This window comes from Micromys minutus (genome assembly GCF_963924665.1).
Source record: "Micromys minutus genome assembly, chromosome: 29".
Taxonomy (NCBI): domain Eukaryota; kingdom Metazoa; phylum Chordata; class Mammalia; order Rodentia; family Muridae; genus Micromys; species Micromys minutus.
In genome coordinates, this window is record NC_137964.1 from 14,157,208 (window position 1) to 14,224,660 (window position 67,453).

At 46.9% G+C, this 67,453-nt stretch overlaps 5 protein-coding genes across 8 annotated transcripts; 2 read left to right on the plus strand and 3 right to left on the minus strand.

Moving 5' to 3' along the window:
* Nucleotides 1-214: 214 nt before the first annotated feature.
* Nucleotides 215-16,366, plus strand: LOC308439378 (nuclear envelope pore membrane protein POM 121; the record flags this gene model as incomplete). Its single annotated transcript, XM_080941161.1, has 13 exons — nucleotides 215-783; nucleotides 1,986-2,201; nucleotides 2,744-2,899; nucleotides 5,583-5,663; nucleotides 7,074-7,245; nucleotides 7,473-7,564; nucleotides 8,181-8,254; nucleotides 8,421-8,545; nucleotides 8,650-8,752; nucleotides 9,175-9,345; nucleotides 9,995-11,584; nucleotides 13,783-13,905; nucleotides 14,354-16,366. 13 exons carry the CDS (start codon nucleotides 215-217, stop codon nucleotides 14,449-14,451), a joined length of 3,570 nt encoding a protein of 1,189 aa, XP_080797287.1. The 3' UTR covers nucleotides 14,452-16,366.
* NSUN5 (NOP2/Sun RNA methyltransferase 5) lies at nucleotides 14,475-22,471 on the minus strand. The gene is made up of 10 exons (XM_080941162.1): nucleotides 22,367-22,471; nucleotides 22,140-22,262; nucleotides 20,841-21,015; nucleotides 20,652-20,760; nucleotides 18,435-18,573; nucleotides 18,239-18,354; nucleotides 17,417-17,595; nucleotides 17,033-17,243; nucleotides 16,815-16,958; nucleotides 14,475-16,623 (listed from the first exon to the last, which is right to left on the minus strand). Exons 1-10 carry the CDS (start codon nucleotides 22,457-22,459, stop codon nucleotides 16,449-16,451), a joined length of 1,464 nt encoding a protein of 487 aa, XP_080797288.1. The 5' UTR covers nucleotides 22,460-22,471; the 3' UTR covers nucleotides 14,475-16,448.
* Nucleotides 22,472-24,088: 1,617 nt separating this feature from the next.
* LOC308439109 (stathmin-like) lies at nucleotides 24,089-25,217 on the minus strand. The gene has a single exon (XM_080940731.1). The coding sequence runs from the start codon at nucleotides 25,062-25,064 to the stop codon at nucleotides 24,423-24,425; it is 642 nt and encodes a 213-aa protein (XP_080796857.1). The 5' UTR covers nucleotides 25,065-25,217; the 3' UTR covers nucleotides 24,089-24,422.
* Nucleotides 25,088-41,307, minus strand: TRIM50 (tripartite motif containing 50). Of its 2 annotated transcripts, none has more exons than XM_080940730.1 (7): nucleotides 41,175-41,307; nucleotides 39,446-39,857; nucleotides 34,662-34,757; nucleotides 29,148-29,378; nucleotides 29,034-29,053; nucleotides 26,384-26,508; nucleotides 25,088-25,813 (listed from the first exon to the last, which is right to left on the minus strand). In XM_080940730.1, the coding sequence occupies exons 2-7, from the start codon at nucleotides 39,842-39,844 to the stop codon at nucleotides 25,233-25,235; spliced, it is 1,452 nt and encodes a 483-aa protein (XP_080796856.1). In that variant the 5' UTR covers nucleotides 39,845-39,857; nucleotides 41,175-41,307; the 3' UTR covers nucleotides 25,088-25,232. The 2 variants fall into 2 exon arrangements, with proteins under 2 accessions (XP_080796856.1, XP_080796855.1); XM_080940729.1 differs by having other exon boundaries at nucleotides 29,034-29,056.
* A 1,888-nt stretch (nucleotides 41,308-43,195) lies between these two features.
* On the plus strand, nucleotides 43,196-56,048 carry FKBP6 (FKBP prolyl isomerase family member 6 (inactive); the record flags this gene model as incomplete). 3 transcript variants are annotated; one of them, XM_080941471.1, is made up of 8 exons in its annotated part: nucleotides 43,196-43,252; nucleotides 43,449-43,566; nucleotides 45,108-45,197; nucleotides 46,841-47,043; nucleotides 48,246-48,365; nucleotides 53,436-53,630; nucleotides 53,994-54,103; nucleotides 55,958-56,048. In XM_080941471.1, the coding sequence occupies 8 exons, from the start codon at nucleotides 43,196-43,198 to the stop codon at nucleotides 56,046-56,048; spliced, it is 984 nt and encodes a 327-aa protein (XP_080797597.1). The 3 variants fall into 3 exon arrangements, with proteins under 3 accessions (XP_080797597.1, XP_080797598.1, XP_080797596.1); XM_080941470.1 differs by lacking the exon at nucleotides 43,196-43,252 and adding an exon at nucleotides 43,311-43,367; XM_080941472.1 differs by lacking the exon at nucleotides 48,246-48,365.
* Nucleotides 56,049-67,453: the final 11,405 nt, after the last annotated feature.

Here is a 67,453-nt window from a genome sequence, read left to right on the forward strand (position 1 = left end):
TCACGGAAATCCTCCTGCCTCTACCTCCTGCGTCCTGAGATTAAAAGCGTGCACCAATACTTTTTCAAAATACGGCTCACGCGCCTCGATCCGCACGCTGCGGCCGTTCCCCCTTTTCACCCGGCGCGCCGCGTCGAGGACAGTGACGTAGGCGGCGGCGCGCGGCGCGGTGTATCCTGGGATATTTAAGTCCGCTCCGCGGCGCGGAGCCGCGATGTCTCCGGCGGCTTCGGGGGCTGACGGAGGCGAGCGGCGGCGGCCCCCGTTGGGCCTACGGGAAGGCCGGGGCCGGATCCGCGGCTGCGGAGGACCGGCGGGTGCCGCGGCACTAGGCCTAGCGCTGCTCGGCCTCGCGCTCTACCTAGTGCCCGCGGCGGCCGCGCTGGCCTGGCTGGCGGTGGGGGCGAGCGCGGCCTGGTGGGGCCTGAGCCGCGAACCCCGCGGCCCGAGGGGCCTGTCGTCTTTCGTGCGCGATTCGCGCCGTCACCCGCGGCCGGCGCTCACCGCTTCGCCTCCTCCGGCCAAGTCGCCAGTCAACGGTAGCCTCTGCGAACCCTGCAGCCCACTTGGAGGCCCCGACCCTGCTGAGCTCTTACTCATGGGCAGCTACCTGGGCAAGCCAGGCCCGCCCGAGCCTACCCTTCCGCAGGACCCTAGAGACAGGCCGGGGCGCCGCCCACCCTCACGCTCCCCGCTGCCGGCATCGGCGGCCCAGCGAGTCCACCATGTCTACCCCACGCTCCCTACCCCACTTTTGCGATCCTCTCGGAGGCCGCCCCACCGGTAAGCTCCGGCACTCTTCCCAGGGTGGGTCTCTGCAGCTGCGGATTTAACCTAGGGTTCAACCTGAAAATCCGATTTAACTCTCCTTCCCTTTTTCTTTACTTTGCCTTTCCCTTTCTTTTTATCCCTACCCCCTTTCTCTTTTTTTTCCATTACTCTCCTTTCTCTTTACTCTTTTTTTTTTTTCTTTCTTTTTTAAGGTAGGGTGTTTGGTGGCATAGGTTGTCTGCTCTCAAACCCTTTCTTTGGCTGAGTCCTTAAATTCATCCTCCTGCCTCCATCTTTTGGGTGAGGAGTTCACGGAAAGGATTACAGGTTTGCATCAGGTTGTATGCTGTGCAGGGATCCAACCCACAGCTTCATTAATAGCAGGCAAGCACTCTACCCGTTCCCCAGCCTTGGTTTTGGTTTTTTTGAGACAGGATCTCATGTGGCTTGAGCTGTCCCTTGAACTCACTCTGTAAGAGAGGGTGACTTCGGACTGCTGAACCCTCCTGCCTCCACCTACTAAGTGCTGGGATTACAGGTGTGCTCCACCCCACTCAGCCTAGATTCTAGGTAAAAGCATTTTTATTTTTAAATTGCATTTGCATGTGGAGAACAGAGGACAGCTTGCTGGAGTCGTTTTTCTCCTCCCACGTGAGTCTGAGATTGATCTCAGGTCATCTAGTTAGGCAGCGAGCTCCTTTACCCACGGAAGTCACTTCACTAGCCTTGTTCCATAAGTGTGCTCAGTTGAGTTACCTGTTAATGTTTGGGTTTTGCTGTGTATTGATGATTATCGAACAGAATTTGGGGGGGGGGGGCTATTCCTACAGACTCCAACTGCCTGAGCTTCTGAAGTACCTGTGTGGACAAGGTTTCAGTGTTCCTCTTAATTTGGTTACGTCCATGGTAGAGACAGCCCTTAAGCAACTGATATTTTCTGCCTTTGGATGAAATGGGAGAAATTTGCCGTAAAAATGCTATGTTCCCTGTTGCTTAGAAAAATGTAAAATCTGAGCTGTTAGTGTCATAGAGTGCTTTGTCTAGCGTGCACACACCCCTGGGTTTCATTACCACCACTGTCCAAAAAAATAAAAGAGAAAGAGGTTGGTATTCTCTGGGAAAGAAGTGTTAATGCCTCTTGTTCCTGTAGTCAGTTGAATTTGGTGTCCTTTTAAGACTGGTTCCAGCATGTGTCTGTCTCCTATTCTCCACAGAGATTGTGGGCCTTTATCCAGCCGGTTTGTTATAACACCCCGAAGGCGCTATCCCATTCAGCAAGCCCAGTATTCCTTGCTTGGGGCACTTCCAACTGTTTGCTGGAATGGCAGCCATAAGAAGGCCGTGCTATCTGCACGGAACTCAAGAATGGTGTGCAGCCCAGTGACTGTGAGGATTGCCCCTCCAGACAACAAGCTGTTTCGTTCACCAATGTGAGTACATGTGTGGGTGTATACAAACGTGTATGCAAGTAAGCAACTATACCTGTATGGAGACCAGAAGAAGGCCTCAGGACTCTTACTGCTCTCAGCTTTTTTCCTTTCAAGCCAGAGTCTCTCTCTGAACCTGAGGCTCATGTTCCGGTCTAGCTGTCCTCTTCCCTTGGAGCTGGGTTACAGGGCTATGCAGGATGCCTGGATGGTTGTATGGGTCCTGGATGTGAATTTTAGTCCTTGTGATTGTGCGACTCTTAGTCACTGAGCCATTTTTCCACTGTGGGTGCGTACACACATTCATAGACCAGGCTGGCCTAAAGTGACTGAGTAGCTCCAGCTGTCCCAAAACTCAGGATGATCCTCCTGGTTCTTCTTACTGTTGGGATGAAAGGCACAACTATACCTAGCTTTAGTAGTCATGATAGTTTCTACACATCGATGAGTTAAGGTCTCGCTTGTTGGTTAGCTTCTAGTTTCTGTTCTGTACATGCATGGTAGTTAAAAATATTCTGTCTGCAGAATCTTGTCTTTCATTATAGGCCAGAGCAGATACTCAACACAACACTGTCTTCATCAAGTCATGACCCAGACCCATGTGCGAAGGAGACTGTGCTGAACGCCCTCAAGGAGAAGAAGAAAAGGACAGTGGCAGAGGATGACCAGCTGCACCTTGACGGCCAGGAAAACAAGAGAAGGTGATGATGGGCAGTCTCAGTAGAGTGCTAAACTGCTTTCCCAGGGGAATCCAGAGAATTTTAAGTGTTGATTACTGTGAAGGTGTAGAGGCCAGTTCCAGTATGAGCCATGGGACAGGTGGTGATAAGGGCTTTAATACTGTTTACCTCTTAAGGCACGCACGGGTTAGGTAAGTTTCTATCCTCATATACTTAAACCTGCATTGGTGTTATGGCCCTCACTCACTACCCACCCAACTCAACTCAACCTTCCCCTCCCAGTGTTCTGAGGCAGATTTTATTATACTCTACAACCTGAGCTAGCCTTGAACTCCTTGGCCTTCTACCTCTAAAATGGTGGGCTGCTCCTCAGCCTGTGTGACCAGCTATCTGCCTAATCTGTTAAGTTTTTATTTTCAAAAGTAAATGCTCAAAGTCTTCCCCCCAATTGTGTTTTTCTGTTTGTTTGGTTTTGTTTTTGTTTTTTAGCTTGGGTTTTTTGTTTTTTGTTTTTTGTTTTTTTTTTTTAGTCAAATACCAATGGTGTTGTTGAATGAAAGGCATAGTAGGTCTATCAGTGATAAGCGGAACCATTTCCTCTTTAGTATATGAGAACAGTGAGAATAGAAAAGGCAGCTTCCTGAGTGGACAAAGGGCAGGTTGAAGAGGGTCATTAGGAGATATAGGATCTTTGTGTTTTGTGGTTGTTATTGTTTTGTGGTCCTGGGAATGAGACTTAGGGCCTGCTGCATGCTATGCAAGTGTTCGCCTGCCAAGCTATAACCTCCTAGTTCCTCATTGTGGGATTCTAGGCAATGGCTATACCACTGACCATGTACCTAGCCCTCTGCTTCTTTTATAATTCAACAAATGCTTATCAAGCTGTTGTGTACTAGGCCTTACTCCTCGCCCTTATGGGACTTTCAAGGCAAACAAGTTTGTGTGTGTGCACATATATACATAAGCACACACACACACACACACACACACACACACACACACACACAAGTATATGTGCATATTTAGGGGTATGTGTGGGGTTTTGGGTTGTTTGTTTTTTTTTTGTTTGTTTGTTTTGTTTTTTGATTAATTTTATTATTTTTTTATATGCTTGGTGCCCATGGAGTTCAAATGAGTTTAAGAATTCAGAGCTCCTAAAACTGGAGTTTGGATAATTATGAGCCTCAGTGTGGGTGCTAGGAATTGACTTGATTCTCTGCAAAAACAACCAGTGGTCTAAACTGTTTGGGCCATTTTTTTCCAGCTTCGACTTGTGAAATTTTAAAATTACATTGTTTTCGTTTATTTGTATATTTGGGGGGTGGGTCCGGATAGTGTACACACTTCCCCCAGAAGATATGTAGAAGGCAGAGAGCAACTTAGAGGAATTGGTTCTCTCTTTCCACCATGAGGGCCAGGATAGTATTCAAGTCATTAGGCTTGGTGGCAAGAGCCCGACACACACTGACCTAGCTCTCCAGCCTGAGGTGCCTTTTACTGGAAAGGGTGTATTTGAGACTCCCCATACAAGGCTGCTTATTTAAATGGCTAACAAGGTGATCACAAGCGTATGGAACTAGAAGGAGAGTATTAGAGAATAATGAGCTCTCTTAGGACCATCAGCCCCTTTGCCTGGACTACTCATAGCTGACAGATTTTCAGTTGACTATTTCCAATACTGGATGACAAAATAAAGTGAAGGAGATTTTGCTCTTCTTTTTGAGATAGAGTTTTTATAGCCCAGGCCAGCTTATGATTCACTGTGTAGCCCAGGCTAGACTGGAATTCCTAATTGTTTTGCCATAGCCCCCCAAGTGCTGGAATTCTATATGAGCATTGCCGTGCCTCACACTAGTTAGGGAAATTTTAAGAGATGGCACCTGTACTTAGGGAATAAAGGATATCAGAGGAGTTGCAGGAATGGCAAGAAAGCAGTTGTGCTGATGCCCCATAGCTAAGCAGGAGTGACAGCCGATGGCCAAGAAGGAAATGACAACTGTTGTAGTCCAGGTAGGTATCTTGGCCCTGGTGCATCTGTAGCTGAGGAGTCAGTATTTTTTCCTGTTGTTGGAATGTAGCAGGGATTGCTGGCACCATGTGTACCCTCTGTGTGTGATGTATAGGGGTTTCCTCATGCCTTTGGAGCACCGGATGTATGTGAACCGCTTCCTGTAATGTAGCTAAATTTATGGTTGTATATCTTGGTATGAAATTAGCCACTAAAAACCTGATTAAGTCTGTGGGGGCATGGTAGCTGGCACCTGTAATCCCAGCACTGTGGAGGCTGAGCCAGGACTGGAAGTTTAGAGACAGCCTGAGGCTATGTGCTATGTTCTGGTGTAGTTTGGGCAGAATTTCCTTATGGTACACCTGAATAGTTGAAGCATTTTGGAGATTCTTTCTTGTTCCTTAGTTACCAGGTCAATCTTAGAGTAATGTACTTTACAGAACTGAATGGTTTTAAACAAACTTATTTTTGGTCTAGCATGAAACGTATACCCTATAGAGGTGGTGCTGGGCCCCAGGAGTATGAAGAAATGCTTTCAGTTTTCTTTATTTACACGTTTGTATGTAAGTTGGTTCACACAGGCAATCAGAGCACAGTGTGAGTGTCTGTTCTCTGACTGTGTTGTGTTGGGCCCAGGGGATGAAGGGTTGGGAGGACAGGCACACTGTTTCATGGGGGACTTCTTATTTATTGCAGGCGCCATGATAGCAGTGGGAGTGGACATTCAGCATTCGAGCCCCTTGTGGCCAACGGAGTCCCTGCTTCATTTGTGCCTAAGTAAGTGAGATTCTCAGTGATGGAATGTCACTGCTTAGGGAACATGCTTCTGACAGCTGCTGCTCTATAGTGGCTGCCCTGTCACTTGTCTGTGCTGTCTGTACTGTGTCCACTTCTCATGCTTAACCCAAGTTTTCCATTAACATGAGTGAAAGACCCAGAGGGCCCGTGTTTAATGACATTTCACATAATATATATATTTATATACATAAAATAAGCACTCTGATGCTGTGAGAGAAGAGAGCAGATGTCACTAGTTGACTGAAGCCAGGACTGCTCTTAAAAGATCTTGCTCCTGGGCCAGTTCATATTCTCATCTTACACTGTGTAAACAATGAGGTGGGGCGAACAAGCAAATAAGATTTTACAGACGTGTAGAGCAGTCGGGTTGTTTTGAGGGTGTATTATAGTTGACAGGTATAAGCTTTCATGTTCAGGTTGTTAAGCACAACAACTTGTTGGTTTTCCAGGTATTGTGTTCCAAGTAGAAGTGAAGTGATGCTTAGAAATGGGTGGTAAACAGTGCTTTAAGTCACCCTCTAAATAAAGCAGTGAGTCGATGTCTAATGCTTGCTCTGTCTCACTCTACTTGACAACATGTTACAGTTGATCCTTTACAAATGGATCACGAGACTTCTGCAGTGCATGAAATGTTGTGATATGGAATATTTCTACAACTGAGTTTAAAATGTGTGAGAGGACGGTACATAGGTTCCATTATGGTGAAAAGGCTCTATCAAGCCTTGCATTCAACTCACTGCACTGCACTGTGGGAGACATGCACACACGTTGTGGACCACCAAGATATGAAAGGCCCTTAAACTGGCGAAAGGTTGGCAAGGAGGCTTTGAAGGCTCCAGCCTAGAGGACTGTCTCAAGGAAAAACACAGGTACATGGGAGCTAGCTAAGATGGAGGTGTGCGAGTGGAAGGAGGGAACAGTGGCTGGCTCTGCTGCAGCACACAGGTGAGAGAGGAAGCACACTTGGCTGCAGTTGTCAGTGAACTGGATTGTGATTAATGTGGGTTGCCCTGGGAAATGGTAAGAGGACCATACCTTAGCAGGGCTAGGTAACTCAGGTTGACAGGAAGGATTATGGGAGATCTCTTTTTGGATGGAGGCTCAGGACAGTGGTTGGTGCTCAACTCTGATTTTTCACTTAGCAGCTTTATTGAGGGATCATTGACAGACGTTAAACTGTTGTCCCCACAATCAAGGTGTAACCGTTGTGTTTCTCATGCTATGCTTTACCAACCACTTTGTCAGATACAGGCAGCCATGTCGTCTGTTGATAGTGCCCATGCAGGACACTGTGGTCTTTCAGGGTTATTCAGAAAGGTGTGTGGCACCATGGAGGAAGTAGTAGAACACACCTGCAGTAGCATCTGTACACTTCTTCCTTTCTGTTAGGCCTGGCTCCCTGAAGAGAAGTCTGGCTTCCCAGAGCTCAGATGACCAATTGAACAAACGGTCTCGCACTTCCTCTGTGAGCTCCCTGACTAGCACGTGCACAGGAGGCATCCCCAGCTCTAGCCGCAATGCCATCACCAGCTCCTATAGCTCCACCCGTGGCATGTCACAGGTATGTCTCGGGGCCATGAGCAGATGATGCACGAAGTTCACCCACTGTTGCTTTGCAGCACTGAAGCTGTCTCTAGGCTAACTGCAGTACAAAGCTTTAAGTAGCAAATAAATGAGATCACAGAAAACAAACCTGGTACAAATGGAACAACCTGCAAATGGACCAAAGAAAAACATAGCGTAGTCAAATTGTAGTAATGGTCTCCGGTGTGTCTGCTTGACTTGCAGCTGCGGAAGAGGAGCGGCCCCACCTCTTCTCCCTTCCCCAGCCCAGCTTCCTCCCGCTCCCAGACACCAGAGAGGCCAGCCAAGAAGACAAGGTGATCACCGTTTCCTTCTGGTCACTTTGTGTGCACAGGGGCAGTGAGCTTAACAGGGATTAGCTGTTGGGCTGTTTTCCCTGACTCAGCAAATCAATCGAACCCTAAAGACCAGCAGAGTGCCTGCTAGAGCGGTTCCCTGTCCTACAGTGTGAGCAACTGATGGGGTCCTTCTCTGTCATACTCCAGCGGGAGTGGTGCAGAGTGGACTGGGTCAGCAAGAGGCTGAGTCCCTGGCCCCAGCTCACCCTTCACTGGAGCTCGGCTCCCTCGGGGACCAGGTCTGTCTGTGCCTGCCCCCCCCCCAGGCTTTTTAAAAATTTCCCTGTCTGTCTGTCATGGGCCTACTTCCTTACCAGCTTCACTCCTTGCTCCTGGCACTAACCTACTTTAGAGCCTAAAGGTGCAGTCTGGGGCCCTGGACTTGGCAGGCTCATGGCCTCTGTCAACTGCCTGCCTTCATTTCTACAAGAACTGCAGCATGGTGAAATGCTGACACCCAGGGCCGCGCTCTTCCTACACTTTGCCCATGTAGGAGTATGCAAGTGAGTGTATGAGGGGCCACACAGCCTCCAGGCCTCCCCAAATAAAATCCAGCTTTTCACACTCCCCACAGAGAGGAGGAGCCATGTCATCAGTCCAGTTCTTCAGCTCCCTTGGTGACAGACAAGGAATCCCCAGGAGAAAAGAGTAAGTAGAGAAGCTACGGGACCCAAGAGTAGCATCTACAGTGGGACTTAACTGTGTTGCTCTGTGTGGGGCAACCCTTCGGAGTGCAGTGTAGGAAGGGAGAAGGCAGCACAGTCCACTGCAGAATGTGAGGACATCAGGCCAGCAACTCTGTTTCCATCTGCAGTTACAGATACATCCACTGGAAAGCAGCAGAGCTTGTGGACTTCCCCACCCACACCTGGGAGCTCAGGGCAACGAAAACGCAAGATTCAGTTGCTGCCCTCCCGGCGAGGAGACCAGCTCACCTTGGTATGTCTTGTCCATCTCTCTCAGCTGTTTTAGTATCAAGGAGTCTGGGGGCAGGTTTCTCCAGCTTCTGGGGTTGGCCTAACCTGCTTCTGTTTTCTGGGCAGCCTCCACCCCCTGAGCTCGGCTATTCCATCACTGCTGAGGACCTGGACATGGAGAGGAAAGCCTCGCTGCAGTGGTTTAACAAGGTCCTGGAGGACAAACCAGGTAAGGCTGGGGAGTGCAGCATGCCCCACACAGTGTCTCTGTTTTAGCTTTCCTTGGAGAATACTTGATTTTCTATTTAGTTTTGAGTCTCATTATCCAAGACTGTCTTCAGTGTCATAATCCTGTTTCAGCCTCCAAAGTGCAGGGTTACAGATGTGTACCATCACAACTAGCTGTCGGATTTTTGTCCCCACTGCTTCCACCGGGGGTTTTATTACCAGGAGCTGTTACCAATACTTTCCCATGGGACATGGAAGTTTTGTTTTGTCTGTGAAAATAGTGTTACTTTGTATAACTGATCCTCTTGCCCTCAGTCCTGGGTCAAGTTTCTGGACAAGTGTTTTTGGCTCTGAGCTTCCTGTACCTTTGCTCTAGAAGGAAGTCCTGTATAACCATTTAAAAAGCTTGTCTTTCCTCTGCAGATGATGCCTCCACCTCAGCCACTGACACCCCCCCTGCTACCAGCCCTCCCTTCACACTCACCCTGCCTACTGTGGGGCCTGCTACATCAGCCTCCCTCCCAGCTCCCAGCTCTAACCCACTGTTGGAGAGCTTAAAGAAGATGCAGGAGTCTCCAGCTCCATCATCCTTAGGTAAGTGGAGCAGTGTGCCCTGGAGTTACAGGCCTTTGTCATGATGGGAGTGTGCCGCCTGTCAGTTCAGAGCTTCAGGATGCCCTGGTCTGGAAATACACAGAGGCAGGCTATAATACTGGGTCTGTGATTCAAAGGCAGCTGCCCTAGCTGCCTTGAGTCTGTGTCATCTGTAAATGAGAATGCTGCCTTCCTTGGGAGGTATGAACATGACGAGATTTGCCCTGTAAGGTGTCTATAGTTTTCTGTACCCTAAGCCTAGAATAACTGAAATCCCCTTTTCTCTGAGTAAAGCTGGTGAACCTTGCCAGCTAGTGCCTTCACGCTACCACACGTGGACATGCTATATGGGTGACCTCTTTCACTAGAGTGCAGGCATGATACTTCACTCTCGGGGCTGGGAAGACACTGCTTTGCTGGGTTGGTAAACATTTTGGGTCTTTGTCACATGTAGATAAGGAAGTTGCAGTTGCTAGAATAGCATTTTCCTTCATGACCACACATACAACCCCAGTTAGGCTCCCCTGCTTTTCCCTCTGTCTCTCCTGGAATCTGTGGGGGTGCACATGTCTTGAGTCCTGGTATGGTGGTGCTTGCTAGATGGTGTGGGCATGCTGAGTGGCCTCACCTCACTTCCTTCTCTTCCCAGAACCTACTGAGGCAGCAACAGTTGCAGCCCCTTCACCTCCGAAGACACCCAGCCTCCTGGCCCCTCTTGTCTCACCACTGACAGTGCCCCTAGCCAGCACCTCCACAGACTCCAAACCTACAGCCACCTTCCTGGGGCTGGCTTCTGCTTCATCTGCAACTTCACTCACTGACACCAAGTCCCCTGGAGTCTCTCAGTCTGTCAGCACCCCAGCCTCCACAGCTCCCTCCCCGACTCCAAAGTCCAACATGCTGTTTGGGATGCTGAGTCCACCTGCCAACTCTTCCTCCCTCACCACTCCTGGCCCAGCTTGTGCTTCTCCCATGTTTAAGCCCATTTTTCCGGCCACACCTAAAAGTGAGAGTGATAGCCCTTTGCCAACTAGCTCTTCAGCCGCCTCCACAGCTGCAGCCAGCACCGCCCCGCCCACAACAGCCAGCACCACAGCTCCCACTTTCAAGCCTATTTTTGACAGCCTGGAGCCATTCACAGCCATGCCTCTGTCAACCCCCTTCTCCCTGAAGCAGACAACCGCTCCAGCCACCACTACAGTCACATCAGCTCCTCTCTTCACTGGTATGGGCACTGCCACCTCTACGGTGGCCTCTGGCACAACAGCTTCTGCCTCAAAGCCTGTGTTTGGCTTTGAAGTGACCACCACAGCAAGCACTGCCAGTAGTGCCGTGACTTCCACCTCCCAGTCACTTGTGTTTGGGGGAGCCACCCCTGTCACTGCTTCCAGCTCCACCCCAGCCCTGGCCTCCATCTTTCAGTTTGGCAAGTCCCTTGCCCCAGCAGCATCTGCAGCAGGCACCTCCTTTAGCCAGCCCCTTGCCAACTCTGCCCAGACTGCTGCCAGCAATAGCAGTGGTGGCTTCAGTGGTTTTGGCAGCACCCTCACCACCTCCACCTCAGCCCCTGCCACCACCAGCCAGCCCACGCTGACCTTCAGCAACACTGTCACCCCCACCTTCAACATTCCCTTTAGCTCCAGTGCCAAACCTACGCTCTCAGCCAACCCACAGCCCACGTTTGGAGCCACTGATGGGGCCACCAAGCCAGCACTTGCCCCAAGTTTTGGCAGCTCTTTCACTTTTGGCAACTCTGTGGCCTCAGCCCCATCGGCAGCCCCAGCCGCTTTTGGCAGTGCTGCACAGCCAGCTTTCGGAGGGTTGAAAGCAGCAGCCTCCGCCTTTGGCACCCCTGCCAGCACTCAACCAGCTTTTGGTAGCACCACATCCATGTTCTCCTTTGGTTCAGCCACCACATCTGGCTTTGGTGCAGCCACCACCACTCAGACCACCAACAGTGGGAGCAGCAGCTCTCTCTTTGGCAGCTCTGCTCCATCCCCATTCACATTTGGTGGCTCAGCAGCTCCTGCTGGCACTGGAGGCTTTGGGCTTGGTGCTACCCCAGGCACCAGCTCCACCTCTGGAACGTTCAGCTTTGGATCTGGACAGAGCGGGACCACGGGCACCACCACCTCCTTTGGGGGAAGTCTGAGTCAAAACACCCTGAGCGCACCCAGCCAGAGCTCACCTTTTGCCTTCAGTGTAGGCAGTACACCTGAAAGCAAGCCTGTGTTTGGAGGTAAGATTGGCAAGCCTGTTACCGGTTAGTGCACAATAGTCTGTCTGCATTGTTCCAGGCCAACAGGCAGTCCAAACTAGTGATGGGAGGAACTCTGTATAGTCAAGAAAGGTTTCTGGAGGGTTGGAGAGGTGGCTCAGTGGGTAAGACTTCCTGATCTTAAAAAGGACCCAATTCAGTTCTAGCACCTACATCAGGGGGCTGTCAGCTTCAATTATCTGATGCTTTCTGGCCATCCCAGACACTGCAGTGCGTATAAGCACATACACACACTTTTTAAAAAGATATTATGTGTATGAGTCTTTTGTCTGTATGTATGTCTCTATACCACACATAGTTGCCCACAGCAACTAGAATAGGGTGTTAGATCCCTGGGACCTTTGAGCTGCCATGTGGGTGCTGGAAATTGAGTCTATGTTCTCTGGAACCATTGTGCTATCTTTCCAGCCTCAATTAAAAAAACCAAAATCATAATGCCTTTGAGAAAGTAATGAATGGAAGGAAAAAAATGTTTGTGGTTTATGTGTTTGGTGTTTACATGTATGTACAGTCATTCTTAGCTTTATTTTATATGGTGACTCATGTTTGTACAGGAAGCTCTTAACTCACCAAGTTATCTCCCCAGCTGTTGTAATTTGTAGTGTGTCTATGCGCATGTGTATATGTGTAAGAGGTCAGAGTATAACTTTATGGAGTAGGCTCTCTGCTTTCCCCTTACTTAAATTCTGGGACTAAAACTCAGGTCGCCAGGTGTGTACTGCAAGTACCTTCACTCAGAGCCATCTCACTGGCTCCTTGTTTGTTTTGTGTGTGTGCTTGATACTGTTTCCTAGTGTAACCCAGGTTACCCTCAAATTCAAGATCTTCATACTTCATCTTCCCAAATGCTACAGTGATAGACATACACCCACTGCAGGGGAGGGTAGTGTCATGACATAGAGTCAGAAGCAGAAATGGTGGGTTCATGAGTAGAGAATAAGGCAAGATTGGCTGAAGGTTGCAAGACTGGCAGAGTTCAAGGTTGGTCATAGCCAGGATTCATTGTCTGGATTTTAAATGCGCAGGGAAGTCGCAATAGAATTTCAAACTTAAGGGTGAAGAGATCTCTGCTGTGTTCAGTGTGATTTTTGGCCCTAAGAGCTGCTGATTTTCAGTAAATAAGAGAGAAGCTCTTAGTGAAGTGGGGAAGATGGCTGAGGGCAGGAGGCAGGTCTGTTGAGTGAGTTGTTGGGAACATGAGAAAAGGGATGTAATGAGAAACAGTGGAAGGCTTGCTCACACAGCTTGTAGAAGTTCAAGCAGCCTCTGAAATAAGTAGGTGGATGGGACTGGGGAGATAGCTCAGTAGTCAAGAGTGCCTGATGCTTGAAATATGAGGATCTGAGTTCAGTCTCCTATGCTAAAAAGCTTGATGAGGCAGTGGTATCCTGTAATCCGATGCTGGGTGTGTGGAGGTAGGCAGATCCTATAAGCTCACTGGTCAGTCTAGTCAAAATAGCCAGCTCCAGGCCAGTGAGAGACTTCAGAAGCTTCTGTACACTCCCATAGATGAGTACTGCTGCGGTGCAAATACACATACACAACAGATAACACTTAGTTGTGTGTGTTTTATTAGCACTAAAAGATTGTAAATCTTGCTCACTTAAGAATGGTGATGAGGAGGGTAATGCATCAGGATCCTTGGGGAGGTGATTGACAGGTGACCCTCCAAAGGACCAGAACTGTTAGTAAGAGCCTGGAGACCTGAATCTTAGGAATTGGTCTGGGTGTGGTATTGCATGCCTATCATCCCAGCACAGTCTTGGGCAGGAGGTTGGAGAGTCGAAAGCCAACCTGGGATGTCTAGCAGAAGTCACAGTCACAAAAATAGCAAAATGAAGGAATTGGGTGTTTGAGGTAGGAGGGGTGAGAAGTGGTTTGGAGTCAGCATCAGAGCAAGACAGACCTGAGACAATTATACACAGTCAGAGCAGGAGCCATTCCCATAGGGCATCCTGGGAAGAAGTGGGACTCAACGAGGTAAGTGAGAGGGAAGGGGCAGGGAACCAGGGAGAAGAGGCAGGGAGGGATTAACCTGACAGCCCCATATCTCACTGCAGTTGAATAATGGAGGGGTGGCAGAGACTGGTTTCATCAGCTCTGGGAACTGGGGGATAGGCCTGATAACAGTCTAGTCTCTAACTTTGTCTCCCCTTTAGGCACATCCACACCTACTTTTGGGCAGAGTGCCCCTGCCCCGGGAGTAGGCACCGCAGGCAGCAGCCTCTCATTTGGGGCCTCTTCAACACCTGCCCAAGGCTTTGTTGGAGTTGGACCTTTTGGTAAGCAGCCAGTTTGTTGCTTGCATGGCATCCTTCCTTGTCCCTTGAGTTTAGAGTGATTAGGACTGTAACAGGTTGCTTGCCCTCAGGGTCCAGGGAAGTTGGACAGCAAAAGTTGAGTCTTTTCAGGAAGCTCAAGTGTTTGAGGAGCCAAGTACTGGTGTTTTATTATTTTTATATGCATATATGTTTTCCTGCATGTTTATCTATCTGTGTGAGGGTGTCATTTAGAGTCCCTAGAACTGGAAAGTTATGAGCTGCTATGTTATTGCTGAGAATTGAACTCAGGACCTCTGAAAGAAGCATCCAGCCAAGAGCTGTGAGGGCTCCCAACGGTTTCAGAATCCCTAGTGAAACACTTAGGTTTCTGCTTTTGACTGACTTCCCAGATCAAGGGCATTTTCTGTGTTGGCAGCTGCCCTGATAAGGTCTTATTAACTCTTTCCAGGATCAACAGCCCCTTCATTTTCCATTGGTGCGGGATCCAAGACCCCAGGGGCCCGACAGCGACTTCAGGCCCGAAGGCAGCACACCCGCAAGAAGTAGCCTGCCTCTTGTCTCCACTCCCCCATCCCTTGCCTGAATCTGGACCTCAGCACCTGCTAGGAAGAGCCTTTGACCCTTCAAATTCCTTAGCAAACCCAGCCGTCACCAGGGTGGAAGTGGCAGTCTGGCCCTTTCTGTTCTAGAGGAAGCGAGTACCCCGGGAAGGGGCAGAAGCCCAATACTTACTTGAACAGTCACACTGGTTAAGCTGGAGAACTGAAAAAACATCTGTACATATTGTCCTCTTGCTGCCCCAGCGCTTGTTTAGTGTGTAACCTAGGCAGCCTGCTGCTCTCCTTGGGCACATCTCTGCTGGCACCCACTTGGATACCTAATATACATCAGTGGGATTGGGGGAACCGGATTGTCCCTAAGCTTCGCCTGCTTGGCTTGGCCATAAGTGGTTCTTTCTCTGATCCCTTCAGGGTCTCTCCCTGTTTCTTGCTGCTTTGTCCTTCACCGGTCCTCTGTGAGATTCATTCCTTCTAAATGGCAGTGGATCTTGCTTTGCCTTGGAGACCCCAGTGGGCGCGGTTCTGCCTCTTCTGCCAAGTCTGTTATATCTTCAGCCCTCTGCTAATCCAGCCTCTTAAAAGGTTGGTGGCTCAAGACTGTTAGCCTGGCAGAGCCAGGGGAGAAGTTTGCTCCAGGAAGTCCTGGGGCAGGTAGACCAGACAGCCCACCACTGCTTCTTGCTGCCTCTTCACCTGCCCGCTCCCCCACGGGCCAACTTGCCTCTTCGGGATTGTATTTTCCAAGCCTTGTACTGTGTTTGTCTGATGTTAATGTGTGTTGCTCCTTGAATCGAGTTTGGAGGAAGAATTGAATCGTATGTGTGGCGGCATGTTGGTAATGCCGGACTTAATATCACCTGGGCCCTCCTGGGCCTAGCTAATTGAATGCTGAAGTGGCACCGCGTGACAGCCACAGTGCTGACTCCTGAATTCTCAATAGTGTTTTGACTTAAGGGCTGGCAGCCCAGGGGATGGAGCCTGTTGGGAGCAAAGACTTCCCTCTGTTGGTCCTCCTCCACATAACCCACCCCAGGCCAGGCCATCTTCTGCCTGTGTTTGGAGTTGTAGATTAATGAACTATAGAGTCCTTAGTTGTATTCCCACAGCGTCCTACCCAGCCTGTCTCTTTCCTTCCAAAACCACACCACACCCTTAGGCCCCAAGCCTGGCTGCCATGTCCGTCCTTTGGGAGAAGTATGAATGCGTGTGTCTAAATTAAAAGAAAAAAATATTTAAACATTTTTTAACAAAATAAAAATTTATTTTTGTATTTAAGCTAAATTGCCTTTTAAATTCCTTCAAGCTTGGTTCACTGAGGTGGTTAAGTATAAATGCTATTGAATAGTAGGAACTAGCTGTATAGTTATGCCTGTGTGGAGGAGGGGCTCACAGCCATCCCCAGCAGCTCTCCTGAGGGGCAGAGCTCCTTCTAGACATGTCGTGTAAGTGTAATTCTTATTTTATAAACAGTGTGACGTAGCTGTAACTGGTCCCCTTCCCTTTGTGACTGGGATTGAATGTTTTATGGCAGGGGTTAGGCTGGGTCGTGTGGAACTGGAGAAGAGCTGGACCTCAAGTCCCAAATGCCTGTGAGGATGGGGATGGGTGGGGGTCTGAACATGAATCCGCTACCTGTGCCTCAGGTAAGGAAGGGGCCTCCCTACAATTCAGTCTGAGCTAATTACCTCAGCTCCACAGCAGGCCTGTATCCAGGGCGCCTCAGGAGGTGTCCTGGAATCGCCTCGGTGTGTGAGCACATCTGCCCGTGCTCACGCTGGACAAGGACGGGGAGGCTGGGGCTTCCACCACAGACTGAGTTCCTGTGAGGGTAGCTGAGATTTTTAGTATGAATGTGAGATTGTTCTTGCTTATGTCATTAAAAATAAAACTGTGATCTGTCATAGGTCTGAGTTTGCCCTTTATTTGTGAAGCAAAGAACTCTTGACTGGTAGGACCGCCCAGTGAAGGACACAGTGTCAGACATCATGTTCCCTTCCCAGATGAGCAGGGTTCCCACAGGGAGGATGGTTCTGCTGGCCGTGGGGCACTCGGTGCCTCTGTGCTTGACTGCATGCTGGCACCAGCTTTGCGTCTTTTCTTTCTCTTTGGGGCTTGGCTGAGAGGTTCTGGAGCCGTTGCATTGGTCTGTGTGGCTGGGCTGGAAGAAGAGGCCAGAGGTTAGCAGATGTGATAGCCCACACCTTTAGTTTTAGCTCAAAAAGCAGAGGCAGATCTCTTAAAAAGGTTGAAGTCAGCCTAGTCTACCTAGATAGTAAGTACTAGGCCAACCAGAGTTGCACAGATGCTGCCTCTCAAAACAAAAACAAAATAACTCAGCTCCTCGCTCACCTTGGCAACACCTCTACACGTTCAAACACAGCAATGAAGAAGCCACCAGTGAGTGTGGTCTCAGGGGAAGCCCGGAGGCAATGTTCAGACCCTGGAAAGGTACTCAGACCTCGGTGGGGCCATGTGGGTAGGACAGGAGCCAATCTGTGGAGAAGGAGAAGACTCAAACCCTGGTGAGAAGCAACCCGTGACCTCTCAGACTCTGGGGACATCATTACCTGAATGTCCCCGAGTTCTGCTGTAGAGCCTCTTGGACCACGTCTTCATTCTCTTCTTGGCAAAGGGAACACGTGGAATAGACTAGGCGCTGCAGAGCGGGGAACCTGAGTGCATGGCACAGAGCCCGCTGCTGGAATCCTGCCAGGGCCTGCAAGCGCTCCTTGCTAGGTGTGCCTTCCCCATGTTCCTCCAGCTGCCGGCTCAGCATGCCTATGGAAAAGGAGCTGCAATTATGAAGCCATTTCCACACCCAAATCCCCACTTTAGAGATGAGAGCATCTGTCTGTAGTCACAAGTCCGAAGCAACATCAAGAATAACTGGTAGCCTTCAGTATTCAAGTTGCTGCAGGCCTATGACCACAGCAACACTGTCCCCAGCTCACCAGAGCCACTACAAGAAGGATCCAACAAGATGTATTGGACCTGGCCGTAACGCTGGTCAGAGGGAGAAACTGTCAGGAAGTCCTTCTCTGCTAACTCGCAGCAAGAGACCCCAGCCCGAGCCAGCAACGTAGCCATCGCAGCCAGCCGCTTAGCATCCTGGTCAAAAGCAAAGATCTTCCTAGGGAAAAGAGCAGAGGCAGAATAAACTGAGAATTTCCTTTAAATTAAGATGTGTCTGTTTGCCACATGTGTGTAGGTATCTGTGGAGGCCAGAAAGCAATGTTGGAACCCAGGGAACTGGGGTTACAGAGGTTGTGAGCCACCGGACATGGATGCTGAGTACTGAACTCGGGTCCTGGAGGAGCAGCAAGTGCTCACTGAGCTGAACATTTATGGAGCATGGAGGCCCACAGTTAGATAACATCAAACTGTAATGTGTGCTAAGCCAGGACACAGGTCTGGGGTATGTGGATCAGCAATAGAGGGCTTACCTAGAAATCCCCAATGGGGGATAAGAGTGTGACTCAGTAGTAGAGCGCTTACCTAGCATGTATAACGCTTTGGAGATTTAATCCCCAATATACTACCACCCAAACCAAAAAAGCTAAGAAACAACATTTAGATCATCTACAGGGGTCACTGTCACAGATAACCAGCCTGGGAAAAAACCCAAGAGCTGAGGGAGTTATCGTCTCGAACCATTGGTCTGGTTTGGAACTAGGCTATGAGCTGCCAGAGGCACTTAGTGGGACTTTCTCCTACAAAGGACAAGATTCAACCCCGTATCTCCCTCTGCCTCAAAGCTCATCACCAGCACTCACCCCTGGTTCTTCAGAAGGGCTGCAATGTAGCTGGTCTTGTTGCCAGGGGCAGCACAGGCATCAATGACATGGGAGCCTGACGGGGGAGACAGCAGCATGGCTGGGAGGCAGCTGGCCTAGCATGGCAGAAGAGGGAAGGCAGCAGGGTGAACACAGAGCTTCCCCATAGTCCCCACCCCCACCCGGTCCTCCCTACCTTATCCTGAAGGATGAGATGGCCAGCACGGTAGAGTGGATGCTCATGCAGATCTGTCTGTGCAGGAAATACAAGAAGCTCAGGCAGCAAGGAATCCAAAAGAAAATGTTGCCCCTTGAGAGTTCGCAAGTCCTCCAGGCTGGCAGGAGAAAACCACTGGTTAGGCTTTGGTTTTGACCTTTTTATTTTCTGTGTTTAGGTGCTTTGTCGGTACATCGAAATACACACAGAGGGCCAAAAGAGGGATTCGGATTCCCTAGGATTGGAGTTACAGATGGTTGTGACGACCATGTGGGTGCTAGGAATCAAACTCTGGTCCTTTAGAAAAGCAGTCTGTGCCCGTAACCACCGAGCCATCTCACCTGTTTTTCATTTTTAAAAAAGAATTTGTTATTTAAAATCTTGTATCTATGTATGCTCATGTGCAAGCAGATACCCTGAGAGGCATCAGTGGCCCCTGGAGTAGGAGTTACAAGCCACACAACCGGGTGCTAGGAACTGAACTCTGGTCCTCCACAAGAGCAGTGTCTGCCCTTTAACTGCTGGGCCGTGCTTCTAGCTCTAAGTCTGCTTTGTTTTTATGTTTTTACTGAGACAGGATCTGGAACTCAGTCCCATCTCCACCTCCCAGCACTGAGGTAACAGGTATAGAGCCTCATCCCCTGCCTCTAAGAAAAAGGGGCAGAAGTTGCAAGGGTCAGTGAGGTGGCTAACCAGGTAAAAGCACTTGCTACAAGCCTGACAACCTGAGGTAATGCCTGGAACCCACAGAGAGGCAGGGAGGACAATTCTTGCAAGTTTGCTTTCTGACCACAGGCACATGGCATGGGCATGCGTAACATAGGATGATCATGACTTAAAGAGTTTAAATTGGGTTGATATACTGATTTTATAAACGTTAACGGTGAGAACAGCACTTCACATACATAAGTGACACAAAATGACAGAAGTGTGTTGGGGACCATTTCAAAAATAGTTGAGAGTTTTGTCCTGATCCAAAGCCAAAATCTAACAACTTTTTGTAAAACTCAAATCAACAAATCAAATTCCAATTATTTTTCATTTAGTTTTTGGTTTTGTTTTTTGAGACAGGTTTTTTTCTCTTGTGTAGCCTCGGCTGTCCTGGAACTCACTTTGTGGACCAGGCTGTTCCCCAACTCAGAGATCTCCTGCCCCCACCTCCCGAGTGCTGGGATTAAAGGTGTATGACACCACTGTCCAGCTAAACACCAACTTAAAAAAGTGAAAACTAAAACAAGCTAGACATTCTAGTGCAATGCAAGCCGAAGACAGACTACTGATAACTTTACACCAGGGTTATGTAAACCTGTTTGACATTTTGGCAGTTTGACAGTAGGGTAATTGTGCATCAACGAGAATACCCTGGCTTCAGTAGATTGATAAATTCTGAATTAATTTTGGTCACTGTGCCTTCAGAAACCTTTACCTTCAGAAACCTTTAACTGTTTCCAAATATTATAAGCTGCACATTGCTATGGGTATGCTTGGTTGGTTTGGCTCGGTTTTTCAAACCAGGGTTTCTGTGTAACTCTGGATGTCCTGGAACTCACTCTGTAGACCAGGCTGGCCCAGAACCTGGAGATCCTTCTGCCTCTGCCTCCCAAATGTTGAAGGTATGCACCACCACTGCCTAGCCTGTAGTGTTTTGGCTTACAGCTGAAGAGGCTGTGATCTAGACAGGAGAGCTGAAAGGTGGGAGACAGAAGTTAGAATAGAGAGCAAACGGAGGGTCACAGGATGCAGAATGAAGACCTGCAAGAACACCAGGGTTCAGGGTTAAGATGCAGAAAACTGCTGCCAGGGCCAGAGACATGGCTCAGCAGTTAGGAGCACACACTGATCTTGCAGAGGAGCTACATTCGGTTCCTAGCACCATATTCAACAGCTCACTTGCCTACAGCTCCAACCCCAGGTGTCCAAGGTTCTCTTCAGACACATGCACACACCCACACATAGACATAAGATATCATTTAAGACAAAAGTAACATCTTTTTTACAAAGAAAATTTTGTTGGAAAAGTAGAAGAATCATCTAGAGAAAACAGTCATTACCCTCCGTTATTACCTCCTCCCCAATTACCTGCCCCCCACTACCTCCCTCCCCCTGGCCAGTCTCTCCTCTCACAGACTCCTACTTCCTTAGGAATCTGGACATAAAGGAAAATAAAGGCACCCAGGCAGGATGCTCAGCTCTCACCTAGAAGCCCGACCCTGATAGGAGAAACCTTGTCTCTTGAAATAATCGATCGCATCCTCAGGGCAAGTCTTGAGAGTGTTCACACGCACGAATCGTGGTACCTGGTAGGCTAGAAGCCACAGATGTGAAGTGAGTAGGAGGGCAAGTCCCTCCTGAGGGCCACCACCCTCCCCTCAGCCTCCAATTCACCTTGGCCAGGTTTGGATCTCTCTTGCAACAGGTCCTCGTTTCGGCTCACACCCCGATGAACTTTGAGTCGGGCCAACTCCGCCTTGAGCCTTGCCTGGTGCCGGCCCAGCAGAGCCTTCCATCGGCCTCCACCCCCTCGAAACCCCTTCCCCAGCAACAGTTCATACACTAGCACCTGGACAGGGAAAAACAATATCAACACCATAAAAACCTCCAGTAGGAAGAGTAAGTACCTGTCCAGATGGTCATGTCAACGGAATTTTCTTGCCCAAGATTACAAAAGAAATGAATGCCCTGATAATGGGGGTAAATGTCTATATTCCCAGCAACATCAGATGCACAAGCAAGAAGACCGCAAACTATCTGAGTAATGATGCCTTTAATCCCAGCACTCAAGAGGCAGAGGCAGGCAGGTGGATCTCCATGAGTTTGAGGCCAGCTTGGTGTACAAAGTAAGCTCCAGAAAAGCCTGAGTGACACAGGGAAACCCTGTCTCCAAAAACTTAAGAAGAAAGGAGGAGGAGGCAGCTAAAAGCTGAAGATCAACCTTAGTTACCAATTTAAGACCTTCCTGAGCAATTTAGCAGGACCCTGTCTCAAAAAAACAACAAAGGCTGGGTACATGGCTCAGTAGAACCTGCTCCAAGTAAAGGGCGAGGGTGTGGCTCAAAAAAGTCTGCTTAAGCATCTACCAGTTAATGGACTGAGAGCAAAGCTTAGCAGTAGAGTAGAAAACTTGCTTAGTATCCACCAGCGAAGGAACAAGGTTGCAGCTCGGCAATAAGCACCTGTCTAGAATCCCCCAGTGAGGGGCTGGGGTGTGGCTCAGTGGTAGAGCCCCTGCCTAGAATCCCCCAGTGAGGGGCTGGGGGCGTGGCTCAATAATAGAGCATCTGTCTAGTGATGCTGTCGAATGAGGTGTTGCAGGTGTGGTTCAGTGGGAGACCTCTTCCATGGCTTGTTGGAGACTGGGTCCAATCTCCAGCATTACAAAACGACATTCAGGCAGGCAAACAGACTGACGAGAGCAGATTCTGTATGTAAACTCGGTGTCCTCCCCATGCCTGAAGCTTCCCCATCTCCGGTAGCCACCTGATCAGTTGAGCTCTGCACCCCAGCTTTACTCGCCGTCATCACCCTTTCCGGTAGGTAGCTTCTGCCACAGCTAGTTTGCGCCTTTGCCCTACTAAACCCTTCACGAAATGCTCCAAGTGAAGTCATATCTGTCCCAGCTCAATTGGGACCCAAGAAAGAAGCCCAAGAGCTATGCACGGGTCACAGCCTCCGGCCGCCACTCACCTTGGCAAGGTGCGGCCGCAGCTTCTTCTCGGCGCGAAGGAGCCCGGCGCTGGCGATCACGGCGTCCAGCACGGCCGAGTAGCGCTGCGTCTCGCACACCAGCGCGTACAACTGCTTCAGGTTCTGCGTGACAGAGGGGAGACCCGCTGCATCCAACGCGGGCCTCGCCTCGCACTCCTGCCCGGCCCCGCTCCCCAGCCCTCCCTTCCAGCATCCGGCCTCACTACCTGGAAGTTGCTGGAATACACAAGACCCTTGAGGGAGCCTTGGCGGCTTTCCACGCCGGCTAGCACCGCAGCGGCGGTCGCGTACAGCCCCATGCTTTCCCTTCGGCAAAGGCTTTACGACACTGTCGCAAAACTCGGCTTGGCTTTACGGCCGCCGCAACGACTTGTACAGCCGGGTTTCCGGAGTCAAAGGACTCGACCCTTCGTTAGACTCCAAAATACGGTAGCTGCCTCCTGCTATTTTCAGCATCCAGAATTTTATTTTAGATTCTAAAGCCGGCGTGCTGGATCACGCCTTTAATCCTAGCGTGCGGGGAAACAGCTGCAGAAGGATTCTTTGCTAGTTCGAGGCCAGCTAGGTCTACATAGTTCCAGGACAGCTAGAGCTACGGAGAGCCTGTCTCAAAAGAACAAAACAAAACAAGTCATTCTACTTTCTTTGTATAGTTTAGTGTAGTTATTTTGTAGTCTTTAATTTTTTTTTTAAAGACTTTAGAACTCAGAAGATACCGCAGACTCTCCCTGTGACGGGATAAAAGGCTCAGTATAAAGCACTTGTTTAGATGCCTTCCCTGACAGGTTGGGAGTATTGCACTGTGATAGAGCATTTGTCTAGAATCCCTGCTGTGAGTGGCTGGGGTATGGTTCTTGGTAGAGCACCTGCCTAAAATCCCCCAGGAAGTGTTTGAGGATGTGGCTCAGTCCCCGCCTTAAATCCACTAATGCTTCGAATTGTTGAAACTCACCTAGTTTATGTGGGTCTCTGGGATTCTATCCCTAGCGCTGGAAAAAAATACAGCCTAGACTGTTTAAAACAAATGTGTGTTTAATAGGGCAGACAGACATTGTAGAAGTAGAGCACTTGCCTAGCGTGTGCAAAGCCCTGGGATCGATCTCAACATTGATTGAAGACGAGGAGGAGGAGGACTGATGATGTAACTCAGTCTATAGAGGGCTTGCCTAACGGGCAGAAAGCCTTTGGTTCCAGTCATTCTACTTCGTAAACCAGGCATGATGGCACACTTCTGTATCCCAGCACTCAAGAGGTAGAGGCAGGAGAATCAAGATTCGAGGTAATTTTTGGCTAGCCAAGTCAGGCCAGCCTGGACTACATGAGACTCTGTCAAAATAATAGTAGTTGGGGCTAAGAGAGGTGCTATAGCCATCAAGAGCACATACTGTTCCCAGTCATGTTTTGCAGTCAAAACCTTTTGTAATGCTACCTTCAAGGGATCCCATAGCTTGGGATTGTTGGCTTACCAGCAATTCCGCTAGGCTCTGCCCAACAGCAACCCAGCAACAGCATACATCATCGGCTGCCACGGTTGCGGTCTGGCAGCAGTATATAAGAGGACTGTTCACTGCCCCAGTCCCCTCTCCTTTCACTTTCTCTGTCCCACCCCCTTCTCTGCCTCTACCCCTTTCAAAGCCCCTGCTCTCTTCCCTTTCCCAACAAACTTCATACTAAGCCCATTGCTCGGGCTTGATTCCTCAAGAAGACACCTTGGCAGCACCTACCAGGCACCTCCTTACTCCTGCCACAGCCGCATCATACTGCTTTTTCATATTTTATAACACCTCTGTGAGCACAGCGCCCCCAAGCATACACCTAGATAAAAATAAATATTAAAATAGTAGTAGTAATGAGAAAAATGTCAAATTTATTGTTCTTTTTTTCCAGCACTGTGCAGTTTATTAACCATTCAAGTACAGTAGTATCTGGTGAGATCGGGACAGAATTGGGATTGCAAAGTGAACAGATATTCAGCATCTAATGGGTTGGAAGAAGCCACTACATAACACTTCACAAACGCCTTCCATAGCCAATACGGTACCCGCCATTAATCCAGCACACGGAGTGGAAAACATGCAGTGAGAAAAATAGTCACATTAGAAAGACCAATACTTTAAAAAAGAGCAAAACACTTTCCATTTCTCCCCTTGACTCCCTAACACATGTCACGGTCTGGATCTACTTATACGGTCCTACATCAGCTTCTAGAATATTTGTCAGGAGGGAAACTGAATGACACTGGCCAGTACAATCTTTGCATATTTATGAAGGGGTCATGGAGAAAGCTGGTTCTTGGAACAACTCAGCCTCTGTCTTGTCTGCAGGGTCTTGGGATTCTTTGTTCTTCCGCACCTCTTCAACTCGCAAACTCTCCAGTTTGACGGCCATTTGCACCTCCCAGTTCTCTTTGTTAGCCTCCATTTTGTGGGTCAGTTCCTCCTCCGCCGTTTTGCTGAAGTTCTCCTCCATGGCTTTCTGGAACACTTCTTTTTCACGCTCTTGCTTCTCAGCAATCTGCTTCAAGACTTCCACATCCTGAGACTTGCGCCTCTCTTCTGTAGCTTCTAATTTCTTCTGAATTCCCTCCAGGGAAAGATCTTTCTTCTTTGGGGGGGGGGGGGGTTGGGAGGGAAGGGGGACATCGGGGACAGATTCTTTTGACTGAGGGCTGAGAATCAGCTCAGAAGCCTGGCCTGAAGCATGTTTCTCCAGCCCATTCTCCTGAATAGCAGAAGATGCCACATCGAACAGAAGACAAGAGACTGGCTGTCCACTGTGCACAAGATGTTTGAAGGGCCCGGTGATAAAGATTAAATATGTGAGGGAATGTTTCTGCCCTCTGCTGGAGGAGTTGGGAGGCACAGGTCTGCTTCCTAAATACAGGGTACAGGTGCAAAGGAACATGAGTTCCCCTAGGTGGTGAGGAAGAGCCTATATCCCTGCCATAAACATTCCAGGGACATGGAGGTGTGAAGAACCTTCTCGAGCAGTCCAAACACTGAGACCCAGCGGAACCCCTCAAATCCCTGTGTCTAGTAGGACAGGCCAATGGGCAGACAGTACCAGGACAGCTTATACCTGTGCAAGTGTGAGGTGGCCAGACACACTGGGTGGGGGCAGTACCATGGGCAGTGAGTTGCTGCCCCTCTCATGCCAACATGTGTCCAGGATAGGGTACAACTTGCCCTGGAAGTCGGCTTGGAAAGTGTAGAGTATCCGCAGATCATCAGGACGGTCAGCGTCAAAGAACGTGAGCTCACCCTGTTCATAATGTAAATAGACCCCAATGCGATGAGGGTGGCCAGCCACAGGCAGTGGCAGCCGTGGGCACCCGAAAGCCTCATACACCCGACCCTCCTTCAGACCAATGAGCCATACACCATGCTCTGGGGACTTGTTCAGCTTGCCTTTGCGGCTGGCTGTGCCCTTGATGACCCCCAAGCGCCAGTCACTCTTGCTCCCCACCACCACTTCCCAGTAGTGGCGACCCCAAGAGAAGCCTCTGCTAGCCAGGACACAGGTGCTATAGTCAAAGCGCTCCGGTTGGCTGGCTCGCCTCTGCGCAAGGAGGCCACAGTGCACCACTGTGTTGCCCTTAGAGAGCTCCAGGAGAGGGTGGGCAGTAGCTGGGTCCAGCTTGAGAGATTCTGGAGCTAGAAGAGAAAGAGGCCGGTGGTTGGCTCACAGAGAAGCCCCAGACCCTGCCTAGGAGGTGATAGCAAACGCTGTGTACTCAAGCACAGGGACAGTGATGACTCTGACCTGGAAGGGGCAAGGCATAGGGCCATGTGGATGGAAAGGATGAAGGAAGAATGGGGTAGGGGGTGAATGGATGAGTTGGGCGAGTGGGTGGGTGGACAGATCATGCCTGTGAAGCGCACTGGTCATGGCCACTGTGAAGGAGTTCTGCTAAGGAGCAGGTGTACTGCTTTGCAAGTGTATGGGCCTGTAGAGCCGCTCCCACACTCTCCTCACCGCCCCATGCAGGCTCCTCTCTCTCCTCTCCTCTCCTCTCCTCTCCTCTCCTCTCCTCTCTTCTCCTCTCCTCTCCTCTCTTCTCCTCTCCTCTCTCTACATCCCCCCTCTCCTGTCTCTCTCTCTCTCTCTCTCTCTCTCTCTCTCTCTCTCTCTGTCTCTTACTAGTACTACTACTACTACTACTACTACTACTACTACTACTACTACTACTGAGGAATTGGGAGGATAACAATTTGAAGCCTTACCTGGCAGAACTTTCCGGAAGAGCCTCTTCCACACGGTCAGTTTGATGTCAGCCTGGTGGAGAGCTGGCTTGAAGGAGACTGGGCTGAAGATGCCTTCCAAAGGCCGAGCCTGCTGGACCTCTGCCCTGTGTGCATGGATTCCAGTGGTTGGGGGCTCAGTATCAAGGCTGCCTCCCACCCTCTGTCTCATGTGGGGGTCCACAGGAATAAATTCATCACTCGGGCCACACATACATGATACTACCCTTTCCTCTCCTCAAACCTCCTTCCTGGAGAACATGCCTGCTTCCTAGAATCGGAATCATAAGAGCCGAGGAAACCCCAGTAAAGGTGCAAAATGCAGATGAAGCTTTGAGGGAATGCAGTTGTTGATAGCTCAGGTCAAGACCCTTAATATCTCAGACCCTTAGAATGGCAAAGCCTTCCCCCAGGGTGAGGCTCAAAGGGATGCCAAAGCCTTCCTTTTGTCCCAGTGCAAATGTTGACAGCATGTAAAAGTCTGAGTGTTTACCAAAGATCAACTCGTGTGCAAAAAACTGCAGCTTCCAGATGTTAGAGACTGCTGGCCCATAGACACCTCTGGCTAACCCCCCCCCCCCCGGCACACAGTAAGCATGCCAGGATTTCGGGTCACTGTGTGGTTGATGCCACCACCCCAGAGTGTGCATGTCCCACCTGACCCCAGATTTTCTGTCTGTGTGCTTATCCTCTCTTCATTCACTTCACGCCTAGTCAGGTTTCCAGAAGCAAGCCATCCAGGACACAGTAGGGATGCTGCCCAGCTGCCGTTAAGATAGAATTGGAAGTGTCTTCCACAGGCTTCTGTTCTGAAATCGAATCCCTGGCTGGTAGAAATGGGTCATGTAGTAGGTCTCTGAAGGCTACCCCACTTCTGCCTTCAGCCTTATCTCTCTACTTCCTATCTGCCAGCACCCAAACAAGCCACGAATACTGTCACACCTTCCTGGCCAAGAAGGACATAGCCATCTGAAACCAAAATAAACCTTTCCACCCTTAAGTCATTTGCATGAGGTAATTTGGTCTCAGCCAGGCAAGGTAACTAAGCCCTGACAGAGGACAGGGCTGGGGAAATAAGTCTAGCTTTCCTGGGAACTTGTTAGAGATGCAGATCCGTAGGCCCTGTCCCAGATGTGCTCATCAGAAACTGATCACCCTGGGAAGGTTGTATAATGTGTTTTAGCCAGGCAGCCAGGTGTTTCTCACATGCGCACTGATTCCTGAGACCCACTACGTCAGGTGACCTGATCCTGCTCCCAGCTCAGCTAGGCGAATGATCTATTCACTTCCATCTGTGCTCTCTAGGCCTATGGCCCCAAAGGCTAAAGAAAACCAGGAGGGCAGGCTGGGAGGTAGATCAATGGGTGAACTGCTTGCCTGGCAAGAATGGAGACCTGAGTTTGATCCCCAGAACCCAGCAGTCATGGTGGCTAAAGAGATTGCTCACTGGTTACGAGCATTTGTTGCTCTTACAGAACACCTGGGTTTGGTTGCCAGCATACACATGGCCGATGACAACTGTCTGCAACTCCAGTCCCCAGGATCCATCTCCCTCTTCTGACCTCTTCAGTCACAGAGCACACAATTGGTATAGAGACATACATGCATGCAAAGCATCAGGTAAAATAAAAGGATACATCTAAAACGCCAAGTGCAATAAATGCCAGGAAACTGGAGGCAGACAACTCCCTGGGGTTCTCTGACCAGCCAACCTAGTTTACATGGTGAGCCTCAGACTAGTGAGAGACCCTGTCTCAAAAAACAAAACAAACAAAACAAACCCCCAAAACAAAAAGCAAAAATCCCAAGCTGGACAACACCCAAAGCTGGCCTCTGGCTTCCACACCCATAAATGTGCACATATACCAACACATAAAGAAAACTAGAGAGGTGGCTGGCTCCATGGTTAAGAACACTGGCTGCTCTTCTAGAGGACCCAGGTTCAATCCCCAGAACCCACATGGCAGCTCACAACCGTCCGTAACTCTAGTTCCTGGGAATCCAATGCTGTCTTCTGGTTTCTGTGGGTACTTATCACTGACATACGTGCAGGCAAAACACTCACACACATAAAATAAGAATTAGGAAGGAAGAAAACAAGGAGCCACACATCGACAGCATGAGCTCAGGAACTGCTGAGTTTTCCAGCACTCACTCACTTTCCCCTCCCAAAATTACAAGAGCTAGTCGAGGCCCCTCATTCTGGCTTCTCCTGTCTGGTACATCTCCCCTCCCCTTCCTCACACGTAACAGTTGTCTCCACAGATGAGCTTCACCACATCCTGTGCTGTGCTCTGTACACTGACTCACTCTCATTTCTCTGCCTGCCCCCACACTGTGGCCTTCTCAGCCGTCACACCAGTCCCTTGGCCATCACCTTCCTCCACAGTGCTGGGGCAATATCGGTTGCCATAGCTACCACAGGGATGGGACCAGTCTTTACTAGTCTGTGAGAACCCTGATGGCGGGCACTTGACTACCATTATTTTCTCCTTGTGCTCAGTGACAGACACACATGGGCAGCAGCTTAGGGTTAGACCACATGAAGGAACCATGGGGATGAGATGACTGTGCCAGCAGCCAGGACACACTGGCTGACCTCTCTCCCAGCAGCTTCAGTTGAGGTTGTTACCTGGAGGCCATGGAGTGGAACTTCTGGAAGAAAGAGAGGGACAGGGCGATACTGCTGTAACCAAGCTATGCATCGTTGAGGAGGAAGCTGGGGGTCACACTCTCGCCCACTCACCCGGATGAACTCATGGTGACTCTCATTGCCAAACTGCTCCAGAACCTGCTCAGCCTGGGCTAGTCGCTCTTGAGTACCCTGAGCCTGCTCCAGCTGCATGTCCAGGGAGGCCACCAGGCCACGCGTGTGGCCCTCTAGCCCCTCCAGGCATCGGGCTTTCTCTTCATCCACCAGGTGGTGCAGCTCCTGGAACTCCCTTCGGATCACCCAGCTGAAGACGTCGGACTCATTCTAAGACAGGAGGGCCAAGTGCGGTCACACCCGAGCTGATGGGCGGTCTCAGCATCCCCAGGGCCTTGTCTTTCCCGCCTGTCCCGAAAGGGTTCATTCTAGATGCCGAGTGGGCTGATGATAGTATCAGGTTCCTGTGACCGGGGAGCCCTAGAGGTGACCTGCTTCTATTTCTTACTTTTTTTGCAGAACTGGAGATTGAAATTGGGGCCTCACACACGATAGGCAAGTATCTTACTCTATTCCTAACCCGGACCCTGATCCTAACCCCATAATCCTAAAACAGCCAGTGTGCAGTTATGGTTGGCAATTCAGTTAAGCCATTGTTGGTGATTTTGCTGAGTCTCAATCCGGAGCTTTACTGAATTAGTTCGGCTATTTTTACTGAGTCATGATCTGAGTCTTGGGGGACTCAACCATGGTTTGATCTTTTTTGTTGTTGCTCTTGTTGAGTCACGGGTTGCCTTGGTTATGTTGGGTTGTATTTATTTATTTATTTATTTGGTTTTCTGAGACACAGTTTCCCTATGTAGCTCTGGCTATCCTGGAACTCACTCTGTAGACCAGGCTGGCCTCGAACTCAGAGATCTGCCTGCCTCTGCCTCTCAAGTAGTGGGATTAAAGGTGTGCATCACCATGGCTGGCTTATTTTTTTTCTTTGTTCTTAATCATAGTTTTCATTTTACTGAAGACAGTTGGACTTTTGCTGAGTCATCACTATGTATTTTTCATTGAGTCATCATTGCACATTTTGCTGTGTCAGAAAAGGGCATTGAGGTGGGCATGGTGGTGTGTGCCTTTAATCCCAACACTCAGGAGGCAAAGCCTGGAATATCTCTGTGAGTTCATAGCCAGCCTGGTCTATATAGTGAGTTCCAAGACAAGCAGAAAGACCCTATCTCAAAGAAGAAGAAGAAGAGGAGGAGGAGGAAGAGAAGAAAGAAGAAGAAGAAGAAGAAAGATGTATTTATTGTGGCTGAAGAGATGGCTCAACACTTAAGAGCACTTGTTGCTCTTGTACAGGACCTGGGTTTAATTCCTGTTACCTACTGGCAGCTCAAAACTGTCTAATTCTAGTCCCAGGGGACCTGACACCTTCTTCCATCCTCTGTATGTATGTACACCAAAAATGTGCATGGTGCACATACATACATGCATGTAGGCAAAACACTTATACATATCAAAATAATCCATGTCTTAGGTCTGTTTTATTTCTTTGTAAGTGTTTTACCTATGCACGAGCATTTACAGTACATGTGTTTCTGGTGCTCACAGAGGCACTAGGGAGGCAGAGGCAGGCAGATCTCTATGAGTTCGAGGTTATCCTGGTCTTCAAAGCAAATCCAGGACAGCCAGGGCTACATAGAGAGAAACCCTGCCATGAAAAACCAAATTTTTAACTACTGACTCATTCCTCCACCTTCAATTCCACATGGCACCCAATTGGTCTCTGAATAAGAATGAGAATGGTCTTTATTGGCTCATATACTTGAATGCTTAGTCACCAGTGAGTGGAATTGTTTGGGAAGGTGTGGTGGTTTGTATATGCTTGGTCCAGGAAGTGGCACTAGTAGACTAATGTGGCCTTGTTGGAGTAGCTGTAACCTTGTTGAAGAAAGTGTGTCACTGTGGGCATGGACTATGTGACCCTCCTCCTAATCACATGGGAGCCAGTCTCCTAGCAGCCTTCAGATGAAGAGACTGAACTCTCAGCTTCACCTTGCACCATGCCTGCCTGGACACTGCCATGCTCCTGCCTTGATGACAATGGACTGAACCTCTGAATCTGTGAGCCAGCCCCAATTAAATGTCCTTATAAGAGTTGCCTTGGTCATGGTGTCTGTTCACAGCAGTAAAACCCTAACTAAGACAGAAGGATTAAGAGATTTGGCTTTATTAGGGGAGGTGTATGACTGAGAGTGCATTTTGAAGTTTCAAAAGCCCAGGCTAGACCTAGTGTCTGTCTCTCTCCCCCCTCTTTGTCTCTGCCCCTCTCCCATCCCCCTCAACCACAGGTGGATCAGGATGTAAAGCTCTGATCTACTGCTCTGTTGCCATGCCTGCATCTTCCCAACATGATGAGCATGGGCTAACCCTTTAAACAGTGAGGAAGCCCCAAATTGAATGGTCTCTTTTTATAAGAGTTGCCTTGGTCATGATCTCTCTTCACAGTAAGAAAACAGTAACTAAGATGGGTCATATAAATGAAAACTGTTTTAGTCCATGTGACTGAAACAATAAAACAGAAGACAAAATGGATATGTAATGAAACATTCTTAGGATGTTGTTTGCTTGGCCATCGTCTAGTTCCACAAAATGATCCAGGAAGTCCTTATTGATGCAGGGAAATAAACTACTCCTTGGGACATGGTGATTTCTGCTCCAACCTGCAGCTTCACCCAGATAGAGAAATAGCCTCCCTTGGGGGTGGATCTTTCTAGACTCTTCTGTTCCCAGATTTCAAGAATTGAGATTGGTCACTTTTTATTATTACTTTCTGCTCTTCCAAAGGACCTAGGATTCCAATTCCCAGCTCACAACTGTCTGTAGCTCACAACTGTTTGTAGTGCCAGTTCCAAGGGATCTGATACCCTCACACTAATGCACATAAAATATAATTAAATACCTTATTAAAATTATCATCAGGAGTGTTTGGTTTGAATTTGCAGCTGTCACTTATTGAAGACATAATGAACATGTCCTCTGTGTTTAAGCTACACTTTCCATTTTTATTGAAATATAAAGCTGTTTTATTAGGAAAAATAGTATGGGATTACAAAAAAACAAAAACAAAACTGCTTAAGAACAAAGGTTTGCTGTTTCATCAAGGTTATTGTCCATGGTCTCCACTTAGCTTTGAGTTTAGAAACTGAGTCCTAACAGAGTTAAGGTTTATTTGGAAATGTGCCTTTGACAAACTTTATCTAAGTGTTAACAGCTAAGTTTGAAAGCACTGTTTGTTCTTAAATACTGGTGTAAGTGACCTTCTGAATGTTCAATAGCCATAGTTGGAGGCCAACACAATAGGGGTTATGACGGCAGCCAGTTTTTTTTGGCTCATGCTTGATCCTAGATCCAGGAAACAACAGAATGCCTCTCAAAGAATCCTGAAGCTTTGGCAAGTAACCAATCCTCATCCACTTGACCAGAGAGAGCTGTGGAGACCCAGGGTTTAACTTTCTCAGGAGTGTAGACTCTGAAATTAAGGGTAGCCACTGAATGAAATGCCTTCAATACTTCTAGGGGGAGTCAACTGGTCAGCAAGACCCTGATACATCCCACAACATGATTGGTAGAGGACAGATTAAAGGAGCCAAGGGCTCCTACACAGACCCTAAACATGATGTTCAATTGACCTTGAGTATAGAAATAAATGAGGTGGGCTGGAGAGATGGCTCAGTGGTTAAGAACACTTTCTGCTCTTCCAGAGGTTCTGAGTTAAGGACCTAGCAGTCACATGGTGGCTCACAACATCTGTGTTGTGATCTGATGCCCTCTTCTGGTGTGTCTGGAAGACAACTACAGTGTACTGATATATAACAAATAAATAAATGTAGAATGAAGAATTCAAATATTAAAAAAATAAGATTAACAAGGTAAATATTTGGTCAGATCAATGGTCTTTTGTTCCTTTCATTGTTTTTTGACATAGGGTTTCTCTGTGTGTTCTTAACTTGCTCTGTAGCCAGGCTGGCCTCGAACTCAGAGATTTGTCTGCTTCTGCCTCCCAAGTGCTGGGGTTAAAGACATGCACCACTACTGCATGCAGGTTATTGTTGTGAAGAATAGCCAAAGAGTAAAATGATTTGTAATAATACAAAATAGAAGAAGCAGGGCAGGTATGGTGGCACATGTTTTAGTTCCAGCAGTCAGGATGCAGGCAAGTCCCTATGAGTTCCAGGTCAGCCTAGAACTATTTAGCTAGGGCTCCACAGTAAGACTCTGTGTCAAAAATAAAACAAACACAAACTAAAAGAAAAAAAAGAAGAAAAGAAAAAGAATTAGATTCAGCTGTAGAAAGGGACAGGCAGGCATTATGTGCTTCTTACTAACCCCTGAGTGTGAGATGCTAACAGGATAGGTCAGACAATGACAGCCACTCTGCTATAATTAGGTTAAAGGGCCCTCAGGGTTTTCCTAGCTTAAAAAACATTATCATCAGCTGGTCAGAGGAGGCAGAGGCAGGTAAATCTTTAAAAAAAAAATCTGTCATCTTTTTCCTAAGAATCAAGAGAGCTGCGTGACAGCATGAGTAACGTTGCTGTCCCTTCTCTGCCACTCCTACACTGACAGATCTGTGTCCAGACTTTTGTTCCCCTGTACCTCATGATAGCTGCCAAGGGCAAGCAGGCACAGGTGGCACCAGGGTTTGGAGGAGAGCCGGGCCCAAGTTTTGGGTCTTTATCTCTGGGACTCCCGTCCTGTCTTATCATAGCCCCCAAAGGACTCTGAACAAAAGCCAACTTGGAACCAGTTCTGACAACTGGGTCCAATTCCCTTATAAGGAATGGAATCTTCCCCCAGCCACCCAGGAATTCTTTGAATTTGGCTCTGTGTGGAAGGCACCCTCTTCTATAAAGGGTGACTTAGAAAATGCTGGGGGTGTGGTTCAGTGCTAGAACCCTGTGCTCACAACGACTGGCAATAAGAAAATTAACAAAAATAAAGTCAGAAAAGGTGGGTCAGGGACATAGCAATTGTCTAGAACCCCTAGCAAGGGGCTTGAGAACAAGGCTCAGTGGTAGAGCATCTGCCTTGAGTCCCCCAGTGAGGTGTTGGGGGCGTGGCTCAGTGGTAGAGCCCCTGCCTAGAATCCTCCAGTGAGGGGTTGGGGGTGTGGCTCAGTGGTAGATCCCCTACCTAGAATCCCCCAGTGAGGGGCTGGGGGCGTGGCTCAGTGGTAGAGCACTTGCTTACAATCACCAAGAGAGAGGTTAGAGGTGTTGTTTATTGATGGAGCTCTTCCCTAGAATTTCCCAGGGATGTATCTCAGCAGTAGAGCACCTGCCTAAAAGACATGAAGCAGTAACTCCATTCCCAGCACTGCATAAACCAAGCATGATGAAATATGCCAATAATCTCAGCACTCAGGAAGAGGAGGTCTAAGGATGAGAAGTTCAAGGTAACTCTCAGGTACATCAAGAGTTCAAGATCAACCTGGGCTACTACACAAGACTTCGTTAGAAAGAGGGAATGTGGGTTGCTGGGGAGAAGGGGTGGGAAACAGTTCTGTAAGAACAGTGTGGACAGATTTCGGGCCCCAGGCAGAGGGAAGGGACTCACAATAATCCGGGTCCTGTTGTTGACCAGTTTGCCAATGTACTCCTCCACGTTCCTGTGCTCCTCCTTCAGCTCAGATATGCGGCCCGCAAGCTCTTCCTGGAGGTGATAACCATGGTCCTGTGAGTAGCCGGCCAAGTGTGCTTTCCCTTTGGGTGCAAACCCTTTCCCAACTGAGACTTCCCCAGTGACTGTGACAGTGGATCCAGAGTAGGAACTGGAGCATTCTAGTTGCCTTCCACACCCAGGTGAAGAGCATTAAGAAAGGCCAGTGTAGTGGTACATGCCTGGCATCCCAGCACGCAGGACACTGAGGCAGGAGTTCATGGCCAGCCTGCATCACAGGTATCTAGACTGTGCTAGGGAGGGAACGAGAAAGGGATGAGGAAGGAGGAAGGGGAAGGGGAAGGGGTGGAAGAGAAAGGAGAGAAGGAGAAGGGAGGAGAAGGCAAGAAGGGAAGGCAAGGAGGGAAGGAGAAGTGAGAGAGGGGAAAGTAGGGGAAGGAGGGGGGAGGAAAGGAATAGTGGGGGAGGGAAAGGGCAAAGGAAAGGAAGGCTCTTTTAAAAAGCAAGGTGCTGGAGAGATGGCTCAGTGTTAGATTCCCAGCACCTCTATGGCTGCTCACAACCATCTCTAGCTCCAGTTTCAGAGGATCCGATAGCTATTTTTTTTCTTTTTTAAAGATTTACTTATTTATTATATATAAGTACACTGTAGCTGTGTTCAGATGCACCAGAAGAGAGTATTGGATGCCATTATAGATGGTTGTGAGCCACCATGTGGTTGCTGGGAATTGAACTCGGGACCTCTGGAAGAGCAGTCAGTGCTCTTAACCGCTGAGCCATCTCTCTAGCCCATGACAGCCTTTTCTGACCTTCTTAGGGACCAGGTATATGCACATGATATACTCATGCAAAACACTCATGCACATAAAATACAACAAATCTGAAAAATATTCTAAAAGAAGAAGCAAGCAAGCCCAGGTATACAGGGTGACTGGTGTCCTGTTCTTGTCCAATACACAGAGGCTCAAGGCATCTCTAGCAGTCTCGGGAGGGAACCCCCACACTCACTTCCTTAAGCAAGAAACTGGAAACTGGGTCAAGGGAGGAGGAAGCTATGCAGCCAAATCACACACTTATATCCCAGCTTAGGAGGCAGAAAGGTGGTGAGTTCCAGGCCAGCCTGTGCTACATAGTGAATTCCAGGCCAGCAGGATAATGTATTGAGACCTAGTCTAAATATATACACATGGACATGCCAAGGCACACTTGTAAAGGTCAGAGAGGACAACTTTAAGGAGTGTACTGTTCTTCTGCCATATTCAGGGATTGAACTCAGGTCTTTCTATTTGCATGGCAGATGCTTTCACATGCTGATCTGTCTCCCTGGCCCGGCTGTCAGGTCCTTCGCTTTCCAAGTGCTGCTTTGTTTCCTTGCTTGTTTGATGACTTTCATTGCTTATGGGTTGTTTTTTTTTTTTTTTTTTTTTTGGTTTTTTTTTTTTTTTGGCTTTTTTTTGGCTTTAGACAGGTTCTCCTTTATATAATCCAGGCTAGCCTCTAGTTTATTTATTTGTTTGTTTATTTACTTATTATTTATGTGTTTATTTATTTATTTATTGGGCTTGTGTGTGTGTGTATGTTGTTGAATACACTGTAGCTGTCTTCAGACACACCAGAAGAGGGCATCAGATCCCTTTACAAATTGCTGTGAGCCACCATGTGGTAACTGAACTCAGGACCTCTGAAAAAGCAGCCAGTGCTCTTAACCACTGAGCCATCTGTCCAACCCTAGCCTCTATTTCTTAATCCCTTAGCCTCCAGAATGTGGGCCAGCACACCTGGCTTCATTACTACCACATTCCAGGTTCCATTCTAAGGCCTCAGAGACAAGGTAGCTGATCTTCAGGAGCTGCCCCTGTTCCCAGTATACCATAGGGAACAGCTACTGTTCCCTCCACTCCTCCTCACGGTACCCTCTCTTCTCTCTCCTCATATCCTGAACTTCCATGTAACTCAGGTCTGCCTCAAACTTGATATGTAACCAAGGCTGATTTTGAACTTCTGATCCTCCTCCTGCCTCTGCATTTCCAAGGCCAGAACTATAGGTATTCACCACCAGGCTTGGCTCTCCATCTCACTGAATTGTGGGGTTGTGTGTGTGTGACCACATGGTTTATGATGCACAGCACAACATATCTGGGTATTCATGCTCACTTGCGTACCTGTGGAGCCCAGAAAAGGATGCCACATGCCCTGTTCCATCCCTCTCTGCCTTATTCCCTTGAGACTGGGTCTCTCAGTGAAACGGAAGGTAGGCTGGCAGCCAGCAAGCCCCAGTCATCCCCGGCTTCTTCTTTTTTTTTTTTTTTTTTCTATACTGCTAGTGTCACAGACATACACAGCCATGCCTGCTTTTCACACAGTGCTGGAGATTCAAATTCAGGCCCTCCTGTGGCAAGTGCCCTCCCCATTGTCCTATCTCCCCAGTGTTGGGAATGACCTCACACATACCTCCTGATCCTTTGTAGGTGCTACCCCTCTCCCCCAAAAAAAACTCCACCATCTTCCTTTCTTGTGATTCAGGTCTCAGGTTGGCAGTCCACTTCCTCCAGGAAGCCTTCCCTGAGTTACTTGAGATTTTGCAGGATCCATGACCACTGTGATGGTTAATCTCAATTGTCAGTTTGACTAGATTTAGAAACAGTGTAGATATGCATCTCTGGTGTGTCTGCAAAAAGGTATTTCCCGAGTAGTTCAATCCAGGAAGACAAACCTAACCTGAGTGTGGGTGGCACCATGCATGGGCTGAGGTCCTAGACTGAGTAAAAGGAGACAGTGAGCTGAGCACCAGCGTCCATCTCTGCTTCCTGACTGTGGTTGCCATGTGACCAGCTGCCTCATGCTCCTGCTGCTATGCCTCCCCGCCATGATGGACCTTCTAACATTAGCCAAAGTAAGTCCTTCCTTCCTTAATGCTATTTCTTGTCAGCAACCAGCACTTAGCCTGGGCACCCAACACACAGAGCTCAGCAGGCTCCAAGTGATGAGGCCTTTGCCTACTGCTATATCAGGCACAAGCACAGTGCCTGCACGAATTAGACACTGACTGTGTACATGTGGGTGAAAGGCACCTGACTGTGCCCAGCCCTGGTGTTATTCTTGGTGTTATAGCCAGGTCAAAGGAACAAAAAAAAAAAAATGCACCAAAAGAAAAAAACAATAAAATTAACCTTTTTCAGTCCCATGTACACACTATTTTATATATATGTGTGTGTATACACATATGTGTATATATATAGACATATATATGTATATATATTTTTTTCTTTCTGGTGCTGAGATGAAACCCAGGGCCTTGCACATACAAGGCAAGCTGTCTGACACTAAGCCACACCCTCAGCCCCTCACTTTGGGATTATAGGAAGGTGTTCTACCTCTGGGCTATGTCCATAGGCCTTCACTGAGAGATTCCACACAAGTGCTCTACTACTGAGCCACATCTCTAGCCTAGAAACATGACTCCCAAACCTTATATACTAAATATATACAAATGTCATATATATGACATTTGTAAAAAAAAATAGTAAATGTTGATCCGTTCACCTGGAGATAACAGTCCCTGGGCTGAGGCATCCACACATTTAACACTTATGTTTTGAACACTTACTTCTTGCCACCTGTAGCCATGGACCAGTGCTTCTCAGCCTTCCTAATGTTGTGACCTTATAATATTATCGTTTCTTATATCGCAATGAGCCTTACCATACAATTATTTCATTGCTACATTACACGCAACTTTAATTTTGCTACCACGATGCACCGCAATATAAATAATATACAGGTTATTTGGTGGGCTGTCTCTGCAAAAGGACTGTTCAGCCCCTAAAGGGTCTTGACCCACAGGTTAAGAACCTGTGCTGTAGATGCTGAAATACAGCAAGGAACACAGGCCCCAGCCTCATGCTTGTGAACAGACTCAGGAGCTCGGCAGCAGCAAGGCCAGTGTCATGGCTCAGCGGGTGAAGCCTGATGATCTGAGTTTGATCCCAGCTGAACAAGAAACATGACTCCTTGAAGTCATCCTCCATACGTGTGTCCATACATAAATGAGTAAAACATAAAAAGAACTCCATTGGAGCACATGCCTATGAGTTCAGCTCTGTGGAGAATGAGACAAGATTTAGAGTTCAAGGTCAGTCTGATCTGTATCGTGAGTTCAAGGCTAGCCTAAGCTACTATAGTAGCCCAAATAAAGCACTACCAAAAACCATACCTAGGATGTCGCTTAGTGGCAGAAGACTGCTTAAGCTATAAAGAAAGCCTCAGATTCCATCCCTAGCACAGCAAGTAAAACAAAATAAAACAAGCCAGAGATACAAGGAAGAAGAATAGCAAAGGCCTGGCAACTGGCTCCCCATCATTCCGGAAGCTGTGAACCCCCACCTCCCAGGACTTGGTATAAACAACTCCTCAAAAACCAATGAAGGGGGGGGGGGCTACTTGGAAGAGGAGAACTGACTTCCACAAATTGTCCTATAACTTCCGCATGTATGCCATGGTACACGCGTCATACAATCAGTATTAAGCAAACAAGTCATTGTTAAAAACCAGTGAATGCATGCATGCTTGTGTAAGTATGCCAAACGTTCCCAGGATGGAGTTGGAGGAGGAAATGGAGCCCTGCAGTAACCTTGCTCTACAGCGAGGGGGCACCAGAAAGAACCCAGGAGAGCCACCTTCCCTTTGCTCTGCTCCTCGCCCTAGTGGCCCACCCCTCGCACCTTCATGCGGCTGTAGACGGTAGAGACTGGTGTGACTCGGTGGTGTTGGTGGGAACCCAGCAGACCACAGAGACCACAGATTAATTCCTGGTCTTTCTCGCAGAAGAGACTGAGAGGGTTTCGGTGGTGCACGCAGACGGTGGGCTCTGTGTCCCCCGGGAGACTCAGAGCATCGATCACCCGTGCCAGGGAGACATTCGGCGGGGAGCTGCTGCTGTCTACTGACTGACGACACACAGGACAGCGCAGCTCGGAGTCTAGGTGTTGGGACAAATTGTCCAGGCAGTCCTTGCAGTAGGAGTGGCCGCACTGTAGCATCAGAGGCTCTTTGAAGACCTCCAGGCAAATGGGACACTGCAGCTGGTCCTGGAGTTCCGGCACCGTCAGTCTCCGAGCCATGCACACAGCTCAGCTGCAACACAGGTGGCAGTTGGTTCTCTATCCTGCCACTCCCTCCATCTGTCCTATTTTTACCCCAATCCCCAACCCCAGGGCAGCTAGACACTTAGGGAGAAAAGGTTGCCGGCCCTGGATTCTGTTCTTAGAATACTATGACCATGAACCTTAGTTTCCCCATCTGGAAAAAACAGGACTTTAAGTGGGGAAAAAATGGCCATTATGAGTCTGGATAGATGGCTCAACTGACAGTCTAACTCAGAGGTTTTTCTAGCATACATGAAGTTCTGGGTTCAGTTTCCAGCACCACAAATGTCACATAGAACTATGGCCCTCCCCTACACACACATACATGACCCGGGGTCATCAGGGGGACTGAACCCGGAGCCCTGCGCATGCTAGGCAAGCACTCTGTGGATGAAGTAAACCCCCAGGCTTCTTTTAACCTTTTTAAAAAGCACCCCTCCCCTCCTTACTATATTTTAAGACAGGCTCTCATTAAATTGTCCTAGAGCAGTGATTTTTCAACTTGTGGGTTGTAACCCCTTTGAGGGTCTGACAACCCTTTCATGGTGGTTGCCTAAGACCCCTGGGGAAAATACAGATGTTTACATTACAATTCATAGTAGCAAAATTACAGTTATGAAGTACCAACAAAAATACATTTTTATGGTTGGAGGGGTCACATGACATGAGGAACTGTGTTAAAGGTTGTAGCATTTGAGAACCGCTGTTCTAGGGGTTTCAGAGTCCCAGCTCCAGCCAGGGACTCTACTTCAAGGAAGAATCTCTCTTGAGACCCAGAAATCTGTAGTATACACCTTCCAGCCAGGCACTTTTTGTTTTATGTTTTGTTTTTAAGACAGGGTTTATTAGTGTAGCCCCGGATGTCCTAGAACTCTCTCTGTAGACCAGGCTGGCCTCCAACTCACAGAGATCTGCCAAGAGCTGGGATTAAAGGCATGGTCCACCAGGGACCTGCCACCTAAGCAATCTTAAAGCAAGATTGTTACATTTTTTTTTCCTTTTGTGATAGGGCTCATGAAACCGGTGATGGCCTTGAACCCTGTGTGTAGCTAGAATTGCAGGCGTGCTCCACTATACCCAATTTAAGCAGTTCTGAGTATAGAACCCTGGGGGCCTCAAACATGTTTGGTAAGTCAGTATCTACTTGCTAGCTACATCGCTAACAACAAGAGCAAAGTCCCTTGTCCCAGAACAACACTATACTCAGTCTGAGATAAGGAGCCTTGGGTGCTCATCTTCCAAAACAGAAACAAAGTCTCCACTGACCAAGATAGCAACCGGACCCCCACTCCCACTACTGCATTACCTGATCTCTTGTGGTCCAGCAGGCCTCCCACTAGGGCCTCAAACGAGCAGCTCTTTCTGGTCACTCAAGCCTTTTCTTCCACCCAGCTGACATGGAGACCTGGGGCACCCAGCTGAACTCCTTAGTGTCTGCCCCTTTCCCAGCAACACCTGTGTCCTCAAGGGCATCCAGAATCAGATGGAAAGTGGGTCACATACCACGAGACTGAGGCGGCAGCCTCTACTGGGTCCCTTATGATAACCTAGACAGGCAGACTGTGGCCTTGGCCAGGATGGGGGAGGGTTGAAACAAGCCCGCCTTTTATACTCACCAACTCTGAACAAGATTAGGTATGTGCTATGTATGACCAGCAGCTTTCTGAATACCCCGACCTGGAATTTTAAAGGTGTTTTATTTATTTAGTTTTTTTTTCTTGTTTTGTAAGTTTGGGACACACAAACAACCCAATGATAAAACATACTGCTTATTCTGATTTTTTTATTTGAGGTATATATAACATGAGCAGATCTTAACCACATAGTGTAATGAGTATCTTTCTTATTTAGGACCATTTATGCTCAAGGTCAAGTTGCAAAACTGACAGGCTGGTGAACACCTGTATTTCCAGAATTTGGAAAATGATAACGGATTCTAGAAGTCAGATTCATTCTCAGTTATGTAGCATGCCCAAGGCCATCCTGAACCTCATAAAACTATCTCAAAAGCAAAACAAAACAGAAGATCTAGTTGTAGAGAATTTGCAGTCAGTCCCTTGCCCCCTGCCAGACTAGGTCTTTCAATCAAGACAGTAACGGTCCTAGTTCATATCCTCTTACCAGCTGCTTGCCTGTATGTATATGTGTAGTATATATGTGTGTGTATGTATTTTAATATTTATTGTGTATGCTTGCAGGTGTAGGTCACCTTATGCATGAGAAACCAGGGGATAAAACTTGCAATACTCAGTTCTCTCCTTCCACCTTTGGGTCCTGTCAGGATTGGTGGCAGGCTACACCTTACCCACTTGGCCATCTTGACTGGCAATATTTGTTTCTTGCCTTGTTGGGAGATTGAACCAGGGTCTTGAGCATGCTACAAAAGCACTGGATTACATTCCTAGCTTATGGGGTTTATTTGTGAATTTGATGTGAACAGTACTTTTTGACATGGGACTCCTTTCTGTCAATGCTACTAAAATATGAACTTTTAATATCTGAAATCTTGGACCCAGCTCTGGTTGTAAACAACTTGATTCCCAGCACTTGGGAGGTAGAGGCAGGTGGATTTCTGTGACTTCTCGAGACCAGCCTACTCTGCCTAGCTAGTTCTAGGCCCACCAGGCCTCTTTATGAGAGAAAGAAGTAAGGGAGAGAGGAAGGGAAAGAGGGAGAGGGAGAGGGAGGGAGAGGGAGAGAGAGGAGGGGAGGGCAGGGGAGGGGAGGAGAGGAGAAAAGAAGAAAAGAAGAAGAAAGAAAGAAAGAAAAGGAAAGAAAGAAAGAAAAGAAAAAGAGGAAGGAAAGAAGTAAAGGTGAAGTCTCGGGTTGGAGACTTAGCTCAGCAGCAGAAAGCCTGTCTAGACTCCTCAGTAAAGCGACTGGTTCAGAGATGGGGCAACTACTTAGAATCCTGATGGGAATGTGGCTCACTAGTAGGTCGCTTGCCTAATATTGACTACTTTTATCGCCAGTACCACACAAAAATAAGCTATTGAGAGCATCTACCTAGTCAACCACGAGGTTAAAAAGCACGTGTCGCTTCCAGTCACTAATTTTGTGGTGATGTGTCCCACTTGTGAGAGAACGGAAAACGTAATACAGAGAGACCAAAAGAAAGGCTTTTGTGCCCAATAAAATACTGTCAGAAGCCCTCCCAGGGCTCCATCATGCTTTGCGCCTGCCATCACGTGCACAGTGTGTGCTGGGAGACCCTCAGCGCATGCTCGCTGCGTCAATCACGTGCTGTTTTCTCGTGCACAGCCTGCGTGGTGCCCGACTTCCGGGAGTAGTTTCTGGTGAGGCCTTTGGCGACGGTTGAGCGGCAAGATGAGTGTCTTCTCGCGCCTCAGGAACGGAATCCCACCGTCGCGAGATGACTGCCAGGTACGGAGTGGGGTCGGGGGCCTGGGAGCACGAGCTGGGGAGCACCCGGAGCGCGGCCATGGGTGGTAGCACCCGAGGCCCGGGAGTCCTGGAAGGGGACGACATCCTAGGCCAGGTGAGGGCGGGAACATGGCGCGGGCCTGAGGAGATGAGCCAAGCGGCTTTTGCCTCTGAGGCGTGTCTTTCTCCCTCCCAGTCTCCCTATGAGCGATTAAGTCAACGCATGCTGGACATTTCCGGGGACCGAGGGGTGCTGAAGGATATCATCCGAGAGGGCGCTGGCGACCCTGTGACACCTGATGCTTCGGTGCTGGGTCAGTATGGAGACCGCTACTGGCTGCTCTTTGTCCTTGGGAAACTATAGTTTGGGTTTTGTTTTTGTTTTTTTGTTTTTTGTTTTGTTTTGTTTTCATGAAACAGGGTCTCACGCAACCCAGACTGGCCTTTTAACTGCTGTTGTAGCTGAGGTTGACCTTGAACTCCTGATACTCCTGTTTCCACCTTTCAAGTCCTAGCCTAATGGATAGGCACCACTACATTTTATGTGGTGCTAGGAACAGAGCCCAGGGAATGTATACCAAGCCACCTGGCTGGTTTACAGTCTTATTTGTTTCAAGGTACCAGGGATGGAACCCAGAACCTAGGTGTCTTCAATTGGTGATTGCATCTTTCCAAAATATGGCTGCTTTAAGGACTAGATGTGTTTACCCTGAATGGAGAGGTTTTGATTTTGAGAAACAATCTCATGTGTCCCAGGCTGGCCTCAAATCCTATGTAATCAAAGATGACCTAGAACTTTTGTTTCGCCTCCCAAATACTGAGATTACTCATGTATGCCACCATGCCTGGTTTATGCAGTACTGGGGAATGGAACCCTGGGCCTTGTACATGCTCGTCAAACATTCTACCAATGAGCCACAACCTCGGCCTCTTTGTTGTTGCATATCTGGTTTTGGTTTTGTTGTTTTATTGTTTGTTTTGTTTTTGGAGTGGGATGGTTGGGTATTTTTGGGTTTTTTGGGTTTGGTTTTTTTTTTTTTTTTTTGTGGTGTGTGTGTTTGTTTTGGTTTGGTTTTTTGTTTTTGAGACAGGTGTCTCTTTCTAACTGCTCTGACTGTTCTGGTACTCCCTTTGAAGACCAGGCTTGCCTCAAATTCAAGAGATTTGCCTGTCTTTATCTCCCAAAGTGCTAGGATTAAAGGCATATGCCTTTGTTTTAATTTTTTGTTTGTTTTTGAGACAGGGTTCCCTGGGTATCCCTGGGTAGCCTGTAACTGTATATAGAACAGGATAGGCTAACCTTAAAACTCAGACATCCACCTGCCTTCATCTACACCTCCATAGTACTGGGATTAAAACTGCACCACCAAATCCAGTCTTTTTTTTAAAGACAGGGTCTCTCAGTATCCTGAGACAGCCTCAAATTGTCACTCTTCCTGCCTCAGCTTCTTTAGAGCTGGGTGACAGATGGCTGTCAGCCTTGCCTGCCTTGAGCTTTTAAGAAGTAAAGCAGGCTTCTGATGTCCCCTTTCTGCTACTGTGAACAGTGAGCTCTTGAACCTCAGAGTTGAAAGTCAGACATTCAGAACACCACAAGAAGCTTTCCTGTGTGTCTGGATGCCAGGCAACTTAAACTCATTTAATTCTTTCCCCACCCCAGACAGGCTCTCTGACCAGACAGGTGTCTGGTGCTAGCATAGAATTTGCAGTGTAGCCGAGACTACTTTTGTCTCCGATTTCCCAAGTGTTGGGATTATAGACATCCTCCACCATGCACAGCTAATTGCAGTGTTTCCCTGCGGGTGTCTTAGGAATGTTTTCCTCACATTTTTGCTTTCTTTCCCCTCTGCCTTAGTGAAATATTCTGGATACCTGGAGCACATGGATAAGCCTTTTGATTCTAATTGCTTTAGGAAAACACCTCGGCTGATGAAACTTGGAGAAGGTAAAGTCATCTGGGGTCATCTGGGCAGAAGAAGATAGGCCATGTTTTTGGACTGTTACAACATCCAGGAAACAGGCTCTTAGAGTTGGTAGCTGAGCTTGGTTTTCAGGGAAGCACCAGGCTGTCTTGTAATTTTTCTTCTTGGACATTATTTTTGGCTGATAGCCTACCTACCTTGCAAGTTTATCTTGACATCTAAGTTACCCATTGGGTGTTATTAAAATGCATTTATGTATATGTGCCCAGTGCCTGCAGAGGACAGAAGGTGGTAAGCCACCTGGAACTGTGTTAGGCAGTTGTGAACCATCATGAAGTTATTTGGAACCAAACCCAGGTCCTCTGCAAGAGCAGTAAGCACTCTTTAACTGTTGAACCATCTCTCCAGCTACAGGGCATTTTTTAAGACAGAATCTCACTGTGAAGCCCACACCTACCATGAACTCAGAAGTCTCCTACCTCAGTTCTAACGTGATAGGGTAGTAAACATGAGCCCCCCACACCTGATCCACTGTGCACGATTCTTAGTGCATTTATGAAGTAAATAGTATATGTTTACTTCCTAGCATATGTAGTGAAGTAATGTATCATAGGATCTGGGAGAATGAGCCAGTCAGTAAAGTGCTTGCCATGTAAGCTTGAAGACTCACTTTCCATCCCACAGACCCATGAGTTTTCCTTTGTTGGTTGGTTTTTGTTTTTGTTTTAAAAGGCCAGATGTAGTATCATATGCTTATAATCTCAGTGCAAGGGAGGCAGAAACAGATGTCTTTCTGGAGTTCTCTGGCCAGCCAGCCTCCTTAGCAGACTCCAGGACATTGAGAATCCTGTCTCAGAAAACAAGGCAAATGCCCCGGAGGAATGACAGTTGAGACTGTCGTCTAGCATCTGGATGCATGTGGACATACATCAACACACACATCTCAAGATGCTATGCTCAGATAACGAGAACCCCATCTTATGAACCTTACTAGGGTTGGGGAGGTTGGTCTCTAATCCAGAAACGAATGTTATAGAATTGAATGAAACATGGAGGTCTGAGGAATGATCTGGGTCTGCTTGATGACATTACAATTACCCTCCTTTTAGCAGGGCCACAGGCAGTCTGGAAAAGAAGGCTTGAGATGAGAACCCTGAGGTTTGAATAAGATTTCAGTTGTGGGACTTGAGAGATGGTTCAAGGGTTAAGAGCAATGACTGCTTTTCCAGGAGATGGGGTTCAATTTACAACACTGATATGGTGGCTTACAGTCATCTATAACTCCAGTTCCTGGGGATCTGATGACCTCTTCTGGACAGTATGGGCATTGATTAAATGAATTTGGCACACATACAAACAGCAAAACACATAAATGGAAATATACATAAAAATAAAGGAAAAAATCTTAAGTTTCAGTTAGAATAGATAGACCATAGGCATGGATGGCAGAGAACTTAAAAGAAAGAACAGACTGCAGCAGAGATGGAGCCTGCAGAAGGTGGCATTTATGAAAAGTAGGACAATAGGAGCAAGACTGAGCACTGAGTTGGGCACCCAATGCAAAAGGTTTGGTTGGAATACCCCCTTGGATTGAAGTAGGGGAAACTGGTACCTGTGAACGGAATGCTGAGTGAACTTCAGTTGAATTCTTGGTCCTTTATTCCAGATATTACACTCTGGGGCATGGAGCTGGGCCTTCTAAGCATGCGCAGAGGGGAACTGGCCAGGTTCCTGTTCAAGCCAACCTATGCTTATGGCACCCTAGGATGCCCACCCCTCATCCCTCCAAATGCCACTGTTCTGTTTGAGATTGAGCTGATTGACTTCCTGGACTCTGCTGAGTCAGACAAGTTTTGTGCACTCTCAGCTGTAAGTTTCAGATCTTGGATTTTCCAGCACTTTCTAAATGGAGGGATGGGGTCACATTTGGGTGGCTTTGTTAGAACACCCGCACTGAGTTCTACCCAGCCTACTGAACAGTGATGTCTGCTCTCCTCTATCTGAGGTAATGTAAGGTATAAATTAGCTCAGTATGAGCTATTTGCCATTTAATCATCCTTTGCTTAGTTCTCACTACAAGTTGGTGAGTACTTTTCAGGAAGTTAGACACTGGTAGCTTAATAATGAGGGTTATTGAGGCTTGGGGATATGATAGTTTGTGCCTAGAACCCCTACTAAAGGGCTGGGGCTATGTATGTCAAGTAGTAGAGCGATAATATTAACAAGCCCTTGGTTTTATCCCCAGTACCATAAATACAAGTTAGAGAATTGGTTCTTCCTTGAGAATTGAAAAAGGTGCTGCTTGCTTTTAGTCCTAGCACTCAGGAGGAAGAGGCAGGCAGATCTCTGTGAGCTTAAGACCAATCTGGTCTACATAGTTCCAGGACAGCCAGAGCTACACAGAGAAACCGTCTCTCAAAAAAAAAAAAAAAAAAAAAGGAAAGGAAAGAGAAAAGGCTTTTACTAACTTGGCAGGCTAACCATGACATGAGATGCACGCTGAGGCAGTTTTCATGGCCCAAGCCCTGGCTTTCCTGTGTGACCTCTAGCTCCCCATCTTAGAGCACAGAGCTTTGCTCCTCCGTGTGATTTGGTCATACACACCTAACTGTCAGGGCTGCAAGTGAATGTCTCACTACTGTCATATCTTTCCAGAGTACATCTTCCTGCACTTACCTGGGGTTCTGATTTCAAGGCTCAGGGTAGGGTTCTATGGAAGGTTCTAATGTGAGGCCAGGATATCAGCATGAGCATGTAGAACCTCCTAGGCCCTAAGCCAACTAAGACCTTCCAAATTAAATTTTTGTTGAGTAATTGGTCCGGGCTTGGCAGGCTCCTTCAGTTTCTGTGGGTGCTTTCTGTTTCTGGGGGAATCTGAGAAGGACCACAGCAGCCACTGACACTGGGCTGCTCCTTAGATAGGCCCATTATAGTTTGCACCTGTGTGGCCTCTGCACACACAAGCAGTAAGTTTGTGGTCCCAGAGGGAAATGTTGATGATTGTAACATGGCAGCTATTGTGCCACTGGGGTTTCTGGCTCCATGTTGCTCCTCTTGTCTTTGGTCTTTAGGAGCAGCAAGAACAGTTTCCACTCCAGAAAGTCCTCAAGGTAGCAGCAACTGAGAGGGAGTTCGGCAACTACCTTTTCCGCCAGAATCGCTTCTGTGATGCCAAAGTGAGATACAAGCGGGTAAGAATGTTATGGAAGTGTGTGTTCCAGAAAACTTATCTTTTAAAATTTTATGTGTATGGCTGTGCAGTCTGCATGTATGTAGCCCACCACAGACATGCCTAGTGACTTCGAGGCCAGAAGAAAATGTCTGGTCCCTGGGAATTGATTGTTACGAACTGTAGTTTCAGACAGTTGTGAGACACCATGTGGTGCTGGGATTTGAACCTAGATCTTCTGGAAGAGCAGTCAGTACTCTTAACCTCTGAGCCATCTCTTCAGCCCCAGAAAACTTAAGAGCATAAGCTTCACCTGTTTTGCTGCTCTTCATGGGAAACCATTAAGAAGATCACATTAAGCTGGGCCTGGTGGTTCATGCCTGTACCAGGGAGGCTGATGTAGGAGGATTGCAAATTCCAGGCCTGCTTGGGCTTCTTAGCTAGACTCTATATTTCAGTGGGTAAGAATGCTTGCTTCATAAGCATGAGAATCTGAGTTCAAATCCTAGTGCCCACATAAAATGCTGGCATGGAGGAGAATCCTTTGGTCACGCCAAGGCTCGATGCCCCAGTGTAGGAGGAATATCAGGGCAGGGAGGCAGGAAGGGGTGGGTGGAGGAACACCCTCATAGAAGCAGGGGAGAGGGGATGGGATAGGGGGCTTGTGGAGGGGAAGCCGGGAAAAGGGATAATATTTGAAATATAAATAAAAATATCCAATAAAAATCCTGGCATAGGTTCTGGAAAGATGATTTAACAGTGCAGAGTACTTATTGCTCTTACAGAAGATCAGAATTTGATTCTCAACATCTATATGATGCACAGTTGCCTGTAACTCCAGTCCCAGGGAATAACCCTCTTCTGACCTCCATAGGTTCCCGCACCCACATAGTACACATACATTCACATAGGCATGCACACTTACACATAAAGGTGGTGTTGTTTAAGCCAGGTGTGGACACGTATGTGCTCAATCCCAATATTGTGGGAAGCTGAAACAAGAAGATTGCTGAGACTTGGCTCCAAGTTCAGTGAGAAATCTTGTCTCAAGGAATAAAATAGAACAGTGTGCTTCTCAACCTTCTAATGCTGCAGCCCTTTAATTCAGCTCCTTATGTTGTGGTGACCCCAACCATGAAATTATTTTTGTTGCCACTTCATAACTGTAATTTTGCTCCTATTATAAATTGGAATGTAAATGTGTTTTCCGATGGTGTTAGGTTTGGGGCTTCAGTCCACAGGTTGAGAGCCACTGAGGTAGAATGACACCGCAGGACACGTGACATTGTCCTCTGCCCCCCTTATGCACACACCAACCCACCCACACATGCACATACCCATACACACACATACACATGAAAAATTCTTACGTTAGAATGGAATGAGTGAGGGGAGCTTGGGAGTAGGGTAATGTGAAGCGACATTCTGTACAATGATCTTTTTTCAAGACATGTCACCCTATAGCCCAGGCTGGCCTCAGGCTCATGGCAATCCTGCCTCAGCCTCTCACATGCAAGGGTTACAGGCATGAGGCACAAATCTGACTCTATCTGTGATTCTATTTGTTTGCATGTCTGTTTGAGGCATAGTCTCACTGTGTAACCTTAGCTGCCCAGTACTTGCTTTGTAGACCAGGCTGTCACTGAACTCACAGAGATACACCTGCCTCTGCCTTCTGAGTGCTAGGATGAAAGGTGTGCACCACTGTGCCTGGCCTGCATGTTGATCTTCATGCTGTTTTCCTGGGTATATTAAGTTATGAAGCTTCATTAAGCTATGCACTTTTTCTTACCTATTTCCATATGTACTTTAATAATTACCATCCTGGGGAGGTGAGGAAATAGTTCAGGTGGTAAAGAGTTTGAAAGAAAGAATCATGATCTGAATTTGATCTTGAGAATCCATATTTAAAAATTAAAAAAAAAGGGCCAAGTGTGATAGTGCCTACTTTTAATCCTAGTACTGGGAAGGCAGAGATATGTAGGTCCCTGGGACTCCCTGACCAGCAAGACTAATCCCCTTGGCGAGATTCAGGCCAGTGAGAGAGGCAGTGTCCAACAGAACAAAGTAAATGAATGGCTCCTGAGGAGGTTGTCTTCTGGTCTTCACATGCACTTACAGGTACTCGCCCATGCATACATCCACACATACAAACATGCACACATGTAATAACAAAAAAAATTACTGCTCCCCAAAAGTTAAAATATCCTCCATCGAGCACTCCCCTTCTCCAGCTATAGCTGATTTTCTTCGTTGTATTTGCCGTTTGTGGGATTTCCTGTCTCTGACTATGGAGACTGGGTCCTTCTGTGGCAGGTTGGGTCTCCAGCTATAGGGCTCTGGGGTAGGCAGATCGGACAGAGGTCTGTTGTGCTCTCTGTTGTGGAAACAGTACTATTTCATACACCTGCTAACAGCCCTCCACCTGCCTATTTCAGAATTGACAGTCTTTTTGGTTCCATTTCTCCAGAAAACAGACCTGTGCTGGGGATACAGCTCAGTTGGTAGAATTGGCAGGTATGAAGCCCTGGGCTCTAACCTTGGCACTCTGTAAAACCGGTATACTCTTTCTTGGATTGGACACAGGAGAAACAGAAGTTTAAATTCAGACTGCAGACATCACTCAGCAGTTAAAAGTGCAGAAGACCTGAACTCTGTTCCCAGCACTCACATCAGGCTGCTTACAACTGCTTGTAACTCCAGCTCCAAGAGCCATGTTATCTCTGCTATCTCCAGTCTCTATTAGCACCTACTCACAGATGAGCACACAGTACACATGCATGCACATAATTAAAAATAAGAAATTGAGGTCTTTCTTGCTACATAGTGAGTTTGAGGCCAGACTGGGATACATGAGACACTTATCTCAAAGATCTAAAAAAGGGAAGCTTAGAATTTTATACCTCTAGTCCCAGTACTTGGGAGGCATAAGCAGGCAGATTGCTGTGAGGTCAAGGCCAGCTTGGTCTACATATTGAGTAAGTTCCAAGGCAGATAGGGCTACATAGAGAAACCCTGTCTTACAAGACAAAACAAACAAACAAACTCTGAAAACCAACAGATAGGGAACTGAAAGGATGGTTCAGCAATTTAGAGCATTTCTGCTTCAACATAGGATCCAAGTTCAATTCACTGCACCCATATAGTGCCTCACAACCATCTGTAACTCATAACTCCAGTTCCAAGAATCTGATGCTCTTTTCTGATCTCTGGACCTCAGGCATACATGCATATGAGCATACAGACAAGGCATTCATACACATAAACTTAAAAAAAAAAGCAAAGAAGAAGCTGCATGTATTAGTATAATCCTTTAATCCCAGCTCTTGGGGAGGCAGAAGCAGGTGTATCTCTGGGAGCTTGAGTCCAGCCTGATCTACACAGAGAGTTCCAAGACAGCCAGAGCTGTAGGAAGAGACACTGTCTCAAACCCCCCTCCCAAGTTTTTTTAAATTGTGTGTATGTTTCTGTGTAGGAGTATATATATTTGAGAGTGCTGGTGCTGATAGAAGCCAGAGACATAGGATCCCCTATAGCTGGAATAACCAACAGTGGGGAGGCACCTGATGTGGGTGCTGGGATTCCAGCTTGTCCTTGACTCTTGGTGGGTTTATGTTCTTAATCTTTTTGAGGCAAAGGATTAGAGATATTGTCTGCAGATTGTTGTCTGCTTCATCCAGGTTTGCATGTTTTCTCCTGTCAGAAACCTTCAAACTGGGCTAGAAAGATTTCAGTGGTTAGAAACATGTATTGCTCTTGCAGAGGACCTGTGTTCAATTTCCAGAATTCACATTAGGCACAAGAATACATGTAACTCTAGTTCCAGGAAGATCTAATGCCCTCTTCTAGCCTCCACAGGCATTGAACTCATGTGCACACATCCTAACACACGCACACACACACAGTTTTTTGAGACAGAATTCCTTTGTATAGCCCTGACTGTCCTAGAACTTGCTGTGTAGACCAAGCTGCTCTGGAACTCAGAGATTTGTTTGGCTCTGCCTCTTGAGTGCTGGGATTAAAAGTATGTGCCACAACCTCCTGGTACATGTCTTAGTGTTTCATTGCTGTGAACAGACACCATGACCAAGGCAACTCTTATAAAGGACAACATTTAGTTGGCTTACAGGTTCTTGTTGTAGTAAAAATAAAAAGTTGTAACTTTTATCCCAAGCTAGTGCCGACAACTGTAAGGCCACATGGCACTGCAAGTATCTTTATCTTAGTGGCTTCATGCTGCCTCTAAGTACTCACAGACCACGCAGGACAGAAGCATCCAGGGTCCACTACCACCCCAGTGTGTTGCTTTCACTCACTTTCCTTTGGCATGTTGTTGCCAAGCCTTGCACACATACATTCCAACTCTGTGGTAGGCTTTGTGTGTCTTGCCACTTTGCACTCAATTAAGTTACCACATCAAAATACTCTGATCTAATTGGAATAATATAATTTGCACACCTAGATAAGCCAAATGATCCTGTACAATTCCGTCCTTTATAAACTATTCATAACAACCTTATCCATACAGAGATGTGCCTAGAGTAACATCCATGTCTGCTTCCATGTTGCCTCCTCTTCAATCTTTCTTTCTCCTCCTCCTTTCTCCTTCTTAGACTCTGCCTACCTTTCCTTCTCATCTAATGATAGGCTCAATGGCCTTGTTGTATAATGATGTCATCCTACACGTTCTGAGGTTTAGTTCATATCATCATGGTAGGAAACATGGCAGTGTTCAAGCACTGCTTGTGCAGGAGGAGCTGAGATTTCTACATCTTGTTCTGAAAGCAAACAGAAGACTTTGTCTTCAGGCAGCTAGGAGACCAAAGCCCATCCCCACAGTGACATACTTCTTCCAACAGGGCCACACCTACTCCAACAAGACTATTCCCTGGGTTAAGCATATTCAGACCTCCACAGCACATATACATACTTTAAAACAATGAAAATAAATTTTAAGAAGCCTTTTTACTTTAATATATTAATAATATGTCTTGTGAACTAGTTGAGTTCTTTCTTAGATCAGTGGTTCTGTATGACTTGTAGGGATGTAGGTCTGTCCTTCCTGACCATTTGCCTTTCCTCCTCTCTCCAGGCCTTGCTGCTGCTCCATCGACGCTTGGCCATCTGTGAGGAGCAGCACTTGGTAGAACCTGCTGAGCTTCTAGTGCTCCTTAACCTATCCTTTGTGTACCTGAAGCTAGACCGACCTGCCATGGCCCTGCGCTATGGGGAGCAGGCTCTGCTCATTGACAAAAGGAATGCCAAGGCCCTCTTCAGGTGTGGACAGGTGAGTTGAGGGTATTGGGGAGAGGGGCTGGGACAGCAACTCAGTAAATTCTTGCCAAGCATGCAAGTCTGAGAGCCTGAGTTCATTCTCTAGAACTCACAGTGCTGGAGCCCAGCACCAGGGAGGCAGAGACAGGTACATCCCAGGAGTTCACTGGCCAGTCAGCCTAGATGAATTGGCCAGCCCTGGGTCCCAAAGGAGGACTTTATCTTGAAAAATAAGGTAGGCTGCTCTCAAGAAGGAAGCCGCTTTACTTCTGGTTTCCAACCACATGTGCACTCCCACACAGAGCAGTTCAGTCTCACTTGGGTTACTACCACAAATGCTAATCTTCTAATCTATTGTCTTGTCCTTTCTTCACAGGCTTGCCTCCTCCTAACGGAGTATGAGCAGGCCCGGGATTTTCTAGTGCGAGCTCAGAAGGAACAGCCCTGCAACCATGACATCAATAATGAGCTGAAGAAGCTGTCCAGGTGAGAGCCAAGGGTAAAAGTGTGACACAATGAAAAGAGGCACAATGAAAGATGGCTGTGAGAATTCTAGTCCAACCAACCATCTTGATAGCATATAGCTAGGAATGCTGTCATGAACTGGCTCAGAGCAGCCATCTCACCTGCACAGTCCATCGCTCACTGCCCTAAACTGACTGTTCCTGTGTGACGAAGCTTCACTCCTTAGCATCTCCTTCCCTGAAGATCAGTTCTCCCTAGAGAAGTCAGCCCAGGCAACTCTTGTGTATATCTACAAGTGTGTGTGTAGGCCAGAAAACAACCTTGAATGTGTGCCTGGGGTACAGCAGTTAGACTGGTCTGGTGGCTAGCCTGTAGGTCCTCCTGTCTGTCTACTGCTACCCCAAACCCACTCCATGCTGAAATTATAGACACATTCTACCTTCTGGGCCTGGTTCTTACCTGGTGCTGAAGATCCAAACTTGGGTCTTCACTTTCCCAAGTGAGCTATGTCTGTAGTCTCTGTGTACCTTACAAGGGTCTTGTGCAAACAAGATGTGGTGAGCCACTCTAGTAGTCCTAGCACCTAGGATACTGAAGCAGGAAGATCACAAATGCCAGACCTTCTAGGGTCTGAGTAAGGTATCTATTCCCTTCTAGGTTCAAAAACCAAAAGGTTGGTGAGCTAAGAATGCTTGCCATTCTGATCCCTAGAACCTATATAGTGGAAGGAGAGAACCGACCTGTAAATTTTTCTCTCACCTCCTTGCATGATGTGCACATGTACAGAATAAATAAATGTAAATAAATAAGTAAATGTAAATAAATAAATAAATAAAATTTTAGACTTCCCACAATAAAGTAAGTCTTGAATCTCAACACTCAGGAGGCAAAGGCAGGTGGATCTCTGAGTCCAAAGCTACCCTTGTCTACAGAGTGAGTTCTAGAACAGCTAGGGCTGCACCTTGCCTCTAAAAACCAAAATCAATTAATTGTAAAAAAGCTGTACTTAAGACTCTACCTGTTCTCAAAATCACCTGAGACCCCTTGTTCCTGATGAATCTTTCTAGAACCTCATTCAAGTAAGGACAACATCAATCCTTTAGAAATACTAAGCTAGTTCAATGGAGAAGTCTTGTGACCTGAGTGTTCATTCTTACAACCCATATGATAGAAGGAGAAAACTGGTTTCTACAAGTTGTTCTCTGAACTTCACAGACACTTCTCTCCCGACACATACATAAATAAATGTAATTATAAAAAAATAAAAGGAAAAGCTTTATTAAAAATGCCACTTTTTCTGTTTAGAGAAGCTATGTTTGTTGTAGAGAACCTGAAAACATCTTTCCATAAGTTCTAGAATAGTCGCCATTTTTCACATGTATTTTTTTCCTGCCTTTGTGAACTTGTTTCCTTAAGGTTAAGCATTCTATTGCCATCCTGAGGTGTGCATCATTTTTTTTTTTTTTTGAATGCAGTCTCTTTACTGCTGGCCTTTTGGGTTTTCTAGGAGCTTCCTTTCTGGTGTGGAAAGTATCCTCTCGGGTTAGATACCAAATTTTAGGGCAATCTGACCATTTTTTAGGAGGAAAGAGCTCAAAATGAGATTGACAACACTGAGAACAGGGGTCATTTAGCAGGTCTTGGCCTGAGCCCACTAACATTGGCTTTTGCCTTCCCAGCTGCTATCTTTCCAAATGATGGCCTTGTGTCCAGGTCCTTTTTCAGTGGGCTTAGCCTTGTCTGTCCTGGCATCTCCGCAGTGTTATCTTCATTGACTGATATCCAGTGTTGACTTTTTAGTGGCTGTAACCAGAGAATTCCAGCCACCAGATGTCACCTCCTGCAAATGTATAAAGCTTGCCTTTCTCTCCGTAGCCACTACAGGGACTATGTGGACAGAGAGAGAGAGATGTGTCACCGGATGTTTGCCCCCTGTGGAAGTGGCTCTTCAGTTGGAGGAAACTGAAGGTACTCAGAGGGCTGGGCATTAATTAAAAGATTCAGGGTTCTATCCATTGGGGAAGATGGTCCTCCTCAAGCAAGGCTCCATGACCAGTGGCTTTCTCTACTGAGAACAGCATAGGACAAATAGGACAAAATACTTTATGAGGGCCTTCCCACAGAGTGGGTCACTGAAAGAGGAACACTTCAAGTTAATTCATGTTTGGGAGGTTCGGAGCTCTCCGATTCAAAAGACTTTTCCATGGTTTGTGAAATTAAACTTTTCCTCAAAGTTTCTTAGTACTGAAGTCATTAGTGTGACACTTTACCTGAGCTTGAAAGAGAAATTTTGAGTTTCTTTGTTACTATGTTTTAGAGATAGTTTCATGTAGTTCAGGCTGGCCTGGAATTCACTATGTAGCTTAGAATGACCTTGAACTTCTGATCCTCCTGACTACCAACTGAGTACTAAAATTACAGGTTTGTGCCATCAGAGTCTGATTAATGTAGTACTGGGTATGGAACATGGCCCTGTGTGCCCAGTAGGCAGGCACTCTGCCCACCAAGTTACATGCTCAGCCTCTGTGTGTTTGTGTGGGTCCCTCAAGAGTGGTAGGATTAAGCACTCAGGAAGCAAAGACAGGCAGGTATTTGTGAGTTCCAGGCCAGCCTGGTCTACAGAGTAGTACACCATTATGTCTAGCTGCATGCAGTGTGTGTGTGTCTGTGTGTGCACCTCTGTCTGTGCGCGTGTATGCACATGCCGTTGAGGGTTGAACAGAGTGACCTCACATAACACAGTGACTCGTATACACTAGGTAAATGTAGACAAGTGTTCTGTCACTGAAAAGCTCAGGCTTTCTGTAATCTAGGCTTTCCCAAGAACTAGGGAAGCTCCAACCTCAGTTTACCTCTAACACATTACTAAAGGAGGCAAAATCTGTGTGGAGGAATTGGGCTGTGTAGTGCTTTTTCTGTTCTGCTGTCTACCAGAATTCAAAGTCTGAAGGAGCAGAACTGTCCGCCAGCAGTGACTTGTGGTTGAGCAAGCACATGGCAGAGTGTCCCTACAACCCAAGATAACCCTTTCAGTCTGCTCTGCTAGTACTTAAGAAAATTAATGGGAACAAATTCACCCGCCCCAAGCACCTGTTCAAGCAGGTCTAGAGCTTCACTCTCCTGAGAGAGGTTATAAATAAGGAAGGAGGAGGAAGCAGCTGCTGAGCGGACTTCTCTGGTAAATCCCGCCTTTATTGTCCCTTTGTGTCTGCAAAAACAGGGCTTGAGAGGAGGGGTCATGAAAGGCCCATTCATCCAAGTGCTCTAGCAGGTTCTGAAGTGCTGCTGTCTGCTTGGCAGATGCTCCTGTTAGTGCCTTTGCAGGCATGACTTTTTGACCCCATCCTCTGAGCTGCACCAAAGGACCTCTTGTGATTTGGCTCTTGTCACATTCAGTAGAGACATACGACATCTGTTTCCCACAGCCTGCCCACTGGCCAGTGATTCTGCTTGTTTGTTTTTGTTTTAGTTACTTTTCCATTACTGTCATCAGCAATAGACTAAAGCAACTTATGGAAGAATTTATTTGGGGCTTACAGTTTCGGAGGTTTTAGAATTCATAACCATCATTGTGGGAGCATGGTGGTAGGCAGACACGGTGCTGCAATAGCTGAGGACTCACATCTTTTTTTAGCTTTTGTTTTGATTTTTCAAGACGGGTTCTCTGTGTAGCTCTGGCTATCCTGGAATTTTACTCTGTAAAGTTTACACTGGCATCAACTCAGAGATCTACCCACCTCTGCTTCTCCAGTGTTGGGATTAAAAGTATGCACTACCACTACCTGGCTAGTGCTCACATTGTAATCTACAAGCAGGAGACACATAAAAAACAGACAGACATAATGTGTACTAATTGGGAATGGTGTGAATCTGTTGAAACCTCAAAGCCTGTCCAGTGAGACATTTCTTCCAAAAAGGTCATATCTCCTAATCTTTCCCAAACACTTCTACCAATTGGGGACCAACCACTCAAATATATGAATCTATGAGGGTCATTCTTATTCTTAGTACCACAGTTTTTAATTTTTTGAGACAGGATCTCACTGGCTGATCTACAATTCACTATGTAGACCAAGTTCCACCTGCCTCTGCTTCTCAAGTGCTGGGCCTGGCCAGTCACATAAAAGACATTAGATTTGTCAATTTGGAGTGCTTGTTTTGTTAGGGCTGTTTTCTCTCTCTCTTAAGGGTTTTATTTTTTGTGAATACATGTGCTCTGGCGGGGGAAGGGTGTGCAGACACATGGCATTGAGTGCCCTATTGCATTCCACCTATTTCTTCAAGGCAGTGCCTCTCCTTGAAACTGGGTCCCTTATTTTCTTGGCTAAGCAGAAGCCAGTGAATCATGGTGGTTTTCCTGTCTGGACTACTATGTTCTGGGATTCAAACTCATGTCCTTGTGATTGTGGAATGTGTGTTCAACACAACCATGAAGCCATTTCCAGCCCAGGACTCCAGGCTTTACATTGTAGATGACATGAGTGATATGCTTAGAGATAGAGTTCTATGGAGGCATAGTGAGGCATCCCTTCTCCCTGAAGGGCCATCCACACAACGGTATAGTATAGAATAGAGTTTATTCAGGGCATGGGGAAGGGAGTTGAGAGTGTAGTAGAGGCAGAGAAAGGCAGAGACAGTAGAGGCTGGCCATGAGCAGGTGGAGAAAGATGGGGGGAAGGGACTAGGGAGAGAGTGGAGGCACAGCAAGAGAGGAGTAAGAGGGAAGGGGGAAAGCAGCCCCTTTTATAGTGTCAGGAATACCTGGCTGTTGCCTGGTAACTGTGGGGGGAAGCTTAGACAGAATGCTAACAGTGGGCACTTTAAAGACCGGAGACCTGGTCTTCTCATTTGTGTAGGTGGTCTCTGCTACTCTATGGATTTTCCTTTTTTTTTCCATCCATTATTCTGCCCTCTCAACTCCTGTTTCACCTTTTAGCATTAGATAGGAAAGAAACAAGGAGAGGGGAAAGTAAACATACATACACACACACACACACACACACACACACACACTGGGTGGGGAAGAAGATATTTTAATATTTTTCCTTTTCTTTGACCATGGCTCCCAACAAACCACAACCAACATCCCTAAGTGGCCAACAACCACCTACACTGCCTCCTAGGGCTCTCAAATTTATGTACCATCTGAAAAGGTCCATGCATTCTAGATACCACTCAGTTGCAGAATTTATCTACAGCTGGCAAAACCATGTTTCTGCTAGAGCACGTAGCAAATCATGGTCTGCTGATTTAGAAAATATAAAGCAGCCTCATATCCCTATTCCTGGGATTAAAACAAGCACATTCTTATAGAATTTCTGTTTTTTTTTTTTTTTAAGAAACCAAAATTTCAGAATTCTCAACAATATCACTACGCATTTGTGCATTTTATAGCTCCAGTGATGATTGAATCAGGTAGAACAGTGGGCCCACCACCTCCTTTCAAACCTTGGCTGACAGGACACTGATAAGCCGTGACCCAAAACCTTAAAGGATTTACTGTCAGTGGTGCAGCTCCTGGTGCAGGAGATGAACTTGGCAGAAATAGACACTTTGGTGGCCTTCCATACCCTCTTCCAGAGGACTCCACAGCACTTGACAGGAACATGTCCTCCTGATTGTGACCATGCTTTGGGATAATTATAAGTCATTAGCAGCCAGAAGACCTGGAGGTTTCCATGAAGAAGTATCTGTAACTGTGTTTAGTAAAGTAGTGGAGGTGTATTCAGACCTGGAGGTGCTATCTGGAACTCTTGTGCTTGTGTTGCAATACCACTTCCCTTAGCATCATCATAGCATCAGAATATTAGGGAACCAAAGTGGATGTGTCACAATTGTGCTTATTGTTTCTAAACATGTTTTGGAGGGGTATATGTGTGGTTAAACATGTGGAAACCAGAGGCCAGCCTGGGGTGGTGGTCTTCAGGTAGCTGCTACCTTTTTGTTGAGACAGTCTCTCACTAGGACTTAGTACTTGTCTCTATCCTCCCAGCACCATGACTGCAGGCACTCCCCAGGCATGTTTGGCTTTTTTATAAGGGTGTTGGGATTGAATTCAGGTTCTCTTGCTATGTAGCAGGCACTTTACCCACTGAACCATGTCCCTAGAGATGGATTATGTGGATTTTTAAATGCAGCATTTCCATGACATAGATGTTGTCTCCACAGAGGATGTCAGGCCTGAAGCAACTGAGTACTTTGCCAAAGTTAGCCTGAGAGTGATAGAGAGGAAATCACACTTGGGCAACCTGGCTGTTGTCACAAAGCTAAAATCAGTAACCAGTACTGGCCATGAGAGGAAACTATCTGTAACTCTGAATATTCCTTTCTGGGTATTTTTCTGATGTCTTAGAGTTTTTAATGTTGTGAAAAGATACCATGATCATGGAAACTCTTAGATAAGAAAACATTTAATTGGAGCTAGCTTACAGAGGTTCATTATCATCATGTCAAGAAGCATGGTGGCATGCAGGCAGACCTGGTGCTGGAAAAGGTGCTGAGAGTTCTGTGGCTTAATCTACAGGCCAGAGAGTGTGTTCTACTATGGACGTAGCTTGAGCATAGGAGACCTCAAGTGTGCTGATCTCAGGTCTTTTTCATGCTTTCATAGTAAGCACTTGACTAACAGTATCTTTCCAGCCCCTGTTAATCTGTTTTAAAGCTCTGTGGGGCCAGTGAAACGACTCAGCACATAAAGATGCTTGCGGCCAAGCCTGATAACTCGTGTTTGATCGCCAGGACCTATGAGGTAGAAGAACAGAGTGGATTTCTTGACTTAGACACACGCACTATGACTGAGGTATACCCATGCCCATGTCTCCTCATCCCTTTTGTGTAAGGACTTCCCTCCTGGAAATTTGAATTTCATAACAGCCTGCCCAGATGGTTGATTCTGTAAGCTAAGGTCTAGCTGGCATCACAGCCTCTTTTATTTCCTGAAATAAATCAACTATTTCCTAAATTCCCTTTTTTTTTTTTGGTTCCTTTCCTTATTGAGTACCTTAGGGCAACTTTGGACATTGACTGCATAGGATAGGAAACAACTGTGAAGTGTGTGTGTATGTGTGTGTGTGTGTGTGTGTGTGTTCATATGTGCAGGTTACATAGTATGAAGGCCACAGTTCAGCCTCAGGTGCCACCCACCATTTTATTTGAGACAGGATCTTTTGTGGGCCTGGAATTTCACAGTTTGGATAGAGCAGCTTCCAATGAGCTCCAGGGACCTGCCTACTCATCTTTACAGCAATGGGATTACAGGCATATGCAACAATTCTAGATGTTTATGTAGGTTCTGGGGATTGAATGGAAGTTCTTTATGCTTACAAGGTGACTGCTTTACCAACCAGCTCCCTAGCCCTGTGTATTTATTTTTAAAGTAGAGCTATATGCAAGTGTGGTGCATGCCTTTAAGGTCAGCCTGATCTACTGAGCAAGTTTTATAACAGTCAGGGCTTCATAGAGGAAACACTGTCTTGAAGAAGAGTGTGTGTGTGTGTGTAGGGCAGGGGGGCGGGGAGGGGAGTCTCAGTATATAGCCCAGGCTGGAACTTGCAAGTCTCCTGCAGCTGCTACTCAAGTGCTAGACTTTCAGAACTATACTGTTAAACCTGCTTTAACATGCTAACCTTTTTATGTTCATGGAATATTTTAGTAGGCCTTTACCCTTGAGTTAGTGTGTAACTAACTGAGCGTAGGCTTTAGGGTGAGAAGAATGTTCCTTCTCTTTAGAACAGCCACAAATTTACACTTCACTCATTAGGCTCTATCTCATAAGAGAGAGCCAACACTCCCAGATATGCTCTTTGACTGCCCCTTCATCTTCCCTTAGTGATTCCTTTGGGCTGTGCCCCTCAAGAGCATCTCTTTAATAGACAAAGTGTCCTTTCTCCTCCTACCTGCCAATATGGCCATGGCATTTGCCATTACTCCTAAGTTAATAACCCAAACTTGGGGTTTTACATGCTATATCCATTACTGCTAGGAACACAGCACACACTTCCCCCTCATAGAATTGGTGGTGTATTTACTGCCTTTGACTGAACCAGGGCCTGAAACAAGATATCATCTGCTGACCTCCCTGTAGTTGGTGCCTGCAACAGTTAGCCCTTTATCTTCGATGGTCCTTCTCAAACAGTTCATTCAGACCCAAAGGAGAAGTCTCTGTGAGTCTCTGTGCAACATGACCCTATGTAAGCCATTTAATTTCTCCAGCCCAAAGGCCTAGCACTTGTACCTGGGAGGCATAGTCTTTTGCCATAAGGTGAGGTCTGCATTGTGCATGGATACATGGCACACAGAATTTGTTCTTACCAGCCTTAGCCTATGCTGTGAGTGGTAAGATAGCCATGATCTCTTACTAGTTCCCATTCAGCACAGCCACTCAACACTGCTTATTTGGTAGATTTTAATTCCAAGTGAGGAAACACTTGCTAAACACAGTGTCCACTTATCTATAACATGTGAGAAAGATCTAGCAACAGAACAGACAGTTCTGTAAACCTTAATTCTAACCACCCTGCAATCCACCTGAAGCTATTCTAGGGCTTAACAGACATTGGTTTGATAGGACTGGGCAGAGGAAATGGTCCCCGGCCTAATTAAAGGGGCAACAACATTTACAAAATTTACCTGTTCTCCAGAGCAAGTTCCAGGACAGTCAGGGTTTTACAGAGGAGACACTGTCTCGAAGAAGAAGAGACACTCAGTCATCTCTGTGTACCTCTTTGTGTCATACTCCCAACCCCAGGCACTGCTGAGTTCATGTCACACAGATCTCAGTAGATGTTTCATCCTCAAGTATTTCCCTAAGCATTCTATCTGGGAGATAAGGACCATTCTTTGTATATTTTCTTCCCTTGCTTGGGATATTTTCTGCCTATGAGTTTTGACTTTTCTGTTATGGGTACTTGTCAGATGCCTAGTTTCTTAAGTATCATTTAACAGTTCAGAATGGACCAGTGGAATAGTTTGATGGTGTGGTGCCTGCCTAGCTATTTGAGGCCCTGGGTTGAATCCAAAGATCACCATAAAACAAATATTGTATTAGAAAAATTGGTAGCCACTCTATGGACAGAGCCAGGATTTGGACAGAGTGCTCTTAGGGCTAAGCCAGGAGGAAGCAACCAGAATGCTTTGGGATCCCAGGAAGCAGAAGAAAGGTGTCTGCACTGGACACCAACCCCCATAGTAATATTCTTAAGTTCCCTCAGAAGAGTTTTTTTATTTGTGAAGTAGTATATGTGAGAAGCTTTTCACTATGGTTTTCACTTTCTAATGAAGGTGAAATCTTGTATACATTTGCTGACTGAATTATATTTGTTGCCTACTGATTCCTTTTCCCAGTAAAACCTTGGTGGGATCTGGAGAGGTGACTCATTGGCTAAGAGTGCTTGCTGCTCTTTTCCAACTCCCAGCACCCGTTAGGTGGCTCAGAGCTACTTTTAGCTACTACTTAGAGGATACAACAATCTCTTGTAGCCTCCTGAAGTACTGCACTCAGGGACACATACTCCCAGATGCATAGTCAAACATACGAGAAATCTAGCTGAGCAGTGGTGGTTCATGTGGGAGAAAGCAGAAGTCTGTGGTTTGTGGCAGGAGTTAGGATACAGGGCTCCCTCATAGATCTTCCTGCACCCAAGCCGTATTCTGTGTCTGCAATGCTCCATGGTGTTTTATAGACCCACTTAGCTCACCCAGCATTGGTATGGGAAAGAGTTGAGCATTTCTGTCTCTTAGGCTAGGGAAGGATGGAGCTCTTAATTCTATATCTTTGCCTTGTGGAGTCTTGGTGTGGGTATGTGAGCACTGTGACTGCTTTCGTTGGGCTTAATGCAGGTTGGAATGTGGCCATTGTGTCCCTTGTGTTAAATTTGAAGGAAGGGGCTGGAGAGATGGCTCAGCAGTGCTCTTCCAAAGGTCCTAAGTTCGATTCCCAGAAACCACATGGTGGCTCGCAACCATCTGTAATGGGATCTGATGCCCTCTTCTGGTGTGTCTGAAGACATACAGTGTACTTAAATATAATAAATAAATCTTTAAAAATAAAAAAAAATAAATCTAAATGTAAAGGAAGTTCTCTTCCCTGCTCTCTATTCTTAAAGGAAGCCAAAGCCTTTGGGCCACAGAATTAAAAGGATTAACAAGGTGGCCCAGTGGGTAAAGGAGTTCAGTTCCCACATGCTACATGGAAAAAGGACAGAACTGACATCCATGGGTTGTCCTCTGACCAACATATATACAGTGACATGGATACCTACACACACTCAACATAATTTTTTGAAGGATTGAGCTATGTGGCCAACTGACTGATAAAAGAGTATCTGTGTGTATGTGTACATGAGATAAATCAGAGATCAACATTAGGTGTCTTCTTGTATCACATTTCTGTTCCTTTTTTGAACAAGATCTCTTACTGAACTTGAAGCTTGTCAATTTGATTAGGTTGACTGGTCAGCAAGCCTAAGGAGCTTCCTGGTTTCACATCCCCAGCATTGGGATTATAACACAGTTTGCTCTCTAATGGGATTTGCATCTTGCTGCTGTTGTTGTTGTTGGGTTTGTTTTGTTTTTCCCAAGACAGGATCTCCTGTGTAACCCTGGCTGGCCAGCTTTGAACTCAGAGAAATGCTCCTGAATACTGTGATTTAAGGTATCATGCCCAGCCCAATGCTTGGCTTTCACATGAGTACTAGATACTTTAAGCTATCTCTACAACTCCAGGGAAAAGAGTGTTTTAATGGGATTTTTTAAAAAACCATGTTTCCTGGGAAGTCACAAGAGGCCCAATGGAAGTGGGGCAGGCTGTGGAGAAGGCATTAGAGGGCATTTGGTCCTGGTTCAAGAGTCAGCTGAGAGCACAGGAGCAACTGGCCTCAGAGGTTGTGGAACAACAGTGTTTCAGAACAGACTCCCAACATCTAGGCCCCAGGCCAGTTGCCAAGGAAGCCCTGAGATGATCATTACTGTTTGGTGTTTGTAGTATATGATTGGATTTATCTGGGGAGTCTATTTGATCTCTCGTTCCCAGAGAAAGAGGAAACCCTCGGACCCAGCATGCAGTCAATGAAGATACTCTGCATCCAGTTAGATGCTGGCATCCCAGATAGATATCTTGTTTAAATGTGCTTTTGAAACTTAATATGGGATTCAGTCTTCTGACTTCCTATTTCTACAATGAGTTTTTTTGATGGCTGCAGAGTCTCATTTTCCCCCAGGATATCAAGCCAGTCTGTCCTACACCTGTTGTCAAGGAAGGGCTGTTCAACATAAGCTGTTAAACACAGCTCTTGATCTGGACCGCTGTGAGATGCCTTTCTGTCTGCTCAGGAGGTGCCTCTGAAGTCACCCCTTTGTTGTGTGACTATAAATACCTATGCTCAGGTAGCTCCTGTTTCATGATAACCCTTTCCTGAAAAGGCATTTCCCCTGTAGGGTGTCTTTGGTCCCTCACCTCTTCCACATCCTCTCTTGGCAGTGGTCACAGGCCCATAGCCTGCTTCCTGCTGAGATGTGCTTTGGTGGATTCCATGCTCTTTGTAAGTGAGAGATCAATGAGGCTATTATTATCTTGGAAGCTAGCTAGGCTCCCTTTCTGATCTTCAGAGTGGGCAAGTGCAGAAATGCCCTCTGTTTTATTCCAAGGTCCAGAAATGAAAAACAGATTGCCAGTTGCAGTGCTCTGGCTGTGAGGATAGCCAAGTCAGTTCAGCCATTCTAGGCTTCAGTGGAATTGTCTTACGTGGATTGTTAGGTTATGTTTCATTGAGGCCATTAAATGTTTGCTTATCCTGGAATTAAAACTGCTGTGTAGCCAAGGAGGACCTTGAACTCCTGATCCTTTTGCTTCTGTCTTCCCTGTTCTGAGATTACAGGATTGCCTGGCTCATATGGTGCTAAAGATGGAACCCAGGGTTTTGTTCTTCCTAGACAAGCACTAAGTCAGCTAAGCCTGTTTCTAATTTCTTAGGTTTGTTAATAACTGCATGTGTTCTGCCATTGAGCACATGTGGTCTAGATAAAAAAAAGTATTCAGGGAAACTAAAAGAAGGGACCCAAGCAATAAGATTGTATGATGAGAAACCCCTTTCCATTCCCAGAGTTTGCCTCCAGCTCTGTGGACATGGACTATGCCCACATGACTTTAGTGGGCATAGTCCACTAAAAAGACAGCTACTTTTTATTTTACTCAAAAATTTGTGTGGGTTGTTATTTAATATATGACAGGGGGATTACCTAGCAGGCCCATGCCAAGATATCCCCCTGAGAAACCATGCCATCCAACAGACCAGGTATAAAGGAGGTTTATGGGGGAAGGAAGTGAAGGCCTGGAGAAGGGGTAGAGGTAGATAGATGGGAGCAGAGCCATAAGGGCAGAGAAGGTCAGAAAGTACAGAAAGGGGGTGAAGAAAGACCAGCTAGGAACATGTTGGAACAGAGAGAGAGCTGGGTAGTGAGCTGTCTTTTTACATGCTGTCTGCACTGGGAACAGGTGATGACTGAAGCTATTGCTAGGTGCCTTTGGAGGAACCTAGCAGAATTGCCTGTAAGCCAACATTCCTCCCTTTTTGTTTAATTAAAAATAAGGAACTCAGAAGGGGCAAACGTGGGTCAGGGGTGAGGTCATTGTGTTCTTTAGACTAATTCCTGGTAATATCTTTGGGGACCCTAAGAAAATCGGACACTGCTTGTCAAGTCTTGGGTGAGCTGGCTGTTTCACTGCTGCCCAGGATATGAGAATATCTGTGGTTAGGATAGTGTAGGCCCCCTGGGAGACTAGACCAGAGCAGCTGTGTGTAGCCAACCTGGAGCTTACCTGGATGTAGATCTCAAGGAAACACCTGGATTTGGCAGGATACTGAAACACATGTACATATTAGAAGCAGATGATAAGGTTTTGTAAGTTAGGGAGAAATTTTTTTCTTGGGTGTACATTTAAAACTTTAAGACCCTACTCAGCTACTAGAAGCAATGACTTTAGGAAATTCCTAGGAAAATGGATGCATCTAGAGAATATCATCCTGAGTGAGGTAACCCAATAACAAAAGAACAGAAATAATATGCAGTCACTGATATTTGGATACTAGCCCCAGAAAGCTCTGAATACCCAAGAAACAACTCACAGATCCTATGAAGCTCAAAAAAATAAAGACCAAAAAGTGGAAGCCTCAGTCCTTCTTAGAAAAAAAAAAAAAAAAACAGCAACAACAAGTATATACACCCTCTCAGAGTGGGGTACACCTAGACCTTAAATCATTAATAACTCAAGAACTAAGAAGATAGCCTTGTGGCAGTTTTTAGTATTTAAAAATCATTATGTTTAATCTATACACACCAAGAAAACTTTGGCTATTTCCATGTTACATTTTGTTT

What these genes read in the sequence shown, in the direction of transcription:
- LOC308439109 (XM_080940731.1), bottom strand. Translation starts at nt 25,064, where the DNA reads ATGTTCCTTTGCACCTGTACCCTGTATTTAGGAAGCAGACCTGTGCCT.
- NSUN5 (XM_080941162.1), bottom strand. Translation starts at nt 22,459, where the DNA reads ATGGGGCTGTACGCGACCGCCGCTGCGGTGCTAGCCGGCGTGGAAAGC. An exon ending in GAGATCCAAACCTGGCCAAG is followed by an intron (nt 20,761 to 20,840) that starts GTGAATTGGAGG and finishes TGTGGCTTCTAG; the next exon opens with CCTACCAGGTACCACGATTC. An exon ending in CGTGTAGAGGTGTTGCCAAG is followed by an intron (nt 16,624 to 16,814) that starts GTGAGCGAGGAG and finishes CTCTTCTTCCAG; the next exon opens with CCCAGCCACACAGACCAATG.
- TRIM50 (XM_080940729.1), bottom strand. Translation starts at nt 39,844, where the DNA reads ATGGCTCGGAGACTGACGGTGCCGGAACTCCAGGACCAGCTGCAGTGT. An exon ending in CCGTCTACAGCCGCATGAAG is followed by an intron (nt 34,758 to 39,445) that starts GTGCGAGGGGTG and finishes TATCACCTCCAG; the next exon opens with GAAGAGCTTGCGGGCCGCAT. An exon ending in ACAACAGGACCCGGATTATT is followed by an intron (nt 29,379 to 34,661) that starts GTGAGTCCCTTC and finishes CTCCTGTCTTAG; the next exon opens with AATGAGTCCGACGTCTTCAG.